Genomic DNA, 60,948 nt, shown 5'->3' on the forward strand with positions numbered 1-60,948 from the left:
GCACACTGAGACGGGCCGTGCCGGGGCTCAGCGTGCCGGGGCGCATCGCAAAAATCCGCCTCCATACAATTTGTATGGAAGCGGATGCGCGTATCGCACACTGTGCCGGGGCGCATGTGATGCGATGCGACCCGGCAAGCCTTTGCTCAAAATCCGTCAATGCATTGCGCGCCGACCCGCCCCGGCACGCCCCGGCACAGTGAGCGTTAAAATCCGTAAATGCGATGCGACCCGACCCGGCAATAGTGTGCTATAGCGCATTTTGCGCTGCTCTGTGCCCCGATCCGCCCCGGCACGCGCCGACAAACTGTGCGCGTACCTTAAGCGACAAAGTCACCCAGCCGGACATTCCTAAGAACGGTTTAGCTCAGTTGCTACCGTACGTCTTTATATTAATTTTCTTGCGGTTACCGGACTAACGTGCATAATGCATAAAGCGTTTATGTAAAACTGGTTCTATGAACATTGAACACGGTAATCAAACAAATCAATGACGATTATTCTGGAAATATTCAAATAGAAAATGACGTTATAAACGTTGTAATAAACTAATATAATATTATAATATCTATGTGCTTATATATTTATCTGGAGTCTGTAAAAATAGTAGTCAAAATATAATATTATGCAAACAATTTTCTAAACTAAATAAATAATCACCCAAATCACATGATTTCAGACAGTGAATTCAATTAATAAATAATAATTATAATTACGTTTATCCATACAAAATTGCTAATGCAAAATTATGTCTATTTGTCTGTCTGTACCTCTTCATGCTGAAACCGCCGAACCGTTTTAATGAAATTCGGTATGGAGACACTTACTTTGAGTCCCGAAATTTCGATCTTCTTGACATTAAATTATTAGTTCCTAATTCCTATATCTAGACAAACTTTAAGCAAATACTAGAGTAATACTAAATATTTAATCATTTTTGCCAATGTCAAACGAAGTGTTTAACACACGGAAATTGTTCACAATACATTCAGTATTATGTATTCTAAAAAACCTTGACATCAGATGCACGATTATGGTCCTATATGACATACATTTTCTATATTTTTGTTTCGTGTAGGTATATTATAAATCACCGTTTTTTTTTTAATTTGAGGAAATCAATTATTTAATTTCACCACTGCTCTAGCATTTCGTAATTCATAAACTATCTATCTATTGGCAGTGTTTCTAATAATGTTATAAAAAAACCTTAAAATTGATTAAGTACGCAGAAAATAATGAAAGTATGCATTGATGATTATTATTAGTATGAGATACACTAGCTATTTGACCGAGCTTTGCTTGGTATTCGATAAAACACGAAGAAAATGACATATTCTAAAAATTATTCTTAGCTAGATCGATTTATTGCCCCCTTAACCCTTTTTATACTAAATTTCATGAAAATCGTTGAAGCCGATTCCGAGATTCCAATTATATTATATATTATGCATAATATATACAAAAATTGCTCGTTTAAAGATATAAAATATAAGGGCGAATGTTGACAGCTGTTTTTCATTAAAATTTGAGAAAATTAAGTGTGCTATAATTATTTTACCTACTAGCTGAACCTGTAAACAAAATACTTGCAACCGACCACAGTTGCGTTAAAGAATAACCGTATCGAATTAATCTGTTTTAGAATTTAAAGGCTATAATAATTTAATATTTTGTATTTTTGTAGTAAAATATATTTGTTTATTTCAATGCGGCCTATACATCGTACAAAATTTTCCACGCCAGTTACATCAATATGTTTTTCATTGTTATAATTATTACCAAAATATGGTAAGTAATATTTTTGTGGTTGTGGAGTTGATCTTTGCAACGATGTCGTTGGATAAATCATTTTTAGCGTTACGTATCCTATGGATATCCTTTTGATGAAATTTCTTTAGGTATTATTTATAGGTTCCGCTGTCTTTTACTATCGCTTCACTTGCTGCTAGGAGATACCTCCATGACAGTGATAGCTAGACAGTTGAAAATATTATATAATATGTTGAAAATGTAAAAATGCATGTAGTTGCCAACATTAATAAGATATGTTGTGTATAATTTAATGAGTTTTAATGTAAGCTATAAACTTTTTACATTGGTAGTATAAAATATACTAGCTATTTGACCGAGCTCTGCTCGGTATTCGATAAAACACGAATAAAATGACATTTTCTAAAAATGATTCCTAGCTAGATTGATTTATCGGCCCCGAAACCCCCTATATACTAAATTTGATGAAAATCGTTGGAGCCAATTCCCAGATTCCAATTATATATTAATTATACAGTGTGTAATAAAAATAAGTGATAATACTTTAGGGTGTGTACATGTTTCTTGTAGAGAGTTCACTGTGAAAGTAGCAGCGCTGAAAGACGAAAAAAATGTTTCACTCTTGTATGGGCAAGGGCCCGAGCGTTACGAGTTTCCCCATACAAAAGTGAAAAAAATTTTTGGTCTTTCAGCGCTGCTACTTTCACAGTAAACTCTTTATAAGGAACACATGCACACCCTAAAGTATTATCACTTATTTTTGTTACACCTTGTATATACAAGAATTGCTCGTTTAAAAATATAAGATTTTGTACGGCAATCCGTAATAAAAACAAACGTGCTTTAGCTCAGCCCATTTTTACGGAACCCTTAAATCACGAATCCAAGTCCATACTTTGTCCAAAACGCTTAGTTTTTTGTCTAACTTAAAAGGTTTGTTTATTAGCAGTACATCTGACGCAACTGAAGCTCCTTGTATGTCAAAGTGCGGTTGCAAAATGCGCTCATCCTTATGAATTCTTAACACCGCTATTAAATTTAATGGTAATTACTCTTGTAATATTGCCTAGTCATCGTTAATATACTAATTCTATAATTTTAAAAATAACGAGCGTTCCACGCCAAGTGGACAGGAAAAAATAGTATCCCACCAAAACATTAAATGTAAAAAGGAGCCAAGCAAAATATTGCATAGCCATGTAATATATCTATCGTAAAAAGTTTTCAGATCACATTCAAGCCAAGCCTTCAACTTATTTTGTTATTTAAGTCAACATTAAGTGAATTTATCAATAGTTTTCTTTATTTTATAATTATTATAGTGGCTCGGCAATGAGCACAAGAAAAACAAATATAAAACTTCATATTTGGGGTAGTTCATACTTACACAAACGGCAAGCGTAAAGTGTTTTTTAGTATGTAACGACGCATGTGGACGATAGTACCCAATAAATCCAATCAGTCGCTGATTATTGCTCTAGTGCTTATTGCCAAGCCACTATAATAATAATTATAAAATAAAGAAAACTATTGATAAATTCACGTAATGTTGACTTAAATTACAAAATAAGTTGAAGGCTTGGCTTGAATGTGATCTGAAAACTTTTTACGATAGATAATAGATATATTACATGGCTATGCAATATTTTGCTTGGCTCCTTTTTACATTTAATGTTTTGGTGGGATTTCATTTCTTTTTTTAAGGTTTTTTTTTTCAGGTCACGTTAAAACTTTTCTGTACTTAGCTTAGCACCCATTCTCTATCTCTAGGTATATATTCTAGGTCATAAAATTAATTGATAATAACAGGTAGGTACTTCTACAAAGTACAAATTCTATGACGATAGCCCAACAACTTTTGAACTTTCAGGAGGTTATTCGTGCACCGATGTTACTTTCGATTGAGTATTACGAATTTACGAATTTTTAAACCATACTAATTATACTCCGCAAACAAGCGATACCGCGATATAAAGGGAGTGCTACACCATCTATCGAGCGAGTATGGAGTGTACATCGTAATTCGCAGTTCTGATTTTATTTATATTTTAATCGAATTTAATTATCATAGTTTCATTGTTAACTTTGTTAACACTATTTTTCCTTTTGTACGTAAAATAATTATTATGAAGTCGAAACTCATTTTTAATGTTCTTGCAAAAGCCACAAACATAAAAATCTTTTCTTTTATTTAATAAAGTTATATTATACTTTTCAGTTTTTAGGTTTCCTTGCCCAAAAGATGAAAACGGGAGCCTATTCCTAATGAGTCTAGACTTCGCTGTCTGTCTGTCGTCCGTCCGGTGTCACGAGGCTAGATCTCGAGAACCGCAATAGCTAGATATTTTGTTTTTTTTACAAATTATGTACTTTCAATGTCGCTATAAAAGCTAATAGTCCAACTAAAATAAAATAAATGATTAATCGGGGGTCTCATACAACAAACACGTTTTTTTGCTCTATATCCATAATGGTAAAAGTAAAGTTTTGAAAATTTCAGAAAATACTTAATTGTATATCAACTTTAATATTAAGTAATAAAAAGTACATAAACTTGTGATTTAAGGGGGGCTCCTTTACAAATTTACCGTACGGAACCCTATGTACGCCAGTCCAACTCGCACTTGGCCAGTTTCATAATTTTTCCTTTCATTGTGGATAACGACCTACCTTGTTGCCAAATTTCAAGGTTCTAAGTCTGCTAGAAGTACCTTAGAATTTTGATGATCTGTCAGTCAGTGAGTGACAAAATGTAGTAACTTTGATCATCCGTAACTATTAAACTATTTATGGAAATGTTATGTAATTTGGAGGTTTAGCTAGTGTTAATACTTGCTCTAGTCACCGAAATTCTAAATCCCTAGCTTTGTTAACATCGAAGATAAAGGGGGTGTGAAAAAGCCGCGAACCGCTTCGAGAAAAGTATGCTACGGCCGTGCCTTTGCTAAAAAGCTTGGCTGGAGCACTGCCGTGCTCCCAGATATGTCTACGATTTTGATAATATTTGGATATGTTATACCTACACTTGTTTTTAATATTATGTGTGCCAAATTTTTTTGTAATAAAATTGCTAGATTAAGAATGATGGGACTTTGAAACGTGACTTTTCTATTTGGCACTCAATGCTTCAAAGCCGATTATAGATTGAAAAAAATATATATTTGAATAATTAAACCACTGAACTTGTTACTCCATTAAATTACCATTTAAACTGCATTTTTGAAAACAAAAAAAATTTTACGTGGAAGAGCCATGCTTCATTACGAATGGGCCGGTTCGACCGGAGAAATACCACGTTCTCACAGAAAACCGGCGTGAAACAAACGCTTGCGCTGTGTTTCGCCGAGTGAGTGAGTTTACCGGAGGCCCAATCCCCTACCCTATTCCCTTCCGTGCCCTCCCCTATTCCCTTCCCTTCCCTACCTTCCCCTATTCCCTTCCCTTCCCTACCCTCCCCTATTACCCTATTCCCTCTTAAAAGGTCGGCAAAGCACTTGCAGCTCTACATTTTATTTCTTGATTTCTCAAGTAGGGAATTTCCACTACATACTGGAAATTGGCAAATAACATCAATTCTGATGTAGTGAAAATTAACATTCAATAGATTTTAGAAAGAGTAACAGACAAAAAAGTTTTCTCTGGCTATTATATTTCTGGCTATGCTATGCATAAAATACAATAATTTTTTTGAATTATTTTCCAGGCCGAAAGTCTCTATTTATGCAAAAAACGGCCATTTCGTAAACTGTTACCTGGTACATCCACTAAAGTCTTCAATTATTTGTCATTTATTTTTATCCTCAAACTCAGTTATTTCCATTAATGCATTTTTAAAATAATTATCGACTATTTAGACATATTATTGCTATATTTTTATAGCCATCCACACCAAGGCCTATCTTCAAAAATAGATTGGCCTGCCTCATATAATTACACCATGTAAACAACAATTAAAGGTAAAACCCGATACCAAAAAAATGTGTATCCAAATAGCATAAAGAAAAACTTCCGTGATATAGGATCGAACGCTTTTTGTTGAGTCTCACGCTTATAAAAGCGTGTTGTTGGCCAACAGGCTTTATTCTGAGTCTTTTGATACGGGCAAAACACGGATAAAACGGGCAAAATGCATGTTTTTAATATTTTAATTGCGACCGCACTTTTTATTTCTGCCAACGCTTTTTCTGGTAAGCAGTTAATGTAACTCTTCGTGGACGAGCAAAGAAAGTTATGTTTTCTTTTTTGTTATAACATTGTATCGAAGCAGAGTCTACTTTTTTATAAAGTAATGCATTATTAATCCAGAAAAAGATAATTTCTTTATCGTCTAACATTAACTAAGACGAAATAAAAATGTAATTATGTCCGACAGATTTTTTAATATTCATTACTGTATAAACATTAATTGCTTTATACGTAACTTAATCATAAATGAATAAGTAAAAACGGTTGTTATTATTTTCTTGATTATTAAAAAGATAAAAATCTTTGGTTGATTGTAGCGGACAACATAGAAAAATGCAGTTTAAAAGATGATGAGTGTTTGAAGAGATCTTTCAAGAATACTTTGAAGAGTATTGGGAAGACTGGTGTGCCTGAGCTGGGTATACCTTCCATAGACCCTGTGGCGGTGAAGAACTTCCATGTGACTGTATTAGACTCCATAGACTTGAACTTCAAGGAGGGAGTGGTGAAGGGAATCAAAAACTGCGAATTCAAAAAATACTCGTAAGTAGCCCTACATTTTTATGTTTGTGACTTAAGGCCATCCCACGAGCAAACGACCTTGACCATACATTTGCCGCGTTGCCGAGATCGCACCAAAATCCTATTTTTTACTTATCTTAGTTCAAAGTGACCTAAAAAAAATCTAACGGGGAATATTATGTAGTTAATGAAATTGTCGATCTATTAGCGTGTGTTTCAAATAAAAGTAATTTGTAAATAGTAAATACTATGCTTGAATTTTAATAAATTGGTATTGCTTTGGAAGCTAATATAAGCTAGAATCATGAGTATAATAAATAGGAAATTAATAACGGGGAAAGGAATGTTTATATACTGAAGATTATTGCTGTATTTTTATTATAATTTATTAGCTTTCAAATTATTATGAGTTATAAGACTTATAAGACTCTTAAAAACGGTAAATTACGGCATCTCCGTAGGGGGAGCCTATGTAATATTATGTTATGTTGTAAAATTATTTTCAAACTTCATCTCAAATTGGCTATTTCTATGACTTCTGAAATAATCTTCTGCAATATTTCGATTGCCGTGCACCAGTTTTTTAATCAGGACTAAAATTTTTCTTCTGTTTCCAAAATAGCAAGATTTTAATAAAACCTTATTGGATTTATAATTCAAAATAACGTAATGAAGGTAAAAACCCAATTTTCATTGTTCATTTCACTGAATTAAATCAGGCATGTACTAAATAACCGTACCAATAATAGGATGACAGCCAACGATGTGGTTGTCTGCTTACTGCTACCCTAATGCAAATATTTTTCTAGCATTGACCTCGACAAGAAGATAGGCACCACCAAGATCGCCTGCGACCTCACAATCAAAGGTCACTTTGATATCTCAGGGTCAAGCCCTGCGCTTCAAGGTCTCATCGGCCGAGACTCTATCAAAGGAGAGGGCAACGCTAAAGTCAAATTAGGTGAGTACAGACGACATACCGTGTTATAAATCGTTATTATTGTTTTAAGGTGACGCCGCGTTAAAGTAAAAAAACCGTGTTGGATATGTTTTAGATTTGCTAAACAAGCAATGGAACAGAAAAAATGGAAAGGGCGTAAGCCACTAAATGCTTTTTGTCGTGTAATTTAAAAACCATAAATACATTGCATATGAGCTATGGGCAAATTAAAGTGTAATTAAAGTGTGTGAGAAAAATCGATATCGCTACGACTAATCAAGGCGTCGCCTTAAGTTTTCTTATACTTAAGGAGGACGATTGACGGAGTTATTTTTTTCTACAAAAATTTTCGCTTCCTTCTCTGTTTGATCTGGTCTGTTTCTTGTCAAACTACAAAATGTATTTTCATGAAATTTCGAATTAAGTTGTGATCGATCAAAACAAAATCAATTTGACATTAATTATTTAAATATATTTTAATCCTATTAGGTTTGCACATTCGTTCGTTATTCAGTGTGATAAGTCTCTAAAAAGTGATTTACGTCCTCCTTTTGACCGGTTTTATTACCTTAAAATTGTTTGGATAATAATCACATTACAATTATAAACAATAAAAAAAAATGCGAATTATTTTTATTCAGCAGTTTTCTGGAAAGTTATGGTGCAAAAATTAGTAAAACAGTTCACATACTTATGCATTTTTAAATGTAGGTAAGGTAACTGCATAGCTCGTAATCGTAATTTACAAAAAAAATCAAAATCGGTTCATAAACGGCGAAGTAATCGTTGAACATACAAAAATAAAAAAAATATCCACAGCCTCCTCCTTTATGGAAGTAAAAAGGAGGAGGAATCCCCATTGGCAGGAAAGCATAGGTGTAAAACAGCAGTCCATTAGCTATGTCCACACTATGTGCTTTCATCTTCAATTTTCGTCATCTTCTTTCATTCAACTTTCCTTTTGGCGCATTCAATAATTGAATGCATCAACGAACGCAACGCCAACATTGTCATTTTTTTTTTTTGGATACGGTCAGAGGGCATGCGTCACGGCATGCCTCACGTTCGCTGTTGACTACGTTATAACGCATGCCCTTGACGAACAGAAAAAGTCACAGTGTGGACAAAGCTATTCAATTACAGTACATGACAAGATTACATTAGATCTGATTTTAGATACATTTCAAATCAGCCTTGTCGAGCTGTAAACAGTACCATTCGTTGAAGTGCAATATCTTCTCTTATATATAAAATTCTCGTGCCACAATGTTAGTTCCCGTACTCCTCCGAAACGGCTTTATTGATTTTTATCTAAGTATATGCAATATGCATATTCAGTAGGTCTGATAATCGGCTACTGGCTACTTTTTATAGTGATAAGTGCATTTGTTCGGGCTGAAATTTGGCATGCAGGTAGATGTTATGACGTAGGCATTCGTTATGAAATAATTTTGATTAATTCTACCCCAAAGGGCTTCAAATAGGGGATGAAAGTTTGTATATACTTCTTAACGCGGGCGACGCCGTGGTCAAAAGCTAGTTTTCCATAAATTCGATGCCCATAATTTCATTTCCTTATTTTCATTTACAAACAAATAGAAATCTATGGAATATACCTCTTATGTTCTTCTGTATATTTTAAATGTTCCATACAAGGCCGAGTACGCGGATGTGGATGATAATATAATATTAATATTATGGAAATGCAACGAAATGATGACGTCAATTCAATTGATAATATGTAACATAATAATATGTCTTCAATAATGATATGTAATTATTAATTGTACGGCTACAATGTGTTGGAATATTGCTTTCTTACAATTCATAATGAAATGGGCGTGGTAGACCGGGAGATGGTGACACAAAATTCGTGGTCATTTGTACCAGTATGGTGGTTCTTCAGGAGTCTAATTACGTAAACGCAAAACGGAAAATGATGGTCATAGCGCTCGCACTGGCGGCCCAAACGCGTGGGCGTTAATCGAACGCGTCTGATAAATAACCAGTGTCGAACGATTTGTTCCACAAAAATACTTGTATTTTCAGATAGTCGAAAAAAAAGAAGTAGGCGGTAGCGTAATGCCATACTTCTCGGGTGTGACTTACAGCCCGCCATACCTACGCGAATACGAAATAAAACAAATAAACCATTTGTTATACCAGGCTAATTTTTGCACAAATGACCAAGAATTTTGTGTCATCATCTCCCGGTCTATGGAATAAGATCGAAAATAAGTTTAATTAATAATGATGTTCATAGGGTGAAGGTTCGTAATAAATGGGTAAAAGTTTGTTTGTTGTCGAATAGGCTTTGAAATTATAGACTTAGAGTCAAGCTAGACCATCGAATAAAATCTAACATTGACTTAAAATTGGCAATAAAAATGGACTTGAATTAATTTTCACTGTAGGAAAATGTACGGTGTCCAAGGGATCCATGCGCGAAATCACAGGCGACATCTAATTTATTATTCACGTGAAAAATTATACAGCAAAACCTACTAATATAAATGTGTGTAATTTAAATTCTACATTAAACATAATCAAGAAAAAAGTAGAGCTGAGCTGAAATAGGGCTGAGCCTCAGGGAAAAATATTATAATAAAAGCTTTACTAATTTTTTTTTCAGAAAAACTAACCCTGGAATTCACCGTTCCACTAAAGTTGGAGAAACATGATGACGGCAAGCTCTACCTGCAGTACCCCGGTGACAAACTCAAGTACAAGTATACCGTTGACAAAATGACATTCGCTGCCGACAAAATATTCATTGGAAAGGAAGATATCAGTAAGTATCTAAAGGTCTCTTTTCATGTTAAGGTAGCCAGTACACAATGGCCCATGATGGCCCACTGCGCGCCATTGCGCGCCACAACAGGAAATCGTCCGCCCACAATTGCGATGGCTTGTAGTGGGCCAGTATGGTCCATTGTGAAAAGGCACCTTAAGACCATAATGGATATCTATGCTTGCGAAGATGTTTAAATCACGTTTGACGACGGTAAAGGGCAATTTTAGACGAATATCCCTTACACGTCAGTGATCGCTCGTATTGGTCCAACTTTAGAGGCTGAACGTTTGTTATTAATTTACGTAGAATAGTTATGAGCAAAATTGGTCTTGCAGCCTTAGTCTTGGTGTTGCAAAAAAAAAAAGTCCGAGACCAAGACTATAACCAAGACTGTCTTGGTCTTGATTTGCTCGTTACTAACGTAGAATATTAAGTTAAGCAGGTTTTTTTTACTGTAGCACCTTATCCTTAGCCATACAAAAATATGACAGTTTTTAAATTTAAATTTTACATTTGCTGCTTAAATTTTACTTTTTTTTAAATACTGTGTTTCTTTATGGACACTATAAAGACAAGTTACAACCGTTGTAAAATATAAGTTTCGCATTTTATAAATTAATATATTGTTAAATTTTTTATTGTGCTCTCCATAAAACTTTTTAAGTTCTAGTTTTTGTAATAGAAAACCGTGTTTTGGCGATAATTTTTTTACATAAAAACCATAATAATATAATTTTAGTTTCTTACAGTATAATTGAAGCAAACATAATAATATTCGCCTGTAAAACTTTATATTTTTTATTACTAATAAACTATATAAACAGTAACCTAATTGGAAATTAAAAGATCCTCAACACGTATATTATTGTATACAGATATAATAGTTAATATACAATGTTTGTCAAGTCCGCTTTAAATCGGATAAGGACAAATTCATTTTATTAGTAAGAGTTTTCCTTAGTAAATTTCTAAGTCAACTTAAAATAATCGGCCAAGTGCGAGTCAGACTCGTGCACGAAGGGTTCCGTACCATTATAGAGAAAAATTAGGTCAAAATTTGTGTTTTTTGTATGGGAGCCCCTCTTAATTTTTTATTTTATATTAATATTATTATTAAATATTAAAGTACACATAAAACGAAGGATTGTGTGAAGAAATCAAGTACTTACCTGTTGCTATTATAGATATAGAGCAAAAAAGGCCAAAAAAAAAACGTTTGTTGTATGGGAGCCCCTCTCAAATATTAATTTTATTTCGATTTTAGTATTAGTTGTTATGGCGGCAATGGATATACACAATCTGTGAAAATTTCAGCTCTCTAGCTATTACTGTTCTTAAGTTGCAGCCTGGAGACATACAGACGGACAGACAACGAAGTCTTAGTAATAGGATCCCGTTTTTACCCTTTGGGTACGAAACCCTAAAAATACTGTATTTTTCAGGTGGCTTCGTGGTGACATATCTGAACCAAAACTGGAAGTCTCTGATGCAAAACTTTGGAAAAACTTTCATGGACAAAGCCCTAGAACAATACTCGGACTTCGCCAAGAACTTGTTCAACAAAATATCCATTGACAAAATCATCACAGATGACCTGAGCGCTTATGCTAACTAATTTAACGGACAATCTATTTATTTTTTGTAATAAAAATTCCTGCAAATAACTGAATTTTTTTATTCATAAAATGTTAAATATTATTATTATTTTGTGACAATAAGTATGTTTTGATTAAGGTCGATTTGGAGTAATAAAGAGTAAGTGCACTTACGACCTTCTTCAAGGAGGTTGCGCTATGTAGCACAAGAATGGATTTTCATGTTTCTGTTTCGCTAATATCAGGCAAAGTATCATGAAAATTTATTTTTATAACCTAAGTAATGCTAAAGATTTTTTTCATCTCCAAAAAAATAATTATATTACGGGAGTCCTGGAACAAATTTAATTTTAATTACTTACATCAAGCTAATTTTTTGTGAGCAGCTTCATTTTTAGATATGATATTGAATGTACTGTCACTTCTTGGTGGAAATTCATGTTCAATTAAATACACTTTCCTTGCACTTATTCCACTTTATTTTAATATATTTATTACAAAATACGTGGGAGAGCCATGCTTCGGCATGAATGGGCCGGCTTGACCGGAGAAATGACCGGAGAAGACCGAGTGAGTGAGTTTACCGGAGGCCCAATCCCCTACCCTATTCCCTTCCCTATCCTTCCCGTCCCTACCATCCCCTATTACCCTATTCCCTCGTAAAAGGCCGGCAACGCACCTGCAGCTCTTCTGATGCTGCGGGTGTCCATGGGCGACGGAAGTTGCTTTCCATCAGGCGACCCGTTTGCTCGTTTGCTCCCCTTATTTCATAAAAAAAATTGTTACATAATATGTCGCAGTCATCTGGTTTAATCTGCGATTCGATTGAATGACTAGCGCATTCATAGAATGACACCATTCAATTGAATGACTAAAGGACAACTCGTCAAGACGTTGACTGTGACGTTTAACGTTTTGACTAGAAGTCATATAGTGAAGTCGTTAAATGGGATGCTATAATTTTTTTTAGTAGCCGTTGACGGGGTAGTAATAGGTAATTCAACGCTGTCATATTATAATAGGTAAATCAATGCTGTTATATTATTTTATCACAAATAAAGCACTTTAAAGTACTTACATTTGATCGACAAAATATTATCAACGAAGTGCTATCAGCTGTGCGAGCTGTTTGACACCATATTTGTTTTAGTGACAACTAGCGCCGCAGTGGGAATAAAGTGAAATACGTTCAATTACCTAACTGATTTCATGTCCGCTATCTTCAAAGGAATATATTACAAATCGCTAGCTAGTTGGACGTTGAGTGAAGATCGTTCAATCGACGTTCGGCCGAGTCATTTAATTGAATGGTGTCATTCAATTAATGCGCTAGTCATTCAATCGAATCGCAGATTGAACTAGATGACTGCGACATATATACGACGCGTTTTTCCAAACCGGTCGTGTAGGTAATATAACAATTTTGAAATAAATATATTAAAATAAAGTGGAATAAGTGCAAGGAAAGTGTATTTAGCTTCATTTTGATGAGACAAACTACATTTTTATCTGCGAAAAATCTTGAAAGTGGTAGCTAACAGAAATAGAAAGGATATCATACTTTGACTTGTTGGTCCTAAAATATGGATTGTTCTATTTGTAGGACAATATTACTCTTAAATTATATAACTATTAACCTATCAATAAAAAAAAATCAGCTTGTTAGAGTTCAGTTTTAGGGTTCCGTAGTCAACCAAGTTTTGTTGATTGTAGAACAATCCATATTTAGGGACCATCAAATCGAAATATTAAATCCTAAAATTTTATCTCTGTTAGCTACCACTTGTGAGAATTTTCGCAGAGGAAATTGTTGTTCGTCTTATCTCACGAAAAATTAGCTTGATACGAAAAATAAAGAAAAAATTGTTCTAGGGAACTCGGACTATAACAATAAATATAATATTATTAAAATTGATAAATTAGATTTAGTTGAATAAGATTATACGCCTGTAGTATTATAAGAGCACTGATCTACTACAGAGAAGAAACAGGCACCTTGGTCGCTCCGAATACTCATCTACAGAGGAAATTCGTGCCACCAACACATTGAGCAGCATTGGATTGGAGACGGTACCCTAATGCGAAGGAGTCACAATAGGTCCTAATTCCTAAAGGATCGCAGTGACGTCAGGACTATAATGACCTGCTTACAGGAGTAACAAAAAATCTTAGCAAAGATCTAAATCTCGTAACCTCAAAGACAAAATCATAAATAAAATTAAAGACTAGATAACATACGAATGAAATTCTTCTGCGTCATCGCAATTGTAAATTCAGTAATTAATAAAATTAAAATATGAGAATACTACAAAATATGATGGGTAAAATAAAACAATATATTATGTGAAATCTTATTCAAGAAAATGACCTTTGTAATAAAATTATGAGGAATAGTGGTATATAAAAGAAAATTTGCAGATTTTCTGCTTATTTGTGTAATATAAAAATGAAGTGCAAAATGTATGTGTTGTTAGTGTTTTCAGTTATGTTGGTTTCGTGTCTTGGGGGTTATGGTAAGATATGGTTTTAAAACGACTAAGCTAAACTCAAATTCATAAACATTTTATTCAGACTGATTTTTGTACGATTCGGGAACTAATCAGACGAGAACAACTGGCGTGAAACAAAGAAATTGATTTATAGGCAGTTGACGGACCTACGTCATTTGATTAAATTATGTCAATTTAATGTTAGTCGTAATCTGTCGGCTAGGTTTGACATAACTCGAGCAAATTACATAGATCCGCAATCTGCCTATGTATCAACTTCTCTGATAGTACATTGATGGTAAGGGTTCATTCATAAAGTATGTCACACCTAAGGGGGAGGGTCGACGAAGTTTGACATGGTGTGACAAGGAGGGAGGCGAGAGGGCAAAATTTTGTGACATCGCTTTTTAAATTTAACAAAGTAATAGCGAAATTTAAAATATTGTGGCGGATTTAATTTCGAAATGTAAAATTGCAAATTTGTGTCATCACACTAGGATGTCCCCCTAGCCCCCCCCCCCCGGTCTCACAAATATGACCACTTTAAAATGGTGTGATGAACTTTATGGATGGTCCCTAAGTTTAAGGATGCTTAGAAAAATTTTGATATAGTGGAAGCTGCCACATTGGAAATTTCGTAGAACCTCTACGCGATGTTTTCCTAGCAGTACTTAGATCAGAAAACAGGTATTCTGTATTGCGAATATTCTAAAACTCAAAACTTTAATTATAATTATCACTCTGTTTTGAATACAACTAAAAACAAAATAAAATAATTAATTAACGGGAGCTCCCATACAACAAACGTATTTTTTTACTAAGGACTGCAATTAATTAAAATTTATAATATTATTTCAATTTTATCCTTGGAGCGAAAAATCTAAATAATAAAATAACAAAAAAGGATATGGGCGAACAGTCCATAGACTGCCCCAATTTTATAATAATAAAAAAAAACGTATTTTTTGCTATTTTTTGCAACAATAACAATAAAAAATGGCAACAGGTAGGCACTTGAAATGTTCACATAATACTCAATTTATACACCCTGCATAACATGGACATCAAAATGTATTGTTATTAGGACTTCCATGTGTACCATCGAGGAAATTGATTGCTAGGCAGTTGACAGGCAGTGGTCGGCTTATGTCGATTCAATGTTAGCTAGTTTGACTTAACACGAGCAAAATACTTAAGTCTACCAGATGGTAGACTAGGTAGGCCTAGGAGTAGGAATCAACTTTTCTGATAGTACATACATAGACCTAATCATAGTCATGATTTTCATACGTGGGAGAGCCATGCTTCGGCACGGCCGGCTCGACCGGATAAATACCACGTTCTCACAGAAAACCGGCGTGAAACAGCGCTTGCGCTGTGTTTCGCCGAGTGAGTGAGTTTGCCGGAGGCCCAATCCCCTAACCCCTACCCTATTCCCTTCCTTACCCTCAACTATTCCCTTCCCTTCCCTTCCCTACCCTCCCCTATTACCCTATTCCCTCTTAAAAGGCCGGCAACGCACTTGCAGCTCTTCTGATGCTGCGAGTGTCCATGGGCAACGGAAGTTGCTTTCCATCAGGTGACCCGTTTGCTCGTTTGCCCCCTTATTTCATATTAAAAAAAATTATGGTTTTGCCTACTGTACCTATCACGTTGACAAAATCAACGTGATCAGAAGTATATATTTTCAGTCACGAAAATATAATTATTTTAATTAACTTTTTGTATCAGACATAAATTATACACATAAACTAGACTCGAGACTTTTAATTTACAAATTCAATTAATTTATTTTTAAATTAATAAGATAATTTATAATAAATTAAACAGAACTTAAATAAATTAATGTTAGTAACAGGATATATATAGGTAGTGTTTTATTTAAAATAAAAATATCCACAGGCGAACAATATATTATAACCTCCTCCGTTTTGGATGTCGGTTAAAACTTACATAATATCTTAAAGATTTAAAAGCTAAGATGTAACCAAAAATGTGAATCTATTATTTTGGATATATTATTTTAAAACAAATTAATGTACGTTGATTACAATTAATTTAAAATAATTAAATATAATGTCACGAATTTTAAAAGGTGTTCTTCAATTAACAAGAGCTCACTTGGAAAACAGAAAAAAATTTATACGATGATTGTCAAATATTATTAAAGACAGTTAATGAATTTAAAAAATTCTTCATTGCCACAATGCGTTGAGATCGAATTGTATGTAAGCCACGACACGAATTTAGCTATTTCGTCGTTCTGTGATTGCCACAACGCGCCGTGCGCGTTTTCATTAGAGCCATAACATGAATTTCGCGTTGTGGATGTTTTGCTGTGACCACAACGCGATGTGAGCTATTCTTCCGCTCAATGAGCATTTATGAGCGTAACATTAATATGTTACGCTTGGTAAAACTTCAATTTTTTTTTTATGAAAGAAGGGGGCAAACGAGCAAACGGGTCACCTGATGGAAAGCAACTTCCGTCGCCCATGGACACTCGCAGCATCAGAAGAGCTGCAGGTGCGTTGCCGACCTTTTAAGAGGGAATAGGGTAATAGGGGAGGGTAGGGATGGGAAGGGAAGGGAATAGGGGAGGATAGGAAAGGGAATTGGGCCTCCGGTAAACTCACTCACTCAGCGAAACACAGCGCAAGCGCTGTTACACGCCGGTTTTCTGTGAGAACGTGGTATTTCTCCGGTCGAGCCGGCCCATTCGTGCCGAAGCATGGCTCTCCCACGTACAATGAAAAATTATTACTCAGTTGACATTATACGACCTCAACTTTTTTACAGTTGACTCGATAAAAAAGTGCAGCATGGCCGACGACAAGTGTCTCAACGCCTTATTCCAAGATCTCCTTAACAAAGTCAGTAAAGATGGGTTACCTGAGATAGGTATACCTCCGGTTGACCCTGTAAAGGTACAGAATGTGTCAGCGATTGTGCTTGATGAAGTCTTGATGTTTATGCCCGAAGCCAGCGTGAAGGGAATCAAGAGTTGCAAGTTCGAGTTTAACCAGTAAGTATGAGTTTTGAACTTGGTACAGCTGAAAATCGGACAAAAATTCGAGGCACTAAAATTGTGTCCCTGTAACATAGCAGATACAGTATACGTAGTATCGTAAAAAAGTCGATCTAGTCCCTGATCTTACAGTTTTGCCGATCATCCATCCCCTTCGGTTACGAGGGTAAAAGTAGAGTGTGACAGGCTCCTTAAGACATATTCTGCTGATGCATAGCGTGATTGATATAGCTCGTAAAATTTTCTAAATACAAGAAATTTAAAAGGTGTCGTGTTGCTGAGATTTAATGTATTTCGCCTTGTGCAGTTTCACCTTAACAAAAACTTTAATTCATGCAAATCTAGACAGAATTCAGTAAATATTTTATCTTAAATATAAAATTCTCGTGTCACAATGTTAGGCCGCGTACTCCTCCGAAACGGCTTTACTGATTTTAACCAAATATATTATGCATATTCAGTGGGTCTGAGAATCGGCTACTGGGTACTTTTTATATTGATAAGTGCATATTTTGTTGAATAAATAACAGTAAATTATTGCAACTCGAGACTGACGGCGACCATTGTTTGTGCGACGGGATAGCGATGGACGTTGCCACGGTGACATACTTATTTGGTCACTTCAATAAAATAATACGGGCGAAATACTTTATATTATGGCAAAGAAACGTTTGCCAGGACAGCTAGTTATACTTATAAAATACTCATACTAAAAATTCTTTTAACATAATTCATATTTTAGCATCGACATGGCAAAGCGTGTAGCGAGACAGAAGATCAACTGTGACATTACCGTTAAGGGTGCCTTCACACTATCCGGGAAGAGTTCTCTGCTGCAAGGATTGCTTGGAATAAAGGATGTAACGGGCAGTGGAGTAACCAAAGTAAAGTTGGGTGAGACTATTTTCGTTCCTCGTACTATATTAAGAATGCACCTGACCCTAACTTGACTACATACTTAAACCTAGATCTCAAAATCTGTAAGGTCTAGAAAACTGATTTTATTACATAAGTAACTTCAGTTCATGAAGATTAAATGCTCAAGACGAAAACACGATTACTGAAAAAATGCTCGATAGTTTCTTTTTTACAAAAAAACTTGTTTTAGACACATTTTTGCTTAGATCTTCGAAGTTTGTTATCTTTTCTTTAATATTTATTAATATCTAAAAAGGCATTGATAAAACCTAAATTTGCTCTAAACACTTTTTTCTTAATCATTATAGCTGTTTGTCTTTTATTCAAGTAAAATTAACTTGGCGATGATTCCGCGTCGTCCTTTTTCACCTGGCATAATATGAAAGACGGGCGTGAGTGTGAAGAGAGAAGACGATGTTTGATTTTTTGGGTCAGGAGCCCTCTTAACGTAACATTATTACAGTTTGATACGAACTTCCGGTTTGATAAGATCAAGATTTTTTTCTTTGTTTGATGTCAAACAAAATATTATGACATTCTAGTGATTTTTAGGTTTGGCCAATCATCACGCATTTATGGTGATTATTAACATAACATTTTAAAGGCATATTTATGACAATAACAAAATGTTTTATTATACTGAATCGAAATTATGTAAAAGCTGTATGGATTAGAATAGAATATTTGAGGCACTCATATTGTCTATTTTTTTTCACAGAAGAACTATACTTCCTAAAGTGTAAATAGTTAATACAACAGCATCATACTATAAACATAAATTTATTATTAGCATCTGTAGCTTACGAGGGGTGATCCAAAAGTAATGATAATCAGTTATATCTAGTGCACACAAAAATACAAAAAAAATATCAGTCACTTGCTCAGTTACCCACTAGTTCAGGAAAAAAAAATCATATAAATAGGCCACGATTCCCGGGAGCTACATTCATTTGAATACGGACTGTCAAGGAGTGAACATCAAAATGGAAAAACACGAAATCAGAGCTGTCATTAAATACCTCTGCTTGAAAAAAATGTCTACCAAAGACATACACAGCGACTTGGTGGAAACATTAGGGGACTCTTCTCCTCCATATTCCACAGTTGCACGCTGGGCTCAGGAGTTTAAGCTGGGAAGAACATCGACGGAAGACGAACACCGCGAAGGACGCCCATCGACGTCCCTCACTGAAGAAAATGTGAAAAAAGTTGAAGAAGTTGTATTGGAAGATCGAAGAGTGACTATCAGGCATGTAGCTGAGGTCACAGGGCTCTCATATGGCAACACTCAAAGAATCCTTGCAAACGAATTGCATATGAGAAAGGTCTCCGCGCGTTGGGTACCGAAAATGTTAAACGACGAGCAAAAGAAGAAACGAGTCGACATGTCAAGAGCAAATCTCGAAAAGTTCAAGGCAGACAAGGATAACTTTTTGTCACGTTTTGTGACCATGGACGAGACCTGGGTCCACCATTTTGATCCTGAAACAAAACAACAATCAATGACATGGAAACGATCCGATGAACCGACGCCGAAGAAATTCAAAGTGTCAAGCTCAGCAGGGAAGGTTATGGCGTCTGTTTTTTGGGACGCTGAAGGAATAATCATGGTGGACTACTTGGAAAAGGGGGCCACTATTACAGGCTCCTACTATGCAGAACAAATAAGAAGATTGCGGGAGGCTATTAAGGAGAAAAGGCGAGGCAAACTGCGGGCTGGAGTACTGTTCCATCAAGACAACGCACCGGCTCACAAAGCTGCAATTGCCATGACTGCCATTCAGGAAGCGGGCTTTGAGCTGGTGGAACACCCCCCCTATTCACCAGATCTAGCCCCCAGTGACTTCTATCTCTTTCCACGACTCAAGGAACACCTCCGAGGCAAGAAATTTGACGATGATAGCGACGTGATGGCCGCGGTTGAGGACTTTTTTGAGAGTCAAGATAAAGATTTTTTTTCTAAGGGAATTTTAGGTTTGGAAAAGAGATGGACTAAATGTATAGACTTGCTTGGAGACTATGTTGAGAAATAAATTTATTTTTCTATTTTATTCATTGTGTTTATTATTGATTATCATTACTTTTGGATCACCCCTCGTATAGTCGGATACGAACAATTTCTGTGCATAATTGACTCGTCTTATTACTATTACTCATCTAATAGACATTCGCTGTATGTTTTAGCCATAATTAGCACTAAAGGGGTTCCTTAACAGATTCCGAAGTAGTTGTAATTCCATTTGGTGATACAATAAATGGCTTTTAGACGTAATCAATTTACTAAATGAATATAGTATGAGTTCCATTATATTACATTAATTGAATCGTTGATGAACTCGGCTTCAATCTATACTGTATGAATTCGATTCTATTTTTAATATTGTCGCTTCTAAATTAAAATGCATATTACTTACACGCAGAAGTTTTGTCATTTTGATTGAATAGGTTAAGAAAAAAAGTCTTTTCGCATTATAGTACGTATGAACTTGTCATAAAATCTCTTATACCAATTGTATCTGGTTGATTTTGGTATCATTAAAAAGTTTTAATTTTACAGAAGACAATTATTCCAAATTCAAATTAGGTAAATGTGACATTTTCATATTTTGTTTTTGTTATTGTGAAAATGAGTGATTCTAATGAATAAATTCGATACATTTTAAAATTTTATTACAAAAAAGGTAAAAATCCCACACAAACAGCGAAAAGTTTTTTGTGATGTTTATGGACCTAATCACTGATGAAATACTCAAACCAGATATGTTACCACCGCGCGCGTTGTGAAGCTTCAAATACGGCCCAATTGGGCCGTCTGTTGTTTAGTCTGCATCGAGCGCAGTCACGAACGTGCCGCGTCTTGTCTTAAGAGCCCATATGACCCTAAATTGACTACATACATTAACCTAGATCTCAAAATCTATAAGGTCTAGAAAACTGATTTTTTGACACAAGTAACTTCAGTTCATAAAGATTAAATGCTCAAGACGAAAACACGATTACTCAAAAAATGCTCGATAGTTTCTTTTTTACAACAAACCTTGTTTAAGACACATTTTTGCTTGGATTTTCGAAGTTTGCTGTCTTTTCTTTAATATTTTTTAATATCTAAAAAGGTATTGATAAAACCTAAATTTGCTCAAAACACTTTTTTCATAATCATTATAGTTCGTCTTTTATTCAAGTAAAACTAACTCGGCGATGATTCCGCGCCGTCCTTTTTCACCTGGCATATGAAAGACGGGCGTGAGTGTGAAGAGAGAAGGACGATGTTTGATTTTTAGAGTCAGGTGAGCTCTTAAATAAATAAATTGAAAATAACGTCGTGCGTGTTTCGAAAATGTACCAATTATGACTCGAAAGTAAACAAAACACATGGAATCTCTTACCACATGTCTTGATTGCAATAAATACCTCGATTATTTACATTTTCAATTATTTTTTCGAACAATCTCGAAAAAGGCGAAGAAAGAGACAGCGTTAATACGATTCGAGGTTTAAAAATAGAACTGTCTCTTTTATGTAAATGGTTTTTCGTATCTTTTGTTTCACTTATCTGTCAAATTTGTCAATGTCTGCAATTTTGAATTTGAAAATTGTTCGGAAGAGATTTAAGCCGGAAAATAGTATGGACGTAACATAATATATGTATAAGTACAATATCATTGGACCTAATGCAGTATCTGTGAGAGTAGCGCAAATTTGATTTAAGCATTTTCAAACCGGAAATATTGATATCAAAGATGCACGTCGCGGTGGTTGCCCTGTTACGGACAAAACTGATGCCATTTTAGAAAAAGCGGAGCAAGATCGGCATATCAGTAGTTACGATGTAGCTGAAGAACTGCGGATTGACCACAAAACGGTTTTGACGCATTTGAAAAAGCTGGGTACACAAAAAAGCTCGATATTTGGGTGCCTCATAAGCTCACTGAAAGAAACCTAATGAACTGTGTACTCATTAGTAATTCTTTATTACGACGTAATGAAACCGAACCATTTTTGAAGAAGCTGATAACTGGTGATGAAAAGTGGATCACGTACGACAAGAACGTGCGTGGTCAAAGGCCGGTCAGGCTTCACAGACTGTGGCGAAACCCGGCTTAACTCGCAACAAGGTGATGCTGTGTGTGTGGTGGGATTGGAAGGGTATTATTCATTATGAGCTGTTACCGCCAGGCAGGATCATCAATTCTGAACTTTACTGCAAACAACTGATGAGATTAAAGAAAAGCGGCCGGAATTAATCAACAGAAGGGGTGTGGTTTTTCACCTTGATAACGCTGGTGAAGGATAACGATGTGTGAGGACCCCTCACACATCTTTAGCCACTCAGCAAAAATTACGGGAGTTTGGCTGGGAGGTGTTAATGCATCCGCCGTATAGTCCTGACCTTGCACCTTCAGATTTCCACCTATTTCGGTCCTTGCAGAATCCTTTAGGCAGCTTAAAGCCACTTCGTCTCTTAATTGAACCTAAAGATCCCCATACACGAGGAGGCAGATTAAATCCGGTTGGAGTTTGGACTGATCGCAGGCCGATTTGTCTGGATTCATATACACTCGGTAATTCACAAAACGAGTCTCCCGATCTGCCGTACCGTATAAAAACCTTAAACAACCAATTAATGTAACGTTATTTATAAATTATTGTAAATTTATTATTTAAATAACATCAAAATATTAACTATAATAATAATATAATTAATTAAATGATAATACTGTAATTAATGAAAAAGCGATATCGCAGTAATATTAATTGAAATAATAATATTATTGAGGTGACAAGTCGAAAGCTCGTTAAATTAACTAGTATTTAGTATAGTAACTGAAAATATAAATACGGAAGCTCTTCATTTATTTTTCTACTAACTACACAGACAAAATATTTATAAGTCAGGTATATTGCATTAAAAAGTAGAATTAGGCTACATATCTGAGTCTACTCACCAGTACAAACTAGTGTAGTAAAGTCAGTTATGTAAGTACAAAGCTCCATAAAAAAAATTGAATTGGGCTTTGTGCTATGTAGCCCAATTGATCAGAATATAATAATATTATGTATCTGAGTCTACTACACTAGTACAAACTATTGTAGTAAAGTGAGGCATGGTTAATAGAATCAGTCGTTAATTTGCGGAAACCCGTAGCTTAAAATTTAGTATAATAATAATAATTAGTATGTTTTTATTTTTAGCAATATTCCGCGAAATAAACCTCAACCTGTATGCTGTAAGTAAATGAGTGAGTGTATGCATAGGCATAAGGCATGCGTTACAGCACCTCCCTCCTTTCCCACATTGCCTATGCGTACACTCGCATGCAAGAATGTGAAAACACCATCAACCATACAAGCAATTTGTTAGCAAATTCGTGCAAGGCCTCTCACCACCATGCAAGTTGAAAACCTTGACGCGCGTTTTACCCCAACACCGCTCCGGTCTCATCCGGTCATCCGGTCATCCTCAGGATGTGGACTCTTCGAACAACGTCCGTCGAGTACTTGACGGACGTTGTTCTAGTAGAGTCTAGGACTCTACTATTACAGCCTGCCTAGCATACGCCAAAGAGATATCTCACTCTACATGTTTTCTTGATGATTGATGGTTTGTCTCTTCATCTCTATTGACCCTAGCATGACAAACATTTTTTCTCGCCTAGATCTATCATCGAAATAACACATTTTTATAGAGTTTCGTCGAGATAATGTCGAGACTTTGACATTATGAGACGAGTAGTTTTAATTATCTCGAGAGTGAGATATCTCGTTGGCGTATGCTAGGCAGGCTGGTTAAGGTTTATTTCGCGGATTATTCGGAATTTTAAAGTCAGGTATATACATAAGTGCTGTTTTCATGCAGATTGGTCTATAGGGAATATTACTAAAATGTCGAAGCAGAGGGCGCTTCAAGCACATAAATTAAATAATCCGACCAAAATCCGTCATGCTGTATATCAGATTATTGACAGAAACTTCGTCAAACGTCGAATGAAACCTTTTGTGCTGGTGCTGCCGTCTAGCTTCAAACCAATGCAGTTCTGTATTCTATTCCTAAAGTTTATCTTATTCACAGATGATATTCGTCTCAATTTCAACCTCCCATTCAATCTAAAGAGGACAAGCGACAGTACAATACACGCTCATCTAATACGAGAGAAGGCTACATACGAGTATGATGTGAAGAACGTCATATTCGCCGCCGACAAGATGCTGATTGGTGGGACTGATTTGAGTAAGTAATTAGCTGCCTTAAAATATATAGAGGTAATACATAAATAATCGGCCAAGTGCGAGTCGGACTCGCGCACGAAGGGTTACGTACGGATAAAGAGCAAAAATAGGCCAAAAATTTTGTTTTTTTTTGTATGGGAGCCCGCCTCAAATTTTTATTTTATTATAATATTGTTATTAATTATTAAAGTACACATTCAATCAAGGATTTTGTGAAAGTGTCAAGTGTCTACTTGTTACCATTATTGAAATCGAGCAAAAAAGGCCAAAAAATCACGTTTGATGTATGAGAGGCCCCCTTAAATATGTATCCTTAATTATTTTGTTTTTAGTATTTGTTGTTATAGCGGCAACAGAAATACACTATCTGTGAAAATTTCAGAAGTCTAGCTATAGCAGTTCTTGAGATAGAGCCTGCTGAGAGACAGACGGACAGACGGACAGACAGACATCGAAGTTTCATGAATAGGGTCCCGTTTTCACCCTAAAAATAATTATAAAATAGTTGAGTAGAGTCGCGTTGTCCTTACTAATATATGCAGCAATATTTTATTAATGCATTTTTCTGCACCTGAAATAGTTAAAAATATAAAACCACTTTACTATGCAAATACCTATTACTGATAAAAATATTTTTAATTAATATGGTTTCCACTTACGAATAAAACTGTTCTGTTGAGTTGTATCAATTTTTAAAAACATATTTCAATTTGCAGCGAAACTTGTTGTGGGCTACTTGAATGAGAATTGGAAGAAAATGCTGGAAAAATCTGGAAAATCGTTAACGGACAAAGCCATTGAATATTATTTGGAGTTTGCCGAAAAGTTCTTTATTGGGGTCCCAACGAATAAATTCCTCCTTGAAGATGCTTCGAAGTACCTCTCCTAGTATAATTTGATAGGTTAATAAATATATATTTAGTGTTATGTTTTATTTTGTTATGGTCATGATTTAGAAATAAATGTTTGTTTGAATGTTACACTCGCACTCAGAGTCGTTAGTGATGATTAAACTTCAATTTAATTAAGAGTTCGACAGATAGTGTATGGGGCTTATTTCATAATCTTCATTTAATTACAGTTAAATAATATTAATAGAGTTTTCGGCATCTAGAACTGACCCGAGGCAGGGCAGGCAGGGCGGGCCGATCGGATACGAAAAGAGCCGAAGTTTAAATTAAGAACATAAAATACGTATTATAATATTATGTATAATAATATGCTCCCGTACCGGTTTCGGTGACGGTAGCCGGTTTCATTGAAACCAGGCCAGCTACGCAAGAGTAATTTTAAAGTGCCCAAGTGTGTGCGCAGTACTTGTGTACTGCGCACACACTTGGGCACTATAAAATGAGAGTGCTCTTGTAAGCACTCTCTATTCCTTTACTCTCATAACCCAGTGGGACATCAGACGCATGGATCATCTTACTTGTCAGACAATCAGGTGATCAGCCTGAATTGTCCCAACCAAACTTGGAAATAACATGTTTCCAACGCGGGAATCGAACTCACGACCTCCGAGTCAAGAGCCACGCTCTTAACCATTGGACCACGGAGGCGTCTACGTCTTGCACTAGTACTAAGTCTACGTGCTTCGTTGATCATCGGTTTTGTTCGGCTATTTCCGTATCCATTCGGCCTGCCCTGCCTGCTCTGCACTGGGGCAGTTCCAGATGCCGAAAACAGTATAATATTCGTCTTTAAGTGCGGCAGTTAGATAATTAGGATTTAATACCTTCCAAAATCGTGCGAAAACCTAGAGAAAAAAACAATACCTACACAAATAAATGCGAAAATGTACGTCTAAGCTAAACAGGTTACACAGAGCTTAAAGATGTTCAAAATTCAACTAAATATCTTATTTTTCGTTCTGGATTTATGATAATCGTAAAGGAATAAAAATGCAACAATTTCGTGTGATTAAGTAAATTTTAATAACATTACATATACTATAACATTCAGTATGGTTTTAAGTACATAATAATAACTTTTCTTGTTCAGCATTGCTGCTAATTAGGAACTTTAAAATGACACTAAAATGTAATAATAAAACCTACTGAAATAAGGTTCGTTTATAGTAATGTAATATAACCATTAACCAAGGTCAATCATTATTAATTTATGCAGCCAGAGAGGTAAAATGATTTCAAGTGTGACGGAATAAACGGGTGATGTGAGACGGGTTGTCCACTCAACTACTACTGTGCAAAATCTACAGCATTGTACAATTTGTTCCAGATTACAACTGTTAGTCAGCTTAATTATATTAGAAATCATAATAGTAGGATATTAGACTTGGCTATTACCAACTGTCCTAACCTTTTCACTATATCACCTTCCACTCCCATAAGTAGACTCGATTTGCACCATCCCTCGTTTGAACTTACATTTAATGGGAATACTTGTGCTTCTACATTGGATGAAAATAGGTTTCTCGAAAAACTTTGCTTTCGGAAAACTGATTACGAAAGCTGTAAAAAAGATATAACGCAAATAAAATGGGCGGATTTCGCAGAGACTATGAACTGTGATGACTTTGTACATTTCTTTTATAATAAATTACACCAAGGCACAGCCTTAAGCCCACTTCTATTTAACCTATAAAAATTCTGGCGCAAACGTACAGGGAGACCCGGCCCCAGATGAACTGGGAACATGGGGTGGACAAAGAAGAAGAAGAAGGTCGGAGATTAGCTCTGTACGGTGGTTCAATATAGGCAGATTAGACGCCTCCGTGGTCTTGTGGTATAGAACGCGGCTCTTGACTCGGAGGTCGTGGGTTCGATTCCCGCGTTGGAAACATGTTATTTCCAAGTTTGGTTAGGACGATGCAGGCTGATCACCTCATTGTCTGACAAGTAAGATGATCCATGCGTCGGATGGGCATGTAAAAAGTCGGTCCTGCGCCCGATCTCTCGCCAGTCGTGTCGGTCTTCCGTCCCACTGGGTTATGAGAGTAAAGGAACAGAGAGTGCTCTTGTGTACTGCGCACACATTTGGGCACTATAAAATTACTCCTGCGTAGCTCGCCTGGTTTCAATGAAACCGGCCACCGTCACCGAAACCGGTGTGGGAGCTATTATTATTATCATTATATAGTAAGTTATATAAACCCATATGCTTAAGGGGGCGACTAACCCTAAAGTGTCGATCTTATAATTCATTTTTATACGTCTTGAAAAGCCCCGAATTGTTTCATTTTCTAAAATTAGATACTACATTATATTTCCGAGAATTCGATCTGAGCAAAAACACGATATCTTAAAATTTTCTCGATACAAAAAATCACAAAGATTACACACTAAATTTCACGCTTTTTTCATTTATTGCCATAACCGTGCATTGAACTAAGTTAATATTTTATTAACACATTGTATAAAATTCTATCATTGAGAGATCGACCTAGCGGGTTTTTAAAATGTTGTACATTTATCGAGTTATTGAGAAAAAACTAATTTGGCGATGAATCCGCGTCGTCCTTTTTCACCTGGCATATGAAAGACGGGCGTGATTGTGAAGAGAGAAGGACGATGTTTGTTTTTTGGGTTAGTCGCCCTCTTAAATTAAATCATGTTTGGGTATAGATATAGGTGAGGCTGTAACGTTGAAAAACGTATTTATATTTAGTTTCGATGGTTTTTTGGTTATTTCAGTCTATGTAGCTGAAGTATTTGAATGAATGAATGAATGAATGAATAATAAATGAATGAAAATCCTTTATTGCACCAAAACAACCATGACAATTGACATAAAGAACTTAGAACTATTGAGTAAAAAGTACAAAGGCGGTCTTATCGTGGTCTTATTGCTAAAAACGATTTCTTCCAGACACTCTATTTCCCATTTATACAGTGTGTAATAAAAATAAGTGATAATACTTTAGGGTGTGTACATGTTCCTTGTAGAGAGTTCACTGTCAAAGTAGCAGCGCTGAAAGAAGATTTTTTTTCCACTTTTGTATGGGCAAGGGCCCGAGCGTCACGAGTTTCCCCATACAAAAGTAAAAAAAATTGGTCTTTCAGCACTGCTACTTTCACAGTGAACTCTCTACAAGGAACACTTCCACACCCTAAAGTATTATCACTTAATTTTGTTACACCCTGTATGTCAATTATAGCAAAGATTTACTGTTGTTACATAATGCTGTCAACACTGTGCATGACAAATAAACAGTAAATAGTAGGTAATTGAACTACTAATTACACATGTATAAACACTGCATCATTTGGAACCGTTCGTAACATCATAATATACGGATATCAAATAGAAAATTCCATAGTTACGTGTTTAGGGAAAGGACTTTTTACCCGACTACGGAGAAACAATAAGAAGAGTTACAGTTTTCGAAGGGTATGTATGTAAATTGTAAGTATTTATTAAATGAAGTGTCAATAGTTTAATAATGAAGCTATTCCTGTGTATATACAAGTCTGGTCAGATCTACTTGCGCGATTAAGTGCCTGATAGACGTACGAACTGAAAGTACGCGGGTTTTAAGAGGAGTCCACACCGCCATTTTTCCATACAAACGCTGTCCCCTGTTTTCTCCCTGGATAATGCCGGTAGAGTTATGATTTTTTTCCTGAATAACTATGGTCACTATTAGCATGTCCCTATGTTTTCTTTTTTTTCATAATTTTATTATTAAAAAAGATAAGAACGTCCAAAAACCCAAAAAAACGGCCAGATCTTCCTCTGTGTTCAAACACCCAGAAAACAAAACTGGCTAGAATATACAAAAAAAATATAGAACAGGAACACAGCTAAAGCCTTGCTTTAATTCTTAATGAAAAAAGTACTTAAATCGGTTAAGTTTTGGAGAAGGAATCAGCGGACAACGAATTGAAGAATTTCTGTTCTTTTATTAGAACTTTTGTCGTGTTGTCTCTATCGCGCTCTGCAGTGGGAGGATTGAGATTGGTGAGACAGCAATACATTTTCAAATACCTATTTTCAATTTCTCTCGCCCTTGGTGTATCCTCTTAAGTTCGCGAACTTACTCGGCTCGCGTGTGTGACACACGAGAATCGCTCACACTGGATTACCTTGCCCCTAGGCTCGCGGCTCGCGGCTCTTTGTTGACACACAGGCGATTAAGATCGTCGAGCCTACGTCCGCGTACTTACTCGCACGTCTGTCACCCCTTTTACGAATCTAGAGGGGTATAGTATGAGTGCCCATGATCGACAAATCATTTTAATATAGCGAAGAAATTAAAAAGTTAAAGAGAAAAATATATTGTTCTTCACGTAGAAATACAAATATGTTTTTAAGAATATAAATTGTTATTAAAATATTATGAATAGCTATTCAAAAAATCTCAAATGCAAGCTATGCAACAACTTATTTTCATAATGAAGCCGTAATTAAGTATAATAATTATGAAGTTTTTTTGCTAATACGGAAAACAGAAATCGTTTTCATAATTATACCAATTATGTTTTATAGATAACTTAATATATTTCAATACATAAGGTGTATAACACACTAATTAAATTCTCGAAAGATGAGAGAGTTAAAATATACAATCCTAAAAAGGGAGGCCGATTGATCCATTCTGACTGATGGCAGGCCGGTTTGGCTTTTGCGTGTTTCTAAGCTCTGTCTGGGCGGGGTGTGGAGCACTGGGGCTTTAGCAGGTTTTAGTGGGGTCCATTTCGGCTGGTGTCTCCAATCCTCCGGGGAAGCATTTCACCATGGAAAAAGGCCCGTGCTGGCCAGACTTGGGTACGAGTACACGGACAAAACGAAACCTGTCGATAAGATTAATATAGTGAAAAAAGTCATTTTCCCTTGAATATGCTATGTGATTATGGCTCCACAAGATTTGTATATAACTACAGAAAACCCGTAAGGGTGAAGCCAAAGCGTGTGCGGTGAGCGTCATTTGTGAATTGTGAGTCGCATAATTTCGGCTGGCAGAAATTCTGCTGCATTCAGTTTCATACAAAAGTCCTGTTTGATTCACACAAGTGTAATTTTGGATTTGTATGAAAAGATATTTACGCGGCAGAAATTCTGCGACTCATAGTTATAAAAATTACATAGAAAGTATTTCAGGCTTTATTAAAATCTTAAAATAATAATTTACCTTCGACATTGATGAAATTTACAATTTCTAATGCATTGTTTATATTGCAGGCTTCTATAATAAGTTTAACAACATCAGCTGTTTGACGCACATTACCAGAACATAAAGATACGTTTCATGAGAACATACTGAAGGTCTCGAAAAGGTTTTTTTTTACTTGAAAATATTATCTTACCTATAAATAAGACCCAATATCATCACTGTGTATAGTAGTTTAGTCTATTGTAGATATTATAGTCGTCAAGTAATACAATATATTTTTGTTTTTATTTTTCAAACGGTTTTTCTAACGTTTTGGACAATTACAAGGCACTGTGTTAATTATTATCATCGGTATACAAAATGTGTCTCTTTTTATTACAGAAAAAAGGTTGTAAAATGAATAGGTACTGAGTAATTGAAAATATTTTTTAATTATTTTAAAGTACATAAACTGTGCGAACTGTATGTATTTTATAAAAGGCACAACAGATAGTTCGATATTTATTAATCCATTTCTGTTTACTAAGCTCAATAATTTAAATAGTCACATAACATTTGATATAAAGCTACAAGGTATCCAACTGTAAAAACGAATAGAACATAATATTTCCGTGAAAAAATAAAATTTATGAAACGCTCGCGTTTATAAACTATCAACTGGTAAAATGTTTTTTTTTTTATTAGTGAATGTGCACTCGGCTTTATAACGACTTGTCATTAGTTGGGTGTCACCGTTTGACATACATAATGAGACACTTTGTCTAGTAATTTGTATTGCGAAATGTATAAAGCAGAAATGCAAGTTAGCTGTGCACAGTAGCTCTCTCTACTTCAGATATGTGGCTGATTAGTTTTTTTCTCATTTCCTATTGCAGTAGTGTGAAAACTTTGGCTTTGCGTAAGAGATACCTAATATTTTTTAAACTTTAAGCAAACAATTTAAAGTGTAAGACGCGCTATGAAAAGTGAGGTGTTGACATCATTTGGTGGTGCAGTAAATTTATTACGGTTTACAAAAAACATAGTGATTTAACCTACAGCTGTTCTAAATTCTACGGAAATTGGTTCAGTACCTTTTTTGAGACGTGTAAACACTAAATGAGCGAAAGATCGAAAAGACAGTTAACTAAATAAAAAATTCAGTACTGAATTACTTTTATGACTGACCTATCTGATAACACATCTACGGTACTACAATGCCACTAAACACACCCTAACAAATCGTCTCACAGCCCACAGAAAAATGGAACAAACTTCCGTCGTCGTAAAGAACGAAATATTTTTCATATCTGTCTAATGACCCCGTTAATTTTCAGCTGAGTACATAAAGTCATGCTACCGTAACGACCCCCACCTTAACGACTGCGCCCTCAAATCTGGAAGGGACTCGATAAATCTCTTCGCCGCGGGGGACCCCTCAAGGGGTCTACGGCCCCTAGACCCCCTCCACATCCCGGAAATTATAGTGCACATCCCCGATAAGAACGGCCTCAAAATATTATTCAAAGACAACGACTTTAAGGGCCTGTCGCATTTGTATCTGTCGAATATTGAGTAAGTATACAGAGTTATTAGCTACATAAAATTGATATATAATACTAGATGTTTCCTGTAACTTTGCTTCTGCATATATTCCGTATATTTTGCTGCCCTAGACTACATTCTTATGTCCTTTTCGGGGACTTAAAGCTAATACATAACATATGAAACTTCAAATTGGTTGCTAATACACATGAAACGTCAAATTCATCTGTATAATTATGAAAAAGTAGACTTTCACATTTTTATAATTAAACCTGTGCTATATTCAATTAAAATCGTTCCAGAAACTTCGAATTTATTTGACAATTTTACGTACTGTTAAATGGGCACATTAGAACTTGAAATTGCTTGACATTCACGTCATAATACAGTCTCTAGCATAAAGTTAATATACCTAGCGGAATAGAGAAACAAAGGCCTGAGCAAGAGAGATGTCACTAACAGTAACACTGCGTGGTAAAAAGAGACGTGTGATACATGACAGCAGCACTCTTTTGTCGTCCAGTCGGCACGTGCCGCACGTTGACATTTTAATCTCATAGAAATCATGTTCGATCATGCTTGTGTAAGTGTATACGTACACATATTTTTACACACAGATGAAACCAGTTTCGGTTTTGTTTGACAGCTCGAGATTGTTGCTCTATTCCGCTAGGTATATTAACTTTATGGTCTAGAGACCATACAGTTAACATACCTAGCGGAATAGTTACCTAGTTAATAATACCTAGACTATAACTATAAATTTTTACGAGGGAATATTGTCAACATCATCCTTATAAGCCGCTAATTAAGTTTGCCACTAATGACGCCAGATTCGGTGATTAAAAGGTCACAAGTAATTAACTTCGTATCTTTTAATTACGAATATTATGAGGAAGACCGAATTAGGCAGTGAATTGTTGCTTACAAAGAAATTAATGGTGTGTAAAACCCGTTAGTGAGCGCCACTGAAATGTATAAATATTCTCTATTATACGCCAACCCGTTTGCTAATGGCCGCTATAATAGCCTGAAAAGATTTTGCTGTTTTATGTATTGATTTCTCTATACTTTTGTTTGTTCGCTGTATAGCCAAAGCCTCCTTTCATAAATTTACAAAGAATAACTAATAAAAGGAAGTGATAACTAATAAAAATAAGTGCGTATTATACACTTTACAGACGTTGTAGCTGTTATAATATGACGTATCCTTGTTTGATACGCTAGAAAAGAACGACACCACTAAGAAAAATATTATATTAAATAGTTATAATGTTGCTGGCGTATCTATAATGTAGGTTTACTCCTAATAAACTCAAAAAACAAAACTGTCAAGATATCACATGGTTATTACAATATTGTGCGGCAGTGTGCGTGTTAACTTTTCTTTTAGTTTCAACCTTAGAACTGTCAGGATAATTATTACGTTACCACAATATTGTGCGGCAATGTACGTGTTAACTTTTCTTTTAGTTTCAACCTGAAAAAGAAAATAATATCAGCGGAGGGTCTGGTGAGTTTGGACGTGAAGAACAAATATGAGCTCAGCGGGAAAATCCTGCTGCTCCCGATCTCCTCCCATGGGGACTCCTCGATTAAGTTAAGTAAGTGTCGTTAGTTGTGGCCTGATTCACACAATATCTTACACACAACTCAGCATGGGTTCATATAAGCTACATGCTTCGGCTCGTCTAGGTCGGCAGGGGTCAATGACTTTTTAGTAGACCAGAGTAAAACCACGGTAAAAAAAACTTGAGAGGTATCAAGGGACACCCGAATGGAACGAAGTTATTTCTTATGTTCAAAAAAAGCTGTATACATAATATACTTTAAAAAAATATATTTAAAAAACGCTATCTATTGACGCCCAGGAATACTAACTACGCGTCGGTTTATTTTCAAAAAACGCCATCTAATTGACGCACAGGAATACAATCAACGCCCTCTGCCCCTCTCCCCTACCATGCAGGTACTAATAAAAAGTGTCCAAGGTCAAATATCGTTCTGTCTAGCCTATCTAGCCATTTCGCCGAACGCACGATAAGGAACTCCGTTCCAAAAATATGTTTTATACTACATGACGCCCACAACAACGTTACGGCATTTGTTTATCGTCGGAAACCGTACATTTTTCCGGGATGGAAAGTATCTTATTTTCCTTTCCTGGGACTCAAAGTTTCTTTATACCAAATTTCAGCAAAATCGATTCAGCGGTTTGAGCGTGAAGAGGTAACAGACAGACAGACACAAAAACAGACCGACACATTTTCGCATTTATAATAATATTAGTATGGATATAGTATGGATTGGCATGAAACCAAGCTATTTTGTGCTTCGTTGGGCGAATAAGGTGACAGAAGGCCGGAAGTAATTTTAAGAGTACTTAGCTGTAAAGGCAATCTATACTATTAATATTATAAATGCGAAAGTATCTCTGTCTGTCTGTCTGTCTGTCTCGCTTTCACACCAAAACTACCGAACCGATTGTAATGAAATTTTGTATACAGATAGTCTAAAGCCTGAGAAAGGACATAGGCTCCTTTTTTACTGGAAAAAAGCGTTGTAAGGGGGTCAAAATGCGTGAATTTGTTCAAATTAAGTTAGTTCTAAAAATTCATAATAGATGGCGCCGTGTGTCTCCTACATCGCGCTAACGCTTGGCCAAAAGTCTTTCTATAAGAGGTGGTATTATCTTACATTCGGCTTTCGATTTTTTTCGATTGTTATTACCTTTTTTACGTTATTTAAGAGGATACACCAGGGGCGAGAGAAATTGAAAATAGGTATTTGAAAATGTATTGCTGTCTCACCAATCTCAAGTCTCCCACCGCAGAGCGCGATAGAGACAATACGACAAAAGTTCTAAAAAAAGAACAGAAAATATTCGATTCGTTGTCCGCTGATTCCTCCTCCAAAACTTAACCGATTTAAGTACTTTTTTCATTAAAAATTAAAGCAAGGCTTGAGCTGTGTTCCTATGTTTTATTTTTTTTGTATATTTTAGCCAGTTTTGTTTTCTGGGTGTTTGAACACAGAGGAAAATCTTGCCATTTTTTTGGGTTTTTGGACGCTCTTATCTTTTTTAATAATAAAAATATGAAAAAAAAGAAAACATAGGGACATGCTAATAGCGGCCATAGATATTCAGGAAAAAAATCATAACTCTACCGGCATTATCCAGGGAGGAAACAGGGGACAGCGTTTGTATGGAAAAACGGCGGTGTGGATTCCTCTTAATAACTCAGTACTTTATCTATGCAGTGACGTAACCTTAAACCTATCAATGATAAATAGTTAATAGGTAAAGTTGTGTAATTGGGGTGCTAAATAATCTTAAAAATTTGGCATAAAATATGAAGTTTTATTAAATAAAATTGGAATATTATGTGCACACTGCACAGCTGTTTAGATTTAAGGGATACCAGGGTTTTTTTTATAAAAGCTTTTGACACCAATTTTGTTGACATCGCGCGCTATAAACTGAAGTTCACGCGGACGAAGTCGCGGGCAACAGCTGCTAGTATAATAATAAAATAATATAATAATAAAATAATTTGGAGTATGAATATGTTTGATTCTATCATCAGCTGTGTGAAGGTCGTTTTAGTATAAGATCATAGACCAACTCGCAACGCTAGAGAAGTTACATTATTGAATAATTAATTTTAATTGAACTAAGATGTTAATTGACATTATGAAAATAATTTTATGATGTTCCACGAATAAACACTACTTACCTAAAACTCTATGTTGTATTATGAACAACTTTTTATTTTCCTCGTGTTTAATACCTAACAGTGTTTGAAAATGACGCGGGCTGAACTTGTTAATATATAATTTTATTTTCTCGTTACAGAAAATACGACGCTAAATTTCCGCATGTGGTACGAACATGTGACAAAGGACGATGGAAAAATATATTGGAGCATAACCAGACATGATGTCAAATTTAGTGTAGAGAAAGCCATCTTTCGACTGGAGAATTTGTTAGGTGATAAAAACATTGGTAAGTTACTTTACTTACTAGAATATATATATATATATATATATATATATATATATATATATATATATATATATATATATATATATATTTATATATATATACCCTACCCTCCCCTATTCCCTTCCCTTCCCATCCCTATCCTCCTCTATTACCCTATTCTCTCTTAAAAGGCCGGCAACGCACCTGCAGCTCTTCTGATGCTGCGAGTGTCCATGGGCGACGGAAGTTGCTTACCATCAGGTGACCCGTATGCTCGTTTGCCCCCTTATATCATAAAAAAAAGTAATTATTTTTTTGTCAAATCATTTTCCCGGTTATTAGGTACCTGCTTCTTCCACTCATGTCTTCAATTATAATATGAAATGAATTATTGTTTAGCAGCTACTTATTCAATATTCGTAGTGCTACTAAGCATTAGGTACATACTAAAATTTTATATTCAGTAAATGACAAAAAATATTTTTTATATAATATTATGTTACGTTAATTTTATGTATTTTAGGTGACCAAATAAACAATGTACTAAATCAGATGTCTCAAGAAGTAGTAGCCGATGTCGGTCCGTCTTTATGCGATGATATCACGACCGAAGTGGTGAAAAATATTGACATTTTGTTAAATCAAGTGCCATTCGACGAACTGATGCCCGAATAAATACAACATCAGAAATATTTTGTATAAGAAAATATATTTTTTTATAAAATATTTATTTGGTTGTGTTTTTATTATTCTTTGGGCGCTTTCATGTTTGTCTATTAAAATATGTCTATGTAGCTTGTAGTTAATAGTAATAATTATTATAAAGTAAATTCAAGCAATAAATTATTTACATTTATGATTATGATTACACTCACATATCGAAGACACGCGTGAAAGAATGTGATTTACATGGAGCTGTATGACGGTTCTCAAACTTTTTAAGTAGCGTGTCACTTCTTAAAGGGGTTCCCTTTAAGAAGTGACATTTTTGACGGACCCCCAAAAAATATCTGAAATCATTTCTAAAAACAATAGTATGCCTTTGCCAACAGTAGTATGATTTTTTGAATCAAACATCGTCCTTCTCTCTTCACACTCACGCCCGTCTTTCATATGCCAGGTGAAAAAGGACGACGCGGATTCATCGCCAAATTAGTTTTTTCTCAATAACTCGATAAATATATAAAATTTTAAAAATCCGTTAGGTCGATCTCTCAATAATAGAATTTTATACAATGTGGTAAAATATTAACTTAGTTCAATGCACGGTTATGGCAATAAATGAAAAATTCGTGAAAATTAGATGCATCTTTGTGATTTTTTCTATCGAGAAAATTTTAAGATATCGTGTTTTTGCTCAGATCGAATTCTCGGAAGTATAATGTAGTATCTAATTTTAGAAAATGAAACAATTCGGAGCTTATTTTCAAGTATAAAAATGAATTATAAAATTGACACTTTAGGGTTAGTCGCCCCCTTAAGTGGAGAATACTCTGAAAATGACTGGTGTAGGAAATATTCGTAATTACAAATATGTTTGCGTGTACAATTTAACACGTAAATACATTTCAAACTGTCTATAACGGTTTGATAGGCATTCAAGTTTATATTAGTCCAACCATTTCATAATGAATTAGTTAATAATCAAGCCGTGTTTATCCGCTTACAGTATTCATAGTCAAATTAAGTATATTCCCATTGGACTAACTAATAGTTACACGGGAGATAGATTAGAGCAATTTGCTCTGAATCGCAATACTCTAGAGAGTAACTGTTAAGCTGTTTTCAGACTATGCTATAATATAATAGCATATAGTATAGAGCTCATAGCATAAGAATATCACGTACCATACATTGTTATGGACACGTTCACACTGTACTGTACTATAATATATTATTGGCTTGCTATACGCTTTGTATGGTATCGGGTACGCGATATTCTTGTGCTATGAGCCATATAATATATCCTATTATATTATAGCGTAGTATGAAACCAGCTTTATGTAAGACAAATAACAATATTATAATTATTGAAGTAATTATTTGATTTTGTTGACGCAAAATATAAGAGCACGCAATAGCTTATTCAAAATTTTTACGACATTGTTATATTCAATTCAATTCAATTCAATTCAATTCAATTCAATTCAATTCAATTCAATTCAATTCAATTCAATTCAATTCAATTCAGATTTTCATCCATAGTGTTAGTTTCAACAATAGGTCCTTAATCTAGTATTAGTAAAAATCCATACTAATATTATAAATGCGAAAGTGTGTCTGTCTGTCTGTCCGTCTGTCTGTCTGTCTGTCTGTCTGTCTGTTACCTCTTCACGCCCAAACCGCTGAACCAATTTAGCTGAAATTTAAAATGTAGATACTTTGAGTCCCGGGAAAGGACATAGGATACTTTTTATCCCGGAAAAATGTACGGTTCCCGCGCGATAAACGAATTTTGGCGCAACGGAGTTGCGGGCGTTATCTAGTATGAAATAAATTGGAATAACATCATTAATTAATTTAATTATGTATATGGGAACCGAGCTATCGGAGTATGGAGATGCACCCAATGCTTCAACAACATGGAATCCCACCTGCCACCCAATACATTCAGGAGTCTGTTTGGACTGTTTTTATTTATTTATTTATTTTATAATTTATCGTGCACAGGAAATATAACAATATAACAGTTTACACAGAAAGACGACACAAAGGATCTGCTTATTTCTAAAAGAAATCTCTTCCAGCAGCCCTACGGAGAGAGATAGGATTAAAACAGCAGATAGGACGTGCACGAATATGATTACATTAAATTTACAATAATAATATATTCTCGTTAAAAGTAAAACTAATACTTACTATAATACTAAAACGACAAAAGATAATATTGTTACGGTACACGTAGTGCCATCTAGCGACAAACCAGCAAAACTTACCGAGGAAACACAGGCAACATAAATCCCCTACTCAATACTAGATGGCGTTAGGTGCGCTAGTACATACTCGAATAGACTGTGCTCGAACTTTCTAGAAGTGTCTTGTTTACGTGTTTACTGGTTTATTTTGTTTACGTGTTTAGTTTTTTATGTTTATTGTGGTACATGCTCGAGCCTCCTAGAAAGTTCCGGTACTTGTTTACTTGTTTACGTGTATCGGGAACTTTCTGGAATTCGTCTCGCCATATAAAAAGCCGCAGGTAGACGGCGCGGCAGTTCAGTTCGTTTCGAGCGATCTTCGAGGCGATTTCGGAGTGAACACAAGTGATCAATAGTGAGTGAACCAGTGAAACCTGCGACTTGGCTACGATCTAGGACAGTGATAGTGCTTAGTGTTTTGGACTTAGTGATTAGTGTGTGACCTAGTGCTCAGTGTTGTGCTAGTCATAGTGAATAAAGTCTTCAAGAGAGTCACCAGGTCTTTCTCTCCAAATCTTTCGAACCCTAGCACGTAACAATATATGTAAACTGTTTTGTACACAATAATACACAATAATTGTCTGAAAACAGTCTGTATGTGCCTCAGCGAACCTATCCTGAATATGTTGTTGTAATGAAGACTTTTTTGGTGTTGGGTTGTAATTTTAATGTCGCAATCTTTGTTACGATACTCCTGTAAAATGGCTGGACCGATTTCATTAAAATTTGTATGCTTATCCTGTACTTGTCATATGAGTCTTGGTCGATGCCAACATGGCTTACGACAAAACAACGTTTGCCAAATCAGAGCTAGTATTACCCTCCTAAATCCTAATACCTTTAGCGACCAACACACAAAAGACATCTCTAATAGTAAAAATTATTCAGTAATGGTTTTCAATTTGTAAATCCACCCAGTGGTAAATTGACAACAATTACTGTTGCGATAAAGACAAGAAGCGAATGCCAAAATGTAATTTAGCGGAGATAAAAGGAACAATGTGCTCGAGTCGCTGAGACACGATTACCTGGGAGGCTGGGATGGAGACGTAATATTGTTTTGTCAGTATTGCTTGTTTAAAATGTAAAAATAACGTTTTCATGTTGATTTTGTTCGTCGAAACCTAAGGTGCAGCATATACAAGTTTTCGGTACTCGATTTCCTAAATGCGGAATTTATAATTTGGAATTCCGTGAGACTAGCGCATTCGTTCGAGTTTCTTTACGCGCGAACGCGGACAGCGGAAAGCGGAATTCGTTCCGTTGGAACAAAAGCGGACGTGTGTGTCAGTGTATTTTCTACTGATTCTATGCATTCGGATGTCCGAATACTGATAACGAATTCGGAAATAGAATACGAAAACGTGAGTATGTGGCCAGCCTAAACGTGTACTGCATATTTTGTGTCAGCCTAAACGTGTGAACGGAGTTCCTTATCGCGCGTTCGGCGTAAAGGAGGCTAGACAGAACGATATTAGACCTTCATTTGATTTTGACACTTTTTTATTAGTACCTGCATGGTAGGGGCACAGGGCGTTGATGTTAATCCTGTGCGTCAAATAGATGGCGTTTTTTGAGATTAAACAGCGACGCGTTGTTAGTATTCCTGGGCGTCAATAGATGGCGTTATGTTACAGGTTTTTTGAACATAAGAAATAACTTCGTTCCATTCGGGTGTCGCTTGACACCTCTCAAGTTTTTGACTCAGTTACATGACTATAGTATAATAATTATACTACTGTTCGGGAGCAGGAGGAACTCTTCAATGAAGTTCTTTATTGACTTGTTGATTACTACGTTTATTGTACGAAAAATTACAAAATTAATGATTTATTAACGTGAGGACAGTTATATTAGCAACCATTACGCGTTCAGCGTTGAAAGGGAGTGAAGTTGCCCCAGATGCGGCGCGGCGATGCGGGTGTCGACGTCACGCTGCTGCAAACTGCGCGGGGTTCACGTCACTGCTTCCGTTACGCCACTCTTTCGCTAGATGGCGTTATCGACCATCGGATGATATATTATTGAACATACCGGCCGCCTTGGAAGAACCAGGATCTTCCAACATATTCGTCTTCACAGTTGTACAGGCAGCGGGCAGATCTTCGAGAAAGACCGTCGTATAATACCGTGCGCTGTACGTATTTCAGCTACACGGGATACTCCATCAGTCCCGGGGAATACTTCTGTTACTCGTCCCAATTTCCAGTTGAGTGGTGGAGTATTATCCTCTTTGATAAGGACCAAGATATTAGGTGTGATGTCCTCATTGTTGTCCTTCCATTTTGTTCGTTGCTGGAGCTCTGAAACATATTCTTTAGACCATCGTTGCCAAAAGTGTTGTCTAATTTGCTCCACACGTTCGTAGCGTCCCAGTCTCGTAGGCTCGATCGTCGTGAGGTTCTCGCAGGCAGGCGCAGTCAGCGGTCGACCGATCAGGAAGTGTGCTGGAGTGAGTGGGAGGAAATCGTCAGAATCTGAGGACAGAGGGGATAAAGGGCGGGAGTTCAGAACAGCTTCTATTTGCGTTAATACTGTTTCAAACTCCTCGCGTGTTAATTTAGCATTACCGAGTACGCGTCTCAAATGGTACTTGCAGGACTTGACTCCTGCCTCCCATAACCCACCAAAATGAGGACTATAGGGGGGTATGAATGTTAAACGAATTTGGTTATTAGTTAGAAAATCAGAAATATCTTTAGTTTTATTAAAAATTGCTGCCAATTCTTTTTCAGCACCCACAAAATTTTTCCCGTTGTCTGAAAATATTTGGTACGGCTTTCCGCGTCGTGCTATAAAACGATTTAATGCTAAAATATAATCCTGCGTGCTCAAGCTACCTACTAATTCTAAATGTATTGCTCTAGTCGTAAAACATATAAATAGACAAATATATGCTTTAATTAATTTAGCACCTCTGCCTTTGCGATCCAGTATGAACAATGGGCCCCCATAGTCAACTCCACACTGTATGAATGGGAAGCTGGGCTCCAGTCGCTCAGTAGGTAAGTTACCCATGAGAGGAGTCAACGTTCTCCCTTTCATTCTTTTACATATGACACAGTTATGTACTACCTGTCTAGCCAAATTACGAGCTCCTAAAATCCACCACTTTTCACGCATAGAATACACTAAAAGTTGAGGTCCAGCGTGAAGGAGTCGTTTGTGTTCATATTCACACAATAACCTCGAGAAACGATGTTTATTACTTAACAATACCGGGTGTTTCTTTTCATAATTAAATCCAAGCGCGTTAGATAACCTTCCACCTATACGAATTATATTAAACTTATCTAAAAATATATTTAAGCCTGATATTTGTTTATATAATAATTTATTAGTTTTATTGTTATTTTTATTACTATTCAACGGTATTTTATTTTTTAACTCACGATATTGCTCACTAAAACATTCTTGTTGAACGAGCCGCGTCAATGCATCGAGCGACCGCTGCAGCTCGTCTACTGATAACGGACCGGTTAAACGCGAACCTATACTGCCGCGCGTATTTACTCGCGCGTTATTTATAAAACGCAATAAATATGCACAACTTCTTTGCAAACGAATAAATGACGAAAATCGTTCAAAATCAATCAATGAAGTAATTTGAATGGAATGTAAATTAATTGTATCAGGCTTAGTTTCGGGTAAATCAATAGATAACGATTCAATATTATTATTAAAAATTGGCCACTTAGCCACAGGTTCTCGTAAAAACGTAGAGCCACACCACCAGTTATTATTATTATCATACTTTAATGTGTCTAATGTAGAACCTCTCGTTATGATATCAGCTGAATTTTCCGTGCCCTTAACATGCCGCCAGATGGTATCACCGGTCAATTCATTAATTTCGACGACTCTATTTTGTACAAACGTTTTTAGTAGACGAGGTGACATACGAAGCCACCCCAGCACGATTGTTGAGTCAGTCCAAAAATAAACCTTATTAAAATTTAAACATAAAGACTTTTTTATTTTACAATACAATTTCGCACCTATTAAAGCTCCGCATAGCTCTAACCTGGGAATACTAACAGTCTTTATCGGCGCCAACTTACTTTTAGCGCACAACAAATGCACAGAAATAGGTACAGTAGTTTCACAATCATTGTGGCACGATCTAACGTACGCGCACGCACCGTAGGCACTTTGCGACGCGTCGGTAAAAATATGAAGTTCTATATAATTACCGCGAACCACGTAACGAGGTATTTTAATATCGCGTAAATATTTTAAATCTGAAAGAAAGCCTTGCCATGCATTCGTAATATTTTTAGGAACTTCGTCATCCCAATCTAGTTTATGTAACCATAGCTTTTGTAACAATAATTTAGCTGTTATTACCGCAGGCGCGAGTAAACCTAAAGGATCATATACTTGTGAAATTGTCGATAATATTACACGCTTTGTAACTACTGTATCATTATGTGTGATTTTAGTTGTAAAATAAAATTCATCATTTTTTGTACACCAACCTAACCCTAACGTTTTTGACAAGCGATGTTCACCGACATTTAGGTCTTTACACTTATCAGCAGAAACGTTATGACTAAAAGTCCATTTATGTAACGGGAAACAACCCTTTTTTAAAGTTGCAGATATTTTATTACACAACTGTAATAACGAGTCAAGGTCGTCGGATCCTGTAAAAAGGTCATCTACGTAAAAATTATCCTTAATAGTCCTGGCTACTAAATCATCATCACATTCTAAAGCCAATTGTTGTAAGCAACGCATACTTAGAAAAGGAGCCGACGCAGTACCATACGTAACTGTGTTCAACTTATACAATTGCAAAGGTAAATCTCGACCTTCCCGCCATAATATTAATTGCAGGACACGTTGATCCTGTTCAACAAATATCTGTCTGTACATCTTCTGGATGTCGCTACACACCACATATTTATACTGCCTAAATCTAAGTAATATAGACAAAATATCATTTTGTAACGGTGGACCTACATGTTGTATATTATTTAATGATTTATTATTAGACGTATTCGCGCTCGCGTCGAACACAACACGCAATTTAGTAGTGACACTATCCTCTCGGTAAACACCATGATGAGGCAAGATATAATGCGGTTTACTTAGTATATCCGGGATATCCTTTGATGCAACTGGAGTCATATGACCGAGTGCCTCATATTCCCGCATAAATTCAAAATAAAGCTTTTTATAGTTAGGTAAACGATCTAACTTTCTTTCCAGGCATAAAAAACGATTTTTTGCCATAGTGTACGAGTCCCCTAACAATTCGGGTGACTCCTTTAAAGGAATACGAACGAAAAATCTACCAAACTCGTCACGTTTAGTAGTCTCTGTAAATAACTTCTCACAATAACGATCATCATTCGACATGATATTTGGTAAGTCAGTCAATTCTTCTAACTCCCAAAATTTTTGCAATTGATTATTTATTTGAACTAAATTACATTGAACTTTTTCAGGTTTAAACGACTTATTAATATGAAGAGGGCCAGAGATGATCCATCCTAATTTGGAATCGTACAAATATGGACCACTGCTAATTTTAATCTTATTATTATTTAAAAGATCCCAAAATATGTCCGCTCCTAACAATATATCAATGTCCGACGAAACGCTAAACGTAGGGTCCGCGAGCGAAACATGTTTAGGAATCTGTATACATTTACAGTGAACGTCTAACGAAGGTAACTTCGATGTTATACGAGGAAGAACCCAACATTGAATATTAGTATTAAAATCATTAACTTTTGAACGAATATTTATTTTACAAGTGTGAGAACTTTTTGAAACGCTTTGTCCTACACCTGAAATATGAATTGTGGACTGTATAATAGGTAATTGTAAACGATTACATAACGATTCTGTAATAAAACAATTTTGACTCCCATTATCGAGGAGTGCTTTAACTGTATGATAACAATTATTTATATCGGGAACATCTATAAGTGCCGTTGATAACAAAACCGGTTGCACAGCGGCACTACACGTAAGTACATTGCGCTCGGACCGTAGGCCCTGCGCATCAGCTGATTTGTTTACGCTCGCCGACGGATGCAAAATAGTCGACGTAGATGCAGCTTTACCTACGCTATCGCTGTTATTATTATGAAGTAATGTATTATGATTATTTTTACATATTTTACATGGGCCGTACGAACACTCGCTTATTGAGTGACTATTAGAACGAATACAATTTTGACAAAGTCCTTTATTTTTCACAATTATATTCCTATCTTGCACAGACAAATTTAAAAATTTTGGACATGAGTATAAATAATGATCTCCACCGCAATTAACACAATTACGCCTAGATTTATTATTTTCGGAGTTATGTTTATTAGAACTTGAATTAGAAACGTATGAATGTGTGACAGGTTGCGAGTTTATGTGATTTGATTTACTTATATATTTTTTATTAAAATTAGAATTTAACTTATTTGTATCACTGTAATTATGCTTAATTGTAGAAATACCTTTATTATTACTAGACTTAATCATTTCTAACATATCCGCACGGTTTCTTAAAAATTCTAACAGATCATTTAATTTAATGTTATTTGAATCATTCTTAGACACGAGAGTACCTTTATAAGTTTCCCATTCGCGTTCAGTTGACTGATCAAGTTTAGATACAACAAGATAGACAATTAGCGTGTCCCATGTATCCGTCCGCTCGTTCAGTGATTTTAGTGCACGCAAATTACGTAATGTTGAGTCTATCAATTTTCTAATTTGAATATATGATTCACTTTGAAGAGCCTGGACAGTAAACAAAGCTTTAACGTGATTTTGCACTAATAACCGATTGTTGTGAAACCTATTTTCGATAAGCTCCCATGCATGTAAGTAGTTTTCCGCAGTAAATTCCAACGCCGTTATAACTTGAGAGGCAGTACCACTAAGAGATGATTTTAAATAGTGGAATTTCTGTATATCATTGAGATCTTTTCGATTATGTATCATGGTGAGATATGAATTTCTATACTCCAACCACTGATCATACGCACCGTCAAATGCTGGTAGTTTAATTTCTGGTAACTTAATTGCCGACACAGGATTATGTAAAACTTGACAAGGAACTTGGTTTCGTTCACTATCTTTAGAATTTATCATGCACTTCGCTTCAGCCATAATGGAGAAATATTGTTGTTCGAATGACTCCCGATATTCTAATTGAGTAGGTAAATCGGTTTCATCAATTAATTGTTCCATTTCACATTGAATATCATTGAAACTTTGGAACAAATTGTAAGCTGACTGAATTCGTAAATCTAATTCTGTTTTCATATTTAAATTTAGTGTTAATTTGTCTAATTTCGAAATATACTTCTCAAATAACGTAAGCCGTCCTTTTAGCGTACCTCGCTGCTTTTTTAAATCAGCGAGACGTTTATTTGAGGTTGTGCTAATACCTAAGCGAGGAGATTTAGCCCTTTCATTTGTTTTCATAGGCCCCTGGGGAGGTTCTAACGCATTAAATTCATCGTCACTCATTTTGAAAGTTATAGGAAGCAAAAGTACTTACAGTTTCCCGCTCAGCCACGCCCTGACGCGGCACCGGCGCCGCGGAATACCGCAACTAAGACGGAAAAAATAACAATATTAACGCAAATATTGGATAAGGATGGGGAAAAAGGGTTTTGTAACCTGACCGGATGCGACTTGACGACAATCCTGGACTGGATAATCCTCTTCTCCAAAGTAACGCTCCACGTTGCCGCCTGGCTCTTTGTATCTTGTATATGGCTCGGCAGGACCAAACTTGTTCGGGAGCAGGAGGAACTCTTCAATGAAGTTCTTTATTGACTTGTTGATTACTACGTTTATTGTACGAAAAATTACAAAATTAATGATTTATTAACGTGAGGACAGTTATATTAGCAACCATTACGCGTTCAGCGTTGAAAGGGAGTGAAGTTGCCCCAGATGCGGCGCGGCGATGCGGGTGTCGACGTCACGCTGCTGCAAACTGCGCGGGGTTCACGTCACTGCTTCCGTTACGCCACTCTTTCGCTAGATGGCGTTATCGACCATCGGATGATATATTATTGAACAACTACATATATCTTGTAATTCTCGTGGCAGTTTAGTAATTTAGGTAGAGCCAACGCAGGTGCAAAACTACAAAATAACTAACAGTCAATGCATAAAAATTTGTTTTTTTCAAACATAAACAATAAGTTTGTTTAATTAACGAACGCAAAATAGTTAATTCCGTACAAACTATAAACATTACCAAAAAGCAAATCATAAAAGTCAGGCCCAATTTAAAGATAATTAAATACATCGTGTCACTCCGACTTAATTAATTGTATTCATAGAATGAGACGACGTATTATTTGCATGGGAATTTAATAAAATAATATTTATAATGGAACCGTGCTTTAGCTATTCGAATTTTAATCACTCTGATAGTTTCGCGTGTATTATATTTCGTGTTTCGTCTTTATGTATTTCAGTGTCAGCGCCGAGCACGATTCCCGACAAGCAGATTAATATTGTTAATTAAAAATGGCTTAAGCTCTGCTCAAAATTGAGGAGATTATCCAACAATTTAAAAGTTTCCGAATATTGGAATAAATCTTGCGTATATTATAATTTATAAGTAGGTAATTTGAAAATTGATGCATATTTTTTTGCTTGCGATTTCTTGGAAGTTTTGCTGTGACAAAATTAGCCTACATATATCCCCAAATTTCAGAGATAAACGAACCTTTCTGTGTTTATTTTTTCATTGTAATTTTTTCCTTCTGTATCTCACTTGAAAAGTGGGTGAAAACTGAGTCTTCCAACAAAGCAAATTCACGCCGCTGTTTAGTATCTGGTTGTTGTTCCAACTGTGAAGTACAATCTGAAGTTAATAGCCCTGAAAAAATGGTTGTGCCTGAAACCCTGTCACAACACACTGCTGTAAATGTCAATAAAATTTGGCAAATAAGGTGATTAGAATCTTAAATGCTTTTTCTCCTCAATTCTAAGTGGATGCTAAATGCAAATACTGTTGCACCTAAATCAAGAAATTAAAAAAAAAATGTGACAGACACAGACCTTGAATTCTCTGGACAAGACAAATGGTAAAACAAAATTTTTCCTTGATAGTGTCAACTAAGCTAAGACTGAAGCCACATTGCTGGGTCGCGTGGTGGCAACGTCGCAACGGCGCGGCTTCCTCGTTTAAGAGGATACACCAGGGGCTAGAGAAATGAAAAAAAAGCACGTGTAATATCTATAGCTGTCTCCCTTACCTCAAGCCTATACCGCAGAACGCGATAGAGACAACTGCAGAAAATCCAGAAAATCAACGATTCGTTGTCCCCTGATTCCTTCTCCAAAACTTAACCGATTTAAGTACTTTTTTCATTAAAGATTAAAAAAAGGCTTGAGCTGTGTTCCTATGTTTTGCTTTTTTTTGTTTAATCTAGCCAAATCTGTTTTCTGGACGTTTGAACACAGCGGAAAATCTGGCCATTTTTTTGGGTTTTTGAACGTTCATATCTTATTTAATAATTAAATTATGAAAAAAAAGAAAACATAGGGACATTGTATTAGTGGCCTTAGATATTCAGGAAAAAAATTATAACTCTACTAGCATTATCCAGGGAGGAAACAGGGGACAGCGTTTGTATGGAAAAAATGGCGGTGTGGAATCCTCTTAAGGCGACGCCTTGATAATTTGGCTGTAGCGATATCGATTTTTCTCAGCAATGACTAAAGCTAAGAAATTAAAGTTCATTGCCAGTATTCATCATGTCTTTGTCTTTGAATTACCCATAGCATAACACGATTGGTCAACTTTTATAACACAGAATAATCAATCAAAAAGGCCTCTATAAAAAAGATATTCCTATTTTGCCAACAGAGGAGAGTGATTTAAGCTCTCAAAATTTGTACATAAATTGGTTCAAGCATACACTTTAATTTGCCCATAGCTTATATGAAATGTATTAATGGTTTTTGAATTACGCGACAAAGACCATTTTGTCGCTTACGCCCTTTCCATTTTTTGCTTTTCCATTGCTTGTTTTCTATAAGAGGTCGGGCCGGCCTCTCATGGAAAACAAGCAATCTAAAACATATCCAATACGGTTTTTTACTTTAACGCGGCGTCACCTTAAAATAATATAAACGTATTTTGTGCCCCATTGATGCTCTACCGGACGCTGTATTTAAAGGAAACGGCGAAGATTAAATAAAAATGACGCGTTGCGCTGTTACCCTCTTATATTGTACTAGCTTTTGCCCGCGGTTTCGCCGGCGTGGAATTCTAAGAACGATATAATTCCAGGAAAAAAACATAACTTTTTATACATAAAATATAGCGTTTGTCACTCAAAAAGACACCAGCTTTCTATTCAATCAATCAATCGGACCAGTAGTTTCAGAGATTACCTCATACAAACAAAAAAACAAATTATTATTATTCTTTATTATTTTCAGTCTAGATTGACGTGCTTTTTGATGAAATAAGGGGGCAAACGAGCAAACGGGTCACCTGATGGAAAGCAACATCCGTCGCCCATAGACACTTGGAGCATTAGAAGAGCTGCAGGTGCGTTGCCGGCCTTTTAAAAGGAAATAGGGTAATAGGGGATGGTAGGGAAGGGAAAAGGGTAGGGTAGGGGATTGGGCCTCCGATAAACTCACTCACTCGGCGAAACACAGCGCAAGCGCTGTTTCACGCCGGTTTTCTGTGAGAACGTGGTATTTCTCCGGTCGAGTCGGCCCATTCGTGCCAAAGCATGGCTCTCCCACGTATACGAGGGCTGCTATTTATGTATCCGGAACTGGCCACTTACAAGAACAATATTTAAAAAGTAATTACAACATTTGAAAATAGAACTCTTTGGTTGAAGAATACATTTTGTTTCATGTGACTGTCAATTATTTTTCCATTGTGGCGTCATTTTGAAAATTGCGTGTCTTCATTTGCCATGGATTTAACGCGTGAACATTTTCGTGCAATGATTTACTACGATTTTCGGCATGGGCTAAATCAACAACAGTGCTTTATTCAACTCACCGCAACTTTTGGAGATGAAGCACCATCAAAAACCACTGTTTATCACTGGTACAGTGAGTTTAATCGTGGGCGGTCTATGCTCACGGATGAAAATAAAGAAGGTCGCCCAAAAACAGCTGTTGTCCCACAAAATATAGATGCTGTGCGGGAACTAATAATGCGTGATCGTCATGTTACATATCGCGAGATAGAGGCGTCCTTAGGCATAAGTATGACGAGCATACATAAGATATTACACGAACATTTGGCTGTAAAAAAAATATGTTCGCGTTGGATTCCGCACAACTTGACAATCGATCAAAAATGGGCTCGTGTCGATTGGTGCAAAAAAATGATAAAAAAATACAACCGTGGTACGTCAAAAGCCGTTTATAATATCTACACAGGTGATGAAGCTTGGATCTATGCATATGACCCCGAAACTAAACAACAGTCAACGGTGTGGGTGTTCCAAGATGAGCCGAAACCAACAAAAGTTACTCGTGCAAAAAGTACTTTGAAGCAAATGGTCGCCTGTTTTTTTGGAATTAATATACATGTGGCTACAGTGCCATTAGAGAATCGTAAAACGGTTAATTCTGAATGGTATACGACCATTTGTTTACCAGAAGTCTTTGAAGAAATAAGAAAGGACAACCGACAACGCAGAATCATATTACATCACGACAATGCTAGCTGTCACACCTCAGCTGAAACAACTCAGTTTTTGGAGGGTCAAAAGATCGAATTGACTGGTCATCCGCCGTACAGCCCTGATTTGGCACCTAACGATTTCTTTTTATTTCCATACGCGAAGAACAAATTACGTGGTCAACGTTTTTCGAGCCGCGAAGAGGCTGTTAATGCGTTCAAAATGCACGTTTTGGAGATACCTCAATCAGAATGAAAAAAGTGCTATGAAAATTGGTTCTAGCGTATGCAAAAGTGTGTCGATCATCGCGGCGAATATTTTGAAAAGCAATAAAACCATATTAAATGATATATGTTTGTTTCTTTTTTTAATTCCGGATACATAAATAGCAGCCCTCGTAAATGTTGCGATATTGCAAATGCCTTTATTTGAAGGAAAATATTATACTTAAAAATATTTAGCATAAACAGTATTAGGGACTTCGTAAGTGCAGAAAAAGGCGGGTACAGCTGACATTGACCGATGGCATAGGGAAGCCATTAGAGCACTGCCTTGTTTTACTCGTATTAATGGTCTTAAATAATATTAACACGCTTTCAGGATCATAATAAATTCGTATTAAACTGACAGTTAGGATTCATTAGGGAAATATTCTAAGATATTACGGTAGTTACTTGTGGCAGTTGATATAAATTAGCAACGTATTTTTAAATTTTATTATTTTGCGGTAAAGCATTTTAATCATACTTAATTGGGTTTTCATCGTTCGTCTTGCATGTTGTCCTCCTAGTAGAACAAAGACCCTTCATCTTACAACTATTTATACAGAAAGAAGCAATATTATAGTTCTACAAGGATACTTTTACGCCTCGATTACATCGTCATAAGAGTGTGTGCTGTCGCAGTAAGTGTAGTTATCACTGTGTAGGCGCACACTAGGCGACACGCCTCAGCGACAGCTCGGCAACTAGACGCGACGACAGGCTAGGGCCGACAATTTTCATATATTTTGTTCGAAGCTCCGCACACTTGGCGTCAGAGACGGGGAGTCACAACGACAAGCTAGGGGAGTCGCGTGCGCTCGCTACTAGTCGCTGCGTCTGGTAGCGCTGTGCACGCGCGCACACAACGACACTCGCGCGACAGCGCATCGTCAGTCTCGCTGTGAGCGCTAGTAAGGTGCACGTCTTTGTTAGCGTAGGCGCACACTAGGCGACACGCGTCAGCGACTAGACGCGACGACAAGACGCTAGATGCAAACGACAACGCCGCGTCTGACGCGGCGATTAGACGCGAAAACAAGTCGCCCTGTTTACGATGTCTATGACGCCAGCTGTGGCATTAAATGAATTGGCCATGTAAAATAATAATTCTTGAATGACATAGACAGTACTACGTCATGTCAGTTTAAAATCTCTTGTGTCTTAAAATTTTAGCGTTAGTTCTTAACAAAAACATCCTTGTAGGCCTGCTTCCAAAAATTCATTTAGTTATAAGAACGTCGAGCAAATATACGTGACACCGAGTGCTCTTCGCCTCTATTGACAGAGAATCACTCAACTGACTTTGATAGATAGTGTTTGTTGACGGCGTGTAAACACCGCGTTATTTATTTACAAACGAAGTTTTCCGCAAATATTTTATAATGGCTATTAGCTGGGTGCAATATATTTGTATACATAAGACATAAATTACAATGATTTGTGTGACGCCAATGTTGATGTGTGGAAACTAAACTTTAATTTGTTATTGGCAGGTCAAAATTTTGTTATCATTCTTTTTAACAGTATTATTCTGGAAAAGATGACACCCACAACTCTGTTGCGCCAAAATTCGTTTTTAACAGTTTTATTATGAAATAGAATATGATTTTTTCTTTCGTTTATCGTGCAGGAATCATACATTTTAGCGGGATAAAAAGTATCCTATGTCCTTTGACTCAAAGTATATCCGTACCAAATCGGTTTAGTGGTTTTTCTTTGGCATTTATTATAATATTAGCAATTAGTATGAATTAGTAAGTAATAGATCACTATGTCAACCAGTCAGTCACCTTTGAGTTTTATATATATATACGAGCTTTTGCCCGCGGCTTCGCTCGCATTAAGAAACTACTGTATACAAACTTTCATCTAGGGATGAAAGTTTGTATACTATTGTATACAAACTTTCATCCCCTATTTGAACCCCTTGGGGTTGGAATTTATCAAAATCCTTTCTTAGCGGATGCCTACGCCATAACATCTACCTGCATGGCAGATATAGATTAATACTGTACAGAGTAGGGTGCGTGGGTATACATGGATGCAACATTAATGGAGCTTTGCTCCATTGTTAGATGCGTTTTCTATTATATACTGTTGCTGTTAAAATATTACAAACCGGTGAATATATACCATATTTTATTTAACTCATATTAGAAGAGTTTGCTTTTCAATAGAAATCGGGAATGATCAAAGACCTACTACTTACTTTAAACAAAAATCGTAGGATTGGGGATTGAAAAATTGACACATGCATGAAACTATTTATTCCGGATAAAATTGGTTTTCGGGTCGGAAAATGGGTAATAAAGTTACCCGAAATTTAACGCAAACGAAGCCTTAAAGCAAATAAAATCCGAAAGAAAATTGCAACTCATCGGACACAAAGCCGGTGCTTATTTATCGAGCGATAGCGACCATGCCAACTATTCTCGATAACATTATTTAACTCGTGTAACATAAATCCATACATTCATCCTTTTTCCAAACAAGTTGTTACTAAAACTATTCTACTAGTTAATGGATCGTTGAATATTACGCTATTTTTTAAATGAACAGAGCGTATAGTTTAACTGAATTGGCAGTTTTTGTTTTTGTTGCGTTTATAGTTGTGCATTTTTCACGTTGTTTGTTTCGTGAACGACGAATTTATTTAGAAAGGGATAGAATAATTATTGTCGAGTGGCATCCTTTTTTCCCCAATATTACTCGACGAAAACTGAATAGTCTTCCTGTTTACTTCGCATAGTCGAATGATTAAGGGTGCATTTTGTAATAAATCTTATAGTCATCACTCATCAGATACCTGTAGCCCTAGCACGGCCACCAGTAGAAATGCGAAAGTATAGACAAACTGTGGACATACTAAAGGTGCCGTTCCGATCTTTACCGCGGCCAATCGCGACCGACAAAAATTCAATTTAAAATGCCACTTTATGACAGACTATAGTATATGTCATAGAGTTGGATATTATTTGAATTTTTAGGAATTCTGTCATAAAGTGGCATTTTAATTGAATTTTTGTAAACGAAAAAAGATCGGAACGCTACCTTAAGTTTATCTCCACAGTTTGTCCATACTTTCGCATTTCTACTCGTGGCCGTGCTAGGGCTAGACGGCGCTATAAACAATATGACGATGGTGAGGCTATATACTACTCTGCGTCCATTACTTGGAGATGTATTCAACTCATAATATGCAAAATTACCAATACGACAAACTTAATAAGTGACTTAAATATCTAACCAAGTCCCTATAGGACTATCAGATGTATATTTTTGCTTCGACATGGCATAATTATGTCTGCTGCTTATGAACCCAGGTTCGCACGAAGTAGTCTCATATAAAGATTATTGTCGACGACATGAGTTGCTAGCAACATCAGTATATAGAACTCGGTGACATTTAAGCCCCCATTCCGGAGTTACGAGCTGACACGTCATTATATAACATGGTGTGACAAAACCGCAGTGCCCTTGGCGTCTATCCAGAAAAGCTAATTTTCAAATTACGCTGTAATGCGGACAGCGTTATGAGAATCACATAATTTTGCGTGAAATATTGTGCGAAGCATCGAAATACAAAGCAATAGAGAACGATAACGCTCATACATTTGACCAGTGACGGCGCAAGACCGAAATTTTATGTGGGCAAAATATATTTTGTGTGGCCCCCATGGATGATGCAAGAAGACGGATTTTTTTGATACTGGTAAATCCTTAAAAAACGCGCTGTCCGAGGGGTGCGAGGCCGTGTATGTTCGCCCATACCGACCACGCCTTACGCCGTTCTGCATTTGACCGCTCAAATATAATATTATCAGTAACTTTCTTAAGAAGAAAAATAAAACTTTGACTCTTTTGTACTTCAGCCTGACCCGATTATCACAAGTCACAACCAACTAAGCTTACCTCGACAATTTTTTTTAAATAAAATAAGGGGGCAAACGGGTCACCACTCACCTGATGGACAGCAATCACCGTCGCCCATGGACACTCGCAACATCAGAAGAGCCGCAGGTGCGTTGCCGGCCTTTTAAGAAGGAATACGCTGTCTTCTTGAAGGTTTGCAGATCGTATACGTACGGAAATACTGATGGTGACGGTTCGTTCCAGAGTTTTACAGTGCGCGGCAGAAAGTTACGCGAAAAACGCACAGTGGAAGACTGGCACTCATCAAGGTGATGAGGATGGTATATTTTTCGCGTGGAGCGATGCACAGTGTTTTAGAAATCCCCAAAATCGGACATGACTAAGTTAATGCAATGAGTCGATGACGTCTTATATTTCAAATGCAAGAGTAGAACTCCCGTGTGCGCATTTTACTTCGTTTTTCAGAAAATCAATTTTTAAATTAGTCATTTTTTGACTCCCTGAAAACGAAATTATTTTATTTAAATTAATTACGAAGGTTTGTAAACTTGCTACCCAGTTGATTAGATTAATCATTAAGAGACACAAATTTTGTACTTTATTTCATTCCTGCAATTCAAGTAGTTTCTGAGATTTTAATGTTTTTAAATATTTAGACTTTATTTTTTTTTCTGCTTTCCTATATGATTTCCGCACCTTCTGTCCAAACTGAAAAATACTTTGGTTTAGTCTTTACACTACAATATTTTTATTTTTTCTGAATCGCGTTTCATACCAGAAATTTACGAATTTCAAATTTTTATTCGCGCCCTAAAAATTTTAAGAGCAAAGTTTCATTCTACTCTTGCATTTGAAATATAAGACGCCATCGACTCATTGCATTAACTTAGTCATATCCGATTTTGGGGATTTCTAAAACACTGCGCGATGGCGAATTTGTGCATTTCATAAATCGTGGAACCATTTTTGGACTAATTTACTTTTCCATATTATTCGTTTGTCTATATCGAAGCCTAATTCCATTAGTTCTCACTTCACGACGCTCGTAGAATTAACAGTGACATGTGTGATGTGCGAGGGCAAGACGTAATTAGTTATTGAGTAAGGAAATATTATTTCGTTTTGACGACTTGTATTTGTATTATTTCAAAAATATTATTAAAACTTTAAATAGAATCATAAACTATGCAAACTATTGATGCATCATAATGGTTTTTTTTAATTATATTTTTGTAATTTTATCACATTATTTTCCCAGTAAAAATACATTTTTGTCTATCTATAAAAAGGAGTTAAAAACCTATTGTTAGGCCTAACGAATTTACATGCAAAATTTCATTAAAATCGGTTTAGTCGTTTTGGAGGAGTTCGCGCACAAACACTGTGACACGAGAATTTTATATATTAGATAAAATTATTATTATATCTGTCAACATGTTTTCACGTTGTCCCATTTTTCCGCATAACATAATTCTGTCTTTTTCATTCGACCTTGATATTACAAGCCTAGTTCCATGCCAAGATTCCGCCATTAATTAGGTGCACTTAAGTATCAATATAACCTTCGGAGCGCTGCAAAATTCACAAGAGAGTTCGACATTCTTGAAAACTATTGAAATATTTCACAGTTAGTGCTTGCAAAATTTAGTTTATACAACGTTTAGTTAACATTATTATGAAGGAGCCTTACTCTGGTAGTAAGACTAGCTAAAAGCCGAGCTTTGTAAGGGCTCGCGTCGTTTTTCTGCGTGCTAATAATCTTTAAGGCAGTTTTTTTATATTGTAATAGTAACCAAACCTTGACTGACCGATGATAACACATCTATAATATATAAATAACATTTACTATGTTAAAGCACGAATCAATAGGCGTGATAGTTTACCGTAAAGTGTACCACAAAAGTGTTCAGGTTGTGGGATATACTTTAGAGCGATAATACTTTAGTCTCATAGAAAACTGGCAGCCAATAACGGGAACCATAAAAACTGGAACAACCTACAAAATAATCAGGTAACCTGCAAAATAACTACGTATCTTGCACGGTTTGCTGTTACTGTAGAAAAAGACTAATGTTATCTACTCTAAAGTCTAATGTAGCACAAAAATATTTCTTTATGATGTGATAGATAAAGGGAATCTCGCATTTCGTCCTGTATATCTTTTGGTGTTTCTTTTTTTTCGCATTTTACTCAGGGTTAAGTCAAGTTTAAAAAAAGTCGAGAAAGTTAAGAATGAAAACAATATTTATTATTCGTAATTATTAAATCAATGTTATGTACTTATTTTACAAAGCATTCTTTTGCTAGTGTTATAATAAGAACTTTTAATTTTTTGTAACAAAATGTATTTAGTATTCACATTTTTGATAATAGTACATCACACGTATATTAAAGCTGTATAAACTAAAAGTTGAGCCGAGCACAAAGCTTGGTGTAGAATGAAAAGATTCCCTAGAGTTCATTCCAGTGTATGAAACAAAATGAACATAAAACCTGCATGAAACTTTGACGTTTTCATACGAGTTCATATCTGATAATTATAATAATATTAAGTAAATAGTGTTAAGACCTAATTTTATATCTTTAAACGAGCAATTCTTGTATATAAATATATAATTGGAATCTCGGAATCGGCTCCAACGATTTTCATGAAATTTAGTAAATAGGGAGTTTCAGGGGCGATAAATCGATCTAGCTAGGAATCATTTTTAGAAAATGTCATTTTATTCCTGTTTTATCGAATACCGAGCAAATCTCGGTCAAATAGCTAGTATTATTAAATTATGGTAAAATTGATGTAATATCAGAAAAGTTGATTCATAGGCCCACGCAATTGGGCTGCGTTATGTCAAGTCCAGCCGACAGACCGCGATTTAGGGTTGATTAAGACCGCAACGCGACGCGTAGATGCATTTCTAAATTTATATGGATTTGACAGATTCGCAAAACATCTCACCCAATTAAAATCTGTCAAATCCATACAAATTTATGCCGAGCCGCGCCTCGCCTCGCCTCGTTGCGTTGCGACATTATGCTGGCTTCTCATCACTATACAATATCACAAGCCGCGCCTCACCGAGCCGATTTGTACGAGCGAGCATTAGCTAACAGGCGAGACCACGCTACCCGTTCTCACGGCGCGTAGCATCACGAACCGCGTCGAGCCGCGCCTTATAAGCTACCGACTTTAATCGGATCGGACGCGTCACCCACCTGCTCGAGCCAACCCGCGACACGTCGAGCCACCCCCTTCACACGGCGCGTGGCACGAGCTAGCGCGGCGTGGCCCGTGATCTTACGCGCCGTGAGAAGCCAGCATTACCCGACGACGTAGGTTCACTTTTTGCCTATTAATAAATGTCATCAATGGTACGATATTAAATTAATTTAAAAAAGACGATGCAATAATTATTAATGTTAACACAATTTTTAATTAACAAATTGGTTATTAATTTCACTAAGTAATTCTAAACTACATGATGCCCGCAACTCCGTTGCGCCAAAATTAGTTTATCCGACCGTAAATTTTGTTCGGGATAAAAATTCGACGACCTCTGTCATGGCTCAGTGGTGAGCGCGTTGGTAGCTAAAGCCGGGGGTCGCGGGTTCGAATCCCGCCGACGGAACAAAAAGTTTTCAATGTTCCCGGGTCTGGATGTGTATTAAATATGTGTATGATATAATAAAAATCTTAAATATATGTATAGTATAAAAGTATTAAATATATTTCCGTTTTCTAGTACCTGTAACACAAGTCCTTTAGGTACTTAGCACGGGGCCAGACTGACGTGGTGTGAAGCGTCCATAGATATTATTATTATTATTATTATAAAAATTAAAAAGTATGTCCTTTCCCAGGACCCAAAGCATCTCCATACAAATTTTGAGCAAAATCGGTTCGTCGGTTTGGGCGTGAAGAGGTAACAGACAGATAGACACTTTCGCATTTATAATATTAAGTATAATATGGACTATGGAAGTATGGATTTAAACAGGGAAATAATAAAACGAGCGAATAAAAAATTACTTTGCGACTGATGATGAACATACTGTTTTAATAACATGAGCGGTATTAATTTGACTAAGCGAAAAATAAACTAAACTAACGACTAATGTTGATTTATAATAAAATCCAGAACGAGCTTACAAAATGTGGATTGCGATTAATCTATTTCAGATATTAAAATTCTATCCGAGCGACTGTATTACTAAGTGAGCGACTGGAAATACATAGCGGGTAACTTCAATATTAAATATAGATTCAATTTTTCTAAGTGAGGTTATTTATTACGAGCTACTAAAAAGTTCATTTTGAGTAAACTTTTGTGAGCTGCTTTATTAATGATAATTGGTTACTGATATTCTATTTGAGGCTTTATATTTTATATTTTGATACGTGTTTTAATGAAAACTACATATTGTTAAATGCGTGCGATTTCGAATGGGGGCGGGGCAAAGAATCGTTGCAGTCAGGTGAGTTGAGCTGCGGACCAATACGACTTTTTTAGGTTAGGTTAGATGGCTAGAGCGGGAGCGTAGCGCAGCGAAGCTCTCGCCTTAGCCATCGTGGTTATTTTTTTGTAAACCACCCAGAAGTAGGAGCCCCACGTAGCGGGTCTCCGTCGAATCATAATTGAAGTCAGTTTTTTTTTGGTATAGGTCGCCATTAAAATTTTACCCATTTCTTTAACGTTCCGTTAAGGATTATATTTTGTATAATTTATTTATGATTTTTATTTATAAACGAGGTTTATCCCCCCTCCCCCTCCCCTGCCTCCCTAAATCTTTGGGTATGATTCTAAACTTTTACCGTTCTATAATTTAGGTTCCTACAAATAGAACAATACATATTTTGGGATCATCAAATCAAAGAATGAAATCCTTTCTATCTCTGTTAGCTACCACTTTCTTTCACATATAAAATTGTTGTTCCTCTTATCCAAATGAAGCTACTCACAAAAAATTTGCTTGATAGTAATAAAAAAAATTGCACTATCCCTGTCCGTAGTAGTCCCTGAATAAAAGTGTTTCATCAAATAGTTATTTCATATTCATTTTTTTTATTTTAATGTGTGCTCATTATACTCTGCTCATTAGTGTATTTTTCAAAGTGGTTTTTGGTATTCGAAACACTTCATTTAAGATAAAATGCCGCTCAGTATAAAAATTACATTTGCCAAATAAAACTGTAATTTACAGTCACTTGATTAAATACTACCCATTGAAATATAATGTGTGATAAAATAAAATGAACGAAAAATATTACCCGTCTATAATTATTATCGCCTTAACCATTTCTCTCACTTTAAAGCGATATCTAATTACCCCAACAAACTGCTCAATAGAGATTAGTTTGGAGATAACATTAATGGGTCAAAAGAAACATTAAGACAATCTGTTATTTGCCATTCGAGTGTAAGACGGCATTATCTGGGGCATTAGCGAGTGTGGCTTAGGGACCTATCAGACAGAGAGCGGTCATGCATTCAGGCGTTCTACGCTCGCATTTTGCGTTCGCGGTCAGTCACACAAGAGGAATTTTGACGCGGTCAGAACGCCTCCTGTGTGAGTATCTCTATATAACGTAATACAACACAAAAACACAAAACTGGCGGTTTGTGACTGCTCGCTGTCTGATAGGTCCCTTAGAGATATTTTACCGTGAATGTTCCATGAGAGTGAGTAGTGACCCTTATGTCATCGGCACAGAGATCCTGTTAGAGCAGTGGTACTCAACCTTTTTTTAAACCGGCCACAAAACACGTTTTAGTCTTATCGTCTCGGACCGCAACGCGTTTCTAAAATAAGTGATTTAAAAGTGAAAAAAAATCACGACTTTCACGACGACTTCTTACTATTTTGCAGGTAGGCGACGTGTATTTTAAAATGGTTCAACTCAACGCGGGCCGCAGGTTGAGTATAGCTGTGTTAGAGCATTGAGAATTGAGAGAAATTGAATTGCCCAATATCAATGGTTAATTGCGCGCAAATAATTTTATAATTTTCTCTTTTCTAAGTGATAAGAGGCAGCTATAAGTATTGTCGCTACAGCGATAGGCTACAGCCTTTTTTCACCTTAAAGCTGCTGCTGTAAAAGCGAACGAAATGGAGCTGGTCATGGCATTTTAAGCGACGAATTTTTTGACCGATGCAATTGCTTGACATATATTCTAATGTGATAAAGGCAAGAAACTAAGA

The 60,948-nt window shown here is 36.1% G+C and overlaps 4 protein-coding genes and 1 long non-coding RNA gene across 6 annotated transcripts; 4 read left to right on the forward strand and 1 right to left on the reverse strand.

The window, feature by feature from the left end:
• Window positions 1-5,824: 5,824 nt before the first annotated feature.
• LOC121733699 lies at window positions 5,825-11,878 on the forward strand. The gene is made up of 5 exons (XM_042124034.1): window positions 5,825-5,960; window positions 6,276-6,501; window positions 7,290-7,441; window positions 10,053-10,211; window positions 11,657-11,878. Exons 1-5 carry the CDS (start codon window positions 5,900-5,902, stop codon window positions 11,827-11,829), a joined length of 771 nt encoding a protein of 256 aa, XP_041979968.1. The 5' UTR covers window positions 5,825-5,899; the 3' UTR covers window positions 11,830-11,878.
• Window positions 11,879-14,256: 2,378 nt separating this feature from the next.
• Window positions 14,257-25,397, forward strand: LOC121733701. The gene is made up of 5 exons (XM_042124035.1): window positions 14,257-14,322; window positions 17,098-17,323; window positions 18,069-18,220; window positions 24,315-24,473; window positions 25,189-25,397. The coding sequence occupies exons 1-5, from the start codon at window positions 14,268-14,270 to the stop codon at window positions 25,359-25,361; spliced, it is 765 nt and encodes a 254-aa protein (XP_041979969.1). The 5' UTR covers window positions 14,257-14,267; the 3' UTR covers window positions 25,362-25,397.
• Window positions 25,398-31,308: 5,911 nt separating this feature from the next.
• LOC121733702 (protein takeout-like) lies at window positions 31,309-36,748 on the forward strand. The gene is made up of 5 exons (XM_042124036.1): window positions 31,309-31,443; window positions 31,862-32,099; window positions 33,543-33,673; window positions 35,926-36,075; window positions 36,578-36,748. Exons 1-5 carry the CDS (start codon window positions 31,383-31,385, stop codon window positions 36,727-36,729), a joined length of 732 nt encoding a protein of 243 aa, XP_041979970.1. The 5' UTR covers window positions 31,309-31,382; the 3' UTR covers window positions 36,730-36,748.
• A 4,107-nt stretch (window positions 36,749-40,855) lies between these two features.
• Window positions 40,856-42,016, reverse strand: LOC121733745. The gene is made up of 2 exons (XM_042124095.1): window positions 41,540-42,016; window positions 40,856-41,446 (listed from the first exon to the last, which is right to left on the reverse strand). Exons 1-2 carry the CDS (start codon window positions 42,012-42,014, stop codon window positions 41,046-41,048), a joined length of 876 nt encoding a protein of 291 aa, XP_041980029.1. The 5' UTR covers window positions 42,015-42,016; the 3' UTR covers window positions 40,856-41,045.
• A 1,060-nt stretch (window positions 42,017-43,076) lies between these two features.
• On the forward strand, window positions 43,077-44,711 carry LOC121733746. 2 transcript variants are annotated; one of them, XR_006036605.1, is made up of 4 exons: window positions 43,087-43,195; window positions 43,571-43,771; window positions 44,184-44,341; window positions 44,423-44,711. It is a non-coding gene; the product is annotated as an uncharacterized LOC121733746 (long non-coding RNA). The 2 variants fall into 2 exon arrangements; XR_006036606.1 differs by lacking the exon at window positions 43,571-43,771 and having other exon boundaries at window positions 43,077-43,195.
• The last annotated feature ends 16,237 nt before the right edge of the window (window positions 44,712-60,948 follow it).

Source organism: Aricia agestis, chromosome 14, assembly GCF_905147365.1.
Source record: "Aricia agestis chromosome 14, ilAriAges1.1, whole genome shotgun sequence".
Classification (NCBI taxonomy): Eukaryota; Metazoa; Arthropoda; class Insecta; order Lepidoptera; family Lycaenidae; genus Aricia; species Aricia agestis.

Excerpts from the sequence above, each read along its gene's own strand:
- LOC121733699 (XM_042124034.1), top strand. The coding sequence starts at position 5,900 with ATGCATGTTTTTAATATTTTAATTGCGACCGCACTTTTTATTTCTGCC. Across the intron at positions 5,961-6,275 it reads TTCTGCCAACGCTTTTTCTG|CGGACAACATAGAAAAATGC; the intron begins GTAAGCAGTTAA and ends GGTTGATTGTAG. Across the intron at positions 10,212-11,656 it reads CATTGGAAAGGAAGATATCA|GTGGCTTCGTGGTGACATAT; the intron begins GTAAGTATCTAA and ends TGTATTTTTCAG.
- LOC121733701 (XM_042124035.1), top strand. The coding sequence starts at position 14,268 with ATGTATGTGTTGTTAGTGTTTTCAGTTATGTTGGTTTCGTGTCTTGGG. Across the intron at positions 14,323-17,097 it reads TTCGTGTCTTGGGGGTTATG|TTGACTCGATAAAAAAGTGC; the intron begins GTAAGATATGGT and ends ACTTTTTTACAG. Across the intron at positions 17,324-18,068 it reads TGCAAGTTCGAGTTTAACCA|CATCGACATGGCAAAGCGTG; the intron begins GTAAGTATGAGT and ends TTCATATTTTAG.
- LOC121733702 (XM_042124036.1), top strand. The coding sequence starts at position 31,383 with ATGTGGCTGATTAGTTTTTTTCTCATTTCCTATTGCAGTAGTGTGAAA. Across the intron at positions 33,674-35,925 it reads GGACTCCTCGATTAAGTTAA|AAAATACGACGCTAAATTTC; the intron begins GTAAGTGTCGTT and ends TTCTCGTTACAG. Across the intron at positions 36,076-36,577 it reads GTTAGGTGATAAAAACATTG|GTGACCAAATAAACAATGTA; the intron begins GTAAGTTACTTT and ends TATGTATTTTAG.
- LOC121733745 (XM_042124095.1), bottom strand. The coding sequence starts at position 42,014 with ATGAAAGGGAGAACGTTGACTCCTCTCATGGGTAACTTACCTACTGAG. Across the intron at positions 41,447-41,539 it reads CCATTTGAGACGCGTACTCG|ATTCTGACGATTTCCTCCCA; the intron begins GTAATGCTAAAT and ends CTCTGTCCTCAG.